The sequence below is a fragment of the Cricetulus griseus genome, chromosome 2 (assembly GCF_003668045.3).
Source record: "Cricetulus griseus strain 17A/GY chromosome 2, alternate assembly CriGri-PICRH-1.0, whole genome shotgun sequence".
Lineage (NCBI taxonomy): Eukaryota > Metazoa > Chordata > Mammalia > Rodentia > Cricetidae > Cricetulus > Cricetulus griseus.
Window position 1 is genome coordinate 36724286 of NC_048595.1, and position 72089 is coordinate 36796374.

At 40.2% G+C, this 72089-nt stretch overlaps 2 protein-coding genes and 1 long non-coding RNA gene across 12 annotated transcripts in view; all 3 read left to right on the forward strand.

Annotated features, from left to right (window-relative positions):
- The first annotated feature begins 4647 nt into the window (after positions 1 to 4647).
- On the forward strand, positions 4648 to 15234 carry LOC100768488. 2 transcript variants are annotated; one of them, XR_003482761.2, is made up of 3 exons: positions 4648 to 4704; positions 9410 to 11034; positions 14661 to 15234. It is a non-coding gene; the product is annotated as an uncharacterized LOC100768488 (long non-coding RNA). The 2 variants fall into 2 exon arrangements; XR_003482760.1 differs by lacking the exon at positions 4648 to 4704 and having other exon boundaries at positions 6820 to 11034.
- A 519-nt stretch (positions 15235 to 15753) lies between these two features.
- Positions 15754 to 37741, forward strand: LOC100768211 (cytochrome P450 4A14). Of its 9 annotated transcripts, none has more exons than XM_027402501.2 (15): positions 15754 to 16012; positions 17585 to 18042; positions 21039 to 21138; positions 24305 to 24479; positions 25466 to 25598; positions 26434 to 26478; positions 26709 to 26836; positions 27692 to 27816; positions 28156 to 28310; positions 28726 to 28832; positions 28916 to 29106; positions 34294 to 34427; positions 35250 to 35314; positions 35435 to 35511; positions 36810 to 37741. In XM_027402501.2, the coding sequence occupies exons 3-15, from the start codon at positions 21128 to 21130 to the stop codon at positions 36976 to 36978; spliced, it is 1515 nt and encodes a 504-aa protein (XP_027258302.1). In that variant the 5' UTR covers positions 15754 to 16012; positions 17585 to 18042; positions 21039 to 21127; the 3' UTR covers positions 36979 to 37741. The 9 variants fall into 9 exon arrangements, with proteins under 9 accessions (XP_027258302.1, XP_035295599.1, XP_035295601.1 ...); XM_035439708.1 differs by lacking the exon at positions 15754 to 16012 and adding an exon at positions 16746 to 16764; XM_035439710.1 differs by lacking the exon at positions 15754 to 16012 and adding an exon at positions 23080 to 23163 and having other exon boundaries at positions 17240 to 18042.
- Positions 37742 to 65007: 27266 nt separating this feature from the next.
- LOC100767921 (cytochrome P450 4A14) overlaps positions 65008 to 72089 on the forward strand; it is a 19016-nt gene continuing 11934 nt past the window's right edge. The window contains exons 1-2 of the mRNA XM_027402499.2: positions 65008 to 65438; positions 66427 to 66559. Of these exons, the coding sequence (XP_027258300.1) occupies positions 65244 to 65438; positions 66427 to 66559 (328 nt within the window). The 5' untranslated portion in view covers positions 65008 to 65243. The remainder of the gene's footprint in view (positions 65439 to 66426; positions 66560 to 72089) is intronic.

Below are 72089 nucleotides of genomic sequence, written 5' to 3' on the forward strand. Positions count from 1 at the left end.
TAAGGTCTTCTTTGAAATTAGGCCCATTTAGCAAGTAAGTTGTAGGATCAGGAACTAAATAAAATTTCATATACTTTCTTTCAAAACAATATACAGCTTTTTAAAAAATAAATATCTTGTACTATAGATATTTATATATAACATAGAAAATAGTCATTTGCTCTCCAAGGATCACCTTGCTGATTAGAGGTACAGCCAATATTCTAAACCAGGTAGTCTGGTTGGGGTTTTTTTTTGTTAACTAGTGATATAAGAAAGTGATTGTTGAGCGTTTTGTCCATATGGCACCCCAGGAGGCATTTCATATTTCCTTTAATATTTACGAATAGCAAAAAATCTCACAGATTATCTATGTTGGAACAAAACTTCAGGGGACCTCTTGTGAGGTGTAGGTCCAGCTTTGTTGTTAGATAAGGATGTGTTGTCTTTTCAGTGATTTTCATGAGGGATTTGGAAGGGTATAAATCAAGCTTAAAAGAAAGCAAAATATATAGCCACATGTATAAGATTAGCTTAATTCTATTTATTTTCAAGATAGGGTTTTGCTGTGTAGTCTTGGCTGTCTTGGAACTCTTTCTGTAGACCAGGCTGGCTCAAACTCAGAGATCTGCCTGCTTATGTTGTGGAATAAACTTTTTGTACACTGTGATGATGTGTCTTTGGTAAGGCACCTTCTGATTGGTTTAATAAAGAGCTGAATGGCCAATAGATAGGCGAGAGATGATAAGCAGGCTTTCTGGGGAGAGAGAGGACTCTGGGAAGAAGAAAGCAAGGCAGAGATGCCAGTGAGACATGCAGGGAGACAGAATGGAGCAAAGGTAATGAGCCACAAGGCATATGGAAGGATGTAGATGAATAAAAACAGTTTAATTTGAGTTATAAGAACTAGTTGGGAACAAGCCTAAGCTAAGGCCAAGTTTTCATTATTGATAATAAGTCTCTATTTGCCAACTGGTGGTCCCCACAAGAAAGACTGACTCTATGCTTCTGCCTCCAGCGTGCTGGGATTAAAGATGTGCTTGGCCACATGCACCTGTTTTTTTTTTTTTTTTTTTTTTTCCAGACAGGGTTTCTCTGTGGCTTTGGAGGCTGTCCTAGAACTAGTTCTTGTAGACCAGGCTGGCCTAGAGCTCACAGAGATAAGCCTGCCTCTGCCTCCCACATGTTGGCTTGCCACCACATCCTTGGTTTTGTTTTTGATTAGCTTAATTCTTATAAAAATTGTCCTGGTAGCATCAAGATTTATTAACATATGAACAGTTTCCCATCAAACTGGTGTCCAGGCAGTCCAAATAATGATCCTAAGAGGTTGTGACTAGTTATTCATGTCTGGGTATTTTCTGCAGGATGGATCAGAGACTCTTTAATGCTCATTAACAATGTCCAATATTGACTGATTTGGAATATGATAAAGGAGACCTGAGTAAGCTTTTTTGGCGTGGGGGTGAGTACTGGGTATTTGAATGTTGGACTTGAGTATATTAGGCAAGTGCTCTACTACTGAGCTTTTGCTCTAACCCTAAGTAAGATGTTGAAGTGGTTGACAGTTGTTGAAGTGGTTGACTGTCTTAAATAGGCAAGGTTCTGTTTGTGGTAGCATAGTTTAAAAAGAAATAATATTTTTCTTTTTTATGTACTTAATGGTTCTGCGCATTCCCACAGTGACATCGTGAACTATGGAGGCTATGAATGGACTACTCCAGACACAGTTTGTTTCCTATTTTATGTTCATTTTTGTGCTTTGCAGTAGTGAGGGTTGAATCTAGAGCCTCATCAAGGCTAGGAAAGTACTCTATCACTGAGCTACATTTCTAGTCTTCTCTTGATTTTTGACTTTGAGGCTGGGCTTCATTAAATTGCCCAGGCTGCACTTGAAGTCACACTTTAGCCCAGGCATGCCTTGTACTTTTGATCCTATTTCTTCAGCCTCCTGATAGGCTGGGACCACCACCCTGTGTCTCTCTCTGCTGTTTTCTTCTCTTTTTAAAAACAATTAATTTTGGATATCAGCCCTCTGTCAGATGTGGGGTTGGTGAATATATTTTCCCATTCTGTAGGCTTCTGTTTTATCTTGTTGACTGTGTCCTTTGCCTTACTGAAGCTTCTCAGTTTCAGGAGGTCCCATTTATTAATTGTCAAGCTCAGTGTCTGTGCTACTTGAATTATGTTCATGAAGTAATCTCCTGTACCAATTGTTCAAGGGTACCTCCCACTTTCTCTTCTAAGAGCTTCAGTGTGGCTGGATTTATGTTGAGGTCTTTGATTCATTTGGACTTAAGTTTTGTGCATGGTGATAGATAAAGATCTATCTGTAGTCTTCTTTATGTCAGCATCCAGTTATGCCAGCACCATTTGTTGAAGATGCTTTATTTTTTCATTTTAGAAACCATCTTATTTTACATATCAATCCCCCCATTCCCTGGCCCTCCCATTCCCCCCTCAACCCTTCAACCCACCCCCACTCACTCCCCAAGGATAGTGAGGCCCTCCATGGGGAACAATCAAACTCTATAACATCATTTGGGGGAAGTCCTAGTCCCTCTTTAGTGTATCCAGGCTGCAATAGTATTCCTCTGATGGGGGAAATACTTCTGTGTATGTTTATAAATAAAGTACTTGCTTGGCCAATGAGACAGCAGGTTAGGCTGGACTAGGAGTCAAAGAGGATTCTGGGAAATGTAGTAGAGAAGTGATGTTCCAGACAGGAAGTGACATAGCAAGGAGACTCATATTTAAGAAGAGGAAAAAGGAAGTGTCGCTCTCTTTCCCCTCGGCTCCTGCTCCAGCGGCACGATGTGATCCACCAGCTAGGAGGGACGCCAATAAGGTGTCCGATAAGATAAGTCTTATAAAATATATAGATGTATGATAATTGAGACTGAGCTAACAGATGAGAATCCTAGTCATTGGCCAAGCAGCATTGTAACTAATACAAGTCTCTCTGTGTATTCATTTGGGCCTAACTTGGGCAGGCGTAAAGCTTACACATGGCAGTGGGGCTCAGCGGCTTTTGGCAGAAAGATTTATCATAACATTCCTCCATAGGAAATGGTCTCCCAAAGTACATTTGTGCACTAGGGATAAAAACTGGCTCCACTGTTAGAGGTCCCATTGACTGCCCAGGCCTTCTAGCTGGCACCCACATTCAGAGGGCTTAGTTTGGTCCAATGCTGGTTCCCCAGCTTTACGACTGGTGTCCCCATGCTCTCATGAGGTCAGGCCAACTGTTTCTGCGGATTTCTCCAGCATGGTCTTGGCTTCTTTGCTCAGCTCTCCTCCCTCTCCACAACTAGATTCCAGGAGTATGGCTCAGTGTTTAGCTGTGAGTGCCTGCTTCTGCTTCCATCAGCTATGGGATGAAGGCTCTAGGAACCACAACCAAGGTAGTCATCAGTCTCATTATAGGGGGAGGGCATCAAAGTCAGTCTCTCCATCACTGCCTAGATTCTTTTTTGGAGTCATCCCTGTGGATCTCTGAACATTTCCCCAGTGTCAGACCTCTCTCCAAACATATGCTTGCTCTCTCTATCAAGGCATCTTCTTTCTTGTCCTCCTCTATTCCTCCCATGTCTCAGTCCTCCTGATCTCCCCTGCCCTCCTTCTCCCTCCCCTTCCCCTCTTCTCCCCCTTCCCCGTGCTCCCAATTTGCTCAGGGGTTCTTGTCCCCCTTCCTTCTTCAGGGGACCATGTGTTCTTCTCTTGGGGTCCTCCTTGTTTCCTAGTTTCTCTGATGGTGTGGATTGTAGGCTGGTAATCCTTTGCTCTATGTGTAATATCCATATATGAGTGAGTACATGCCCTGCTTGTCTCTCTGTGATTGGTTACCTCACTCAGGATGTTTTCTTTCCATTCCATCCATTTGCCTGCGAATTTCAAGATATTTTTCTTTGTATAATTTTAGCTTCTTTCAAAAATCAGGTGTTTGTAGGTGTGTGGGTTAATATTTGGATCTTCAATTTGATTCCATTGGTCTACCTGTCTTTTTTGTGCCAATACCACATTATTTTCAGGACTATGTCTCTATACTAGAGCTTGAAGTCAGGGATAGTGATGCCTCCAGAAGTTCCTTTATTGTACAGGAAGAAGCTAGTCACTAAAACACCAAACAATCCAATTAAAAAGTAGAGTACAGAACTAAATAGAGAATTCTCAATAGAGGAATCTAAAATGGCTGAAAGACACTTAAGAAAGTGCTCAACATCATTATTTATCAGGGAAATGTAAATCAAAACAACTCTGAGATACCATCTTGCTCCTTTCAGAATAGCTAAAATCAAAAACACTGAGAGTTTATGTTGGAGAGCATGTGGAGAAAGAGGAACACTCCTCCATTGCTAGTGGGAGTGCAAAGTTGTATGGCCACTTTGGAAATCAGTATGGTGGTTTCTCAGGAAAATGGGAATCAGTCTACCTCAAGATCTAGCAATTCCTCTCTGAGCATACACTCAAAGGATATACATTCATAAAACAAGGACATATGTTCAACTATGTTCACAGCAGCATTGTTTGTAATAACCAGAACCTGGAAGCAACCTAGATGCCCCTCAACTGAAGAATGGATAGAGAAAATGTGGTACATTTATACAATGGAGTACTACTCAGCACGGAAAAAAAACAATGGAATCTTGAAATTCACAGGCAAATGGATGGAACTAGAAGAAACTGTCCTGCGTGAGGTAACCCAACCACAAAAAGACAAACATGGTATGTACTCCCTGATATATGTACACTGATATATAAATTTTACAATCCACACCATCAGAAGAGCTAGGAAACAAGGAGGACCCCAAGAGAAGAATGCATGGTCCTCCAGAGAAGGGGAAGAGGACAGGATCTCCTGAGTTAATTGGGATCATGGGGGTATGGGAGAGGGAGCTGGCAGAAGGAGAAGTGGAGAAGAGGGGAGAGGAGGAAATGGGGGAACAAGAAGGTAGAGTCTGTATAGTGGGAAATTACCAATATGGAGTCCAGTAGAAATACAAGGGTATTTAATAGGGAAAAGCCTTACTTACAGAGCTACCTAGCCAGCCTGCATGGCAGCAGTCTGTACGCAAGCCGAAAGGGGGTGAAAACTGAAAGCAGAAACTCAGCCAACTGAAACTCTTACTCTACATCACCCTTGCAGGCGTGGTCAGGCAGACCTGTAGCTATCCCCTAAGCAGGCGTGGCTACAGGTTCCCCTACAATTCCCCTTTTAGTCTAAAAGAGAATTAAAACTTAACAGTGTAAAGTATCCAAAATTAGCAATCATAAAGGTGAAATATAAGAAGATACAACAATCTTCTTATGTCACATCCTAACTATCTATTTTAACTAAACCCTAAAGTCATCTGAAAGAGGTGTCCAAGCCTGAACACTTCCTTCCAATCCCAACCATAAACAATAGGAAGCTATCCCTACTAGGCATATACACTATCCTAAGTGACAACAATGGGGAAAGGGGGTGTAGCATCCTCCAAGTTACTTCCTGCTGAAATGGGATGATGATAGCCTTGTGGGGTCCTGTAGGAAGAAAATGTTAGTATAGTGAAAGTCTTGAATGGATTGTATCCAGTCCATGTTAGATGGGATTCGCTTGATTGAAGATCTTGCTTGAAATCCTCAACTTGATTAAGTTAGTACCTGAACCTCTGGCCGGAGTGTCAGTTGAAATGGAGCAAGTTGGATCCAGTGCAGTCGAGGAGGTGTGACCCATTTTCTTTCCAGGGTGTCCAGGGATTGCTGTCAGGCAGGTCTTCATTGGTTGTGTGGGACTCAAACATAAACAGTTAGCAGAGAAATGTTTGCTTGTGTATGTACACATGCTGGGGAATGCATCCATGAGAGCATAACAATTATGAGAGGGTGTACACCTTGAGAGAAAGATCCAAGAAAAGACAAAGACAGTCCCCAAATTCTTCTTTTATTCTGTATTACATCAATTGGTTTCTTGATTCAATACAAAAACTCTAAAGTTTAGTTAAATAACGTGCTTGGATTTTAGAGGAGGAAAGCCAAATCTACCTCTAAATCCAGCATTGGTTTAGTTGAATAGGGACTAGGAAATAAAGAGAAATAGAGTTCTCTGAGAGACATCTGTAAAGTTTACCATATGGCATGTTATCGTAACAAGTCTGGGCAAGACTAGAGGAGAGCAGGATGAGAGATACCATAATAGCGGGAGCCATTATAGGTTCGAGGGGAGATCTGGCACTAGGCAGGTTTCCAGAGATCTACAAGGATGACACAAACTGGCAATCCAAGCAATAGTGGAGAAGCTACCCTGAATGCCTTCCCCTATAATGAGACTGATGATTGCCATATATGCTATCCTAGAGCCTTCATCCAGTGGCTGATGGAAGCAGAGGCAGACACCCACAGCTAAACACTGAACAGAAACTCTGGAATCCAGTTGCAGAGGGGGAGGAGTGAGGAGCAAAGGGAACAAGACCCAGCTGGTGAAATCCATAGGAACAGCTGACCTGAACAAGGGGGAGCACATGGACCCCAAATTGATGTCTGGGAGGCCAGCATGGGACTGATCTAGACCCCTGAATGTAGACGTCAGTGAGGAGACCTTGGCACTCTATCGGGCCTCTGGTAGTAGATAAGTATTTATCCCTGGAGTAAGAAAGGTCTTTGGGAGCACATTCCAAGGGGACGGATGCTCTCTTAGCCTGGACACACTGGGGAGGGCCCAGGCCCTGCCCAGGATGATATGACAGACTTTGGGGATCCCCCATTAAGGGCTTTACCCTCCCTAGGGAGCAGAGGGAGGATGGAGTAGGAGGTTAGTGGAGGATAGGGGAGGAGGGGAGGGAGAGGGAGAGGGAGAAGGGATTGACATGTGAAGCAGGCTTGTTTCTAATTTGAAGTAATAAAAAATACTTTCTTGGAAAAAATAAGGCATTAAAAAAACCAAAAGAAAAGTTTTGGTAATTCTTTGTTGAAATACGATTTTTAATGAAAAATGCTAATTTAGAATGCAAATAGGTACTTGGGCCTTTAAAGATCAGATCAGTACCAATGGATGAATGGATCTTGCATACAGCCAATGTTGGTTCTTTTGACTATAAAACTGGCTGTGTAGAAGCGATTTCCAAAGCTATGAGGAGACATCAGAATTCCAAATGTTTTAATTGTGGTAGAATAGGCCATCTGGAAAGAAATTGTTCACAGAGCATTATTAGAAATAATACTTATTCTGGGAATGATCCAAAAAGAAGGCCCCAATCTTCTGGATTATGTAGAAGATGTGGCAAAGGCCAACATTGGCCAATGAAAGTAGATCAGCAAGAGATGAAAAAGGCAACCTTTTAGCATCTGGAAACTCCTTGTGAGGAGCTTCTTGCTGGCCCCCATGTAGAAATCGGTGTAGTCATTCACTGTTACTTTGGAGGACAGTCCTCTCTCCAAAACAATTAGGAAATCCAGTGCCTATTGTGAAAAACCACACTTCTCCAGATAATAGAATAGCTTTGGAGGATGAATCAAAAATTCAAGGAGGAAACAGGAAATGTATATTTTGTCAGACTTCTATAAATATCCAAAGACCAAAACTAAGAGTGCAAATAAATAATGTTATACTAGAAGGATTACTGGACACAGGTGGCGATGTCACCATTATCACTCCAGAATCTTGGCATCCAAGTTGGCCTCTTCAGGAAGTAGATGTTAAATTCTTAGGGATTGAAACCCTATCTTGGGTAAACAAAGCACGAGATGGTTTGAATGTATAGGGCCAGAAGGACAAAGAGGAAGGCTGAGACCATATGTGGGTAATATATAGCAATAAATATATGGGGTTGTGATGTTACAGGAATGGAATACCCAGATTAACATTCCTTCAGTATCAGAAATGAACCATAAAACAACTCATGTTTGTGGAAAAAATATTATAAAGCACTATAAAAAAAAACAGTCTTCGATTATCCAGGCTGCACAAAACTAGAATATAACTAGTGTTGAACTTACAGAGGACCAAAAGCCCTAGCCTTAAAATGGCTAACTGCCATTTCTGACTGGATGAAGTAATGGCCTATGACCTCTGAGGAGCTAGAGGCTCTAAAACAGCTGCTGTACATATTGAAGAATCTATAAGCCCTTAGAATCCTCCTGTATTTGTTATTATAAAGAAATGTAGAAAATGAGAAAGCTTACAGACCTGAGAGCCATTAATAAAGTAATTCAGCCAATGGGCTCTCTACAGGCTGGAATACTCTTGCCTTCTCTGATACCTAAAGAATGACCTACTATAGTTAGTGACTTAAAAGACTGTTTATTCACTATACAAGAGAAAGACAGGGAAATTTTTGCCTTCTTGGTGCCTACTTACAATAATTCTCAGCTGGTGAAGAGATACCAATGGAAGATCCTCCCACAGGGAATGTGAAATAGCCCCATCATGTGCCAATATTTTCTACAAAAGCCATTGGAAATAATTTGTGTACAATTTCCACAATCCACAATTTACGATCATATGAGTGATATTTTATTAGCTGATCCAAAGACAGAGACATTAAAAATTTTCAAGGAAGTAAAGAAAGTTTTACCTCACTGGGGACTATGAATTGCTCTTGAAAAAATACAGAGAGCAGATTCTATTAATTACTTAAGATATAAAATAGATCACAAAAAATTAAACCACAAAAAGTACAAATCAGGTAAGGCAGGATATAAATCAGGAGATATAAGTAAAGTGGTTCAAAGCCCTTATAACTCTGTGCAAAAGATATAATTATATGCCATTCTTATGGTACTAATGGACTTTACAGAATCTCTCAATATAGTTACTGACTCTCAACATGCAGAGAGTTGTCTTACACATGGAAAATGATGAATTTATTCCTAATAATACAGAATTAACTTTGTTATTTATACAATTACAGTTAATAATCAGGAATAGGAATCATCCTATATATATTGATTGATTAATAGGAGTCTGCTGGAGGTCTCAGTATTTTTTAAAAAAACACCCTGTGAATAGCAAAGGTTTAATAAAAGAATTTTTCCATCACTTGGCAACAAGCCAAGGAAATTGTAAAAAAAATGCCCTCCATGTTCCTTCTATACAACCAAACTCCTTTATCTGTGGGAAGTAACCCTAAATGTATGCATAGAAATGAAATTTGGCAAATAGATGTGCTTCATTTTGCAGAATTTGGAAAATCAAAATATGCACACAATACAATAGACACATATTCAGAATTCTGATTGGCAACTGCTTTGAGCTCTGAAAGCAGTTGCCAATTGGAACTTGCCCAGTTCCAACTGGAACTCTAGGTCTTAGCTAACATTGGTTGCCCCTTAATGTTTGTGAGACCTTTGATGACTGTCCAGGTAGCCAACTGTTTCTGTCATTTCTTGCATCTTTGGGAAGTCACCTGCTTGCACTTCCTGCTTACCCTAACAAAGTTATTTTTCTTTTCAGGTCTTTGATGAAGTTGAAGACTATGTAGTCACAGCTAACATCCTCTCTTAGCTAGAGCATATTAGGTACAAGACTTATGCTTTCCAGAATAGGACAGCTATTGGGGTAATCTTTGTTATATGCCATTACCTTTGACCTGGACATTTAGTATGTTTCTTGCTTAATGTTGCTCTTACTGGTTGTAGGTCTGAATTCATGTATGTTTTACCTTTCTTTCTCCTGGGCTATACTTGATATCTGTTGTCATTATATATGGTTTTTGTATCAGGTTTAAAACCCTCATATTTATACAAAAATGGGAAATGTAGTGTCATCTTGTTCCACCAATACACTTGTGGTAATGGTCTTCTGTGTGTGGATGTGATCCCTTATAAGGAAGAGGAGGGGCCTCACTAGGGCTTTCTCTTGGTTGTAGTCTGAGAGTCCTGCATCACAGGCCCTGTGCCTCCAGGGGCAGAAGACTGTAGTGGTTATTTTCCTTCATTGTGTGAGTGCTCCCCAAATGAATATATGTTATTCTTTTTTTGGGTGTTCATGGACTTCCTTTAACCCTCCTTCAGATGAAAGTCATGCTGACTGTGGTGAGAGGATCTCCAGTAAATTTTAATTTGTGTTTCCCTGATGGCTGAGGATGCTGGACACCTTTTCACATGTTTCCTAGCCACCTGTATTTATTCTTCTGAGAGCCATCTACTCAATTCATTAGTCCATTTGTTGTTTGTTTATTTTTGTGTTTAATTTTTGTAGTTCTGTATATGCCCTGTCTAATGCATAATTAGTAAAGACTTTTCCCATTCTGAAGATTATTTCAGTTCCCTTGTGATGCTTAAGCTATTTAAATTAGTGTGGTGACATTGTCATCTTAGAGAGGTTTCTTCCTGTGCTACTGAAGTTCTTTTCAGAATATCCTTTCTTGTGCCTATATTTTGAAGTATTTTCTCTTAGCGGTTTCAAGGTTTCAGTTCCCATACTGAGGTCTGAGTTTGTTTTTGTGCATGGTAGGAGATAAGGGCCTAGTTTCATTCTTCTAAATGTGGGCATCCATTTTTTCCAAGTTAGGTAGGTGGCTGAATCAATGTAGGTTTTTCCCCCGAGTCTATGATTCTACTTCATTGGTTTTGTATCTGTTTTTGTGACAGTACCATGCTATTTTTGTTATTATGGTTCTGATCTGTAATTTGAGGTCCAGTATTGTGATATCTCCAGAATTTATTTTTCCTAAAGATTGCTTTGACATTTTTGAGTCTTTTGTGCATGCATAATGGATTTTAGGATTACTTTTTCTAGTTCTATAGAGAGGGTCATTGAGATTTTGATGCAGATTATATTGGATCTGTAGATTATTTCCAGTAATATAGTCATTTTCAAAATAGACATTCTACCAATCCATGAATGCAATTCTATCTTCTCCAGTTTCATTTTTCAGTGTCATAAAGTTTTCATTATAGAGGTCTTTTCACTTCCTTGGATAGGTTTATTCCTAATTATTTGTTTTAAATTTTAAATTGTTTAATTTGTATTGTTGTTTTACCTGCCTTCTTCCCAGCATCCTCTCTGCCCAGAAAGACTCAGAACAATCAGGATGGACACTATAGAGATGAGATAATAAAGCCACAAAGCAGAAAGTGAGTTGATAGAAATGGTTTAATTTAAGTTATAAGAGCTAGTTAGAAACAAGCTTAAGCTATTGGCCACCTTTCACAATAATAATAAGTCTCTGTGTCATTATTGGGGAGCTGACGGTCCTGACAAAAAACCCCACCCACTACACAATTTTGCATCCATTTTCATCATGGGAATTAGTTTATAGTTTTCTTTTGTGTGTGTGTATGTTTTTCATCCAGTTTTGACATTAGAGTAGTGCTGGCTTTGTTTAAGAGAAAGAGTTTGGTAGGTGTATTTCCTTTCCTATTTTAAGAAACAATTGGGGGAGTATCAGTGTTAGGTATTCTTTAAAGGTTTATAGAATTCACCTGTGAATCTAATGTCAGACTTTGCTTTGCTGTAAAAGCTAAACAGAAATATTTGTGTGTGTGTGTGTGTGTGTGTGTGTGTGTGTATGACATACCAGCCTCTTAGCCTCAATTTCACTGATTTCTGTCCTGTTATTATTTTTTGCTGTCTATTGCTTGCGGGTTTGAATTGCTCTTGGTTTTTGAAAACTTTGAGGTGCATCATTAGGGCATTTATTTCAGATTTTTCAGATATTTTAAATGTAAGCACCCAGAGGTATAAACTGCCTTGTAGCCCAAAGGTTCTGGTCATCTGCTCTTTCATTTTTATTTGGTTATTGGATATTTTTTGTTGTTATTTTGAGACAGGGTTTCTAGATACAGCTTTGGATCCTGTCCTGGAACTCACTGTGTAGACCAGGCTGGCCTTGAACTCACAGAGATCCCCTTGCCTCTGTCTCCCATGTGCTGGGATTAAAGGCATGTGCCACCACTGCCTATCTGGTTATTCGAACTTTTTGATTTCTTCTCTAATTTTTTCAATGACCCACTGTTCATTCAAAAGTATGTTGTTCATTTTCCATGTATTTATGTCATTTCTGTAGTTTTTCTTTCTGTTGATTTATAGTTTTGTCACACTGTGACCTAAAAAAACTTCAAGATCTTGTTTTTCACTCTTTTGTATTTGCTAAGATTTGATTTGTGGTCTATTTTAGATGAGGTTCCATGACCTGATGAGGAAAATGTGTAATCGGTTTATGTTGAATAGAATACTCTTTATGTATCTAGTATCCATTTGCTTTATGGTGTACTTTACTTTTGAATTCTGTTTTGTTTGAATGACTTCATCTAGATACAGACTGGGGGTCTGAGATCTCCCAATAATATTGCATTAGTATGTATGTGACATTTTATGTGCCTTAGTATTTGTTTTGTAAACTTTGATGTCTAAGCTGTGTGGCTTGGTCTGTTTGGGGGCCCCTGGCAGTTGGACCAGGATCTATCCCTGGTGCATAAGCTGCCTTTTGGAGCCCATTCACCATGGTGGGATGCCTTTCTTAAACTTGATGCAGGGGGAGAGGCTTGGTCCTGCCTCCACTGGATGTGCCAGGCTTTGTTGACTCCCCATGGGAAGTCCTTGCTCTTTCTGAGGAGTGGATGGGGTGTGAGGGAAACGTGGAGGAAAGTCAGAGGAGAGAAGGGAGATTAACTGTGGTTGGCTTGTAAAATGAATAGAAAATTTAAAAAACTGAAATTTGATCTCTAAACATTAAGTCCATATATATTTACAATTATACCTTTTGGGTCAGTTGTTCCCTTGTGGCCTTCTTTGTCTCTCCTCTTTAATTCTGGTAGAAGTCTACTTCATCAGACATCAGAGTAACTATACCAGCTTGTTCCTCAGTTTCCATTCACTGATAGATTCTTTTCTATTTTTGATCTCAGCTTATAGCATTATGATGAATAATATGTATTTCTTGGAAAAAATTGGTTGGATTTAGTTTTTAGTACAATTAGATTGCATTTCTTTATTGGTGAGTTGAGGTCACTCACATTTGGAATTATTACTGATTTCTGTAAGTTAGTTGACTGTTTTCTGGCTGGTTGGATTATGGTTTGTTCTTTACTTTCTTCTCTATTAGGATCAGGTGTTGGTTGCTTTACTGTGTTGGGTACCATGGATTTTCCTAGCTTTCCTTTATCTATTCCTTTCATGAAATTTCTTGTTTCTTATAATTGAAACTGTCTTCATTTCTTCTTTGTGTATAATATTTTCAAGTATCTTTTACAGTGCTGGTTTGGTGGCCATAAACTGTCTTGTTTTTTTTCTATTTCTACCTTTTCTCTCCAGGTTATGAGGTCATATTTTGCAAGAAACCCTTTGAAATCACAACCTAACATTTACCTATTTCAGTAACTTTGAGTTCAATAGTTCGGGGGGGGGGGACCATGCTGTCTTGCTTTGTCATGTTTCTAGCATTTCTTTGCTGTCATTTGCACATCTGTTAGTTTGGGGATTTCTCCTTTTTGAAATGGGGTCTTCACATTGAACACCTTGTTTTTGAAAGGTCAGTCCACAGCACCATTCAGTATCCCCCAGTGAGAAGAAAGCAAACTGCTTTAGCATCAGCCAAACTACACAAAATACACTTAAAATTGGGCACAAACCAATGACCACACTTGAAAATGGCAGTCCTGTAGAATGTGCTATAAAGATAAACATTATTTGGGTTAAGTATAGAAATAGCAAACTAATGAAATAAAGTAAGGAAACAGGAAAGGGAGAGAAATAGAGGAGAAGCAAAGTTAAAGGAAAAAAAGAAGAGTAAAGGATGTAATAGAGGGAAGAACAAGACAAAGTATAGGAAGACTAAGAAAGAGGATAAGGAAAAACAAAAGAATACTCTCATAAAGAAAAACCAAAATCCAAAAGGATAAATGTAAAAAAGGGAATAAAAAGCAAAAACATGAGTATTAGAAAACAAAAAACAAAAAGAGGCTAGAGAGATGGCTCCACAGTTAACAGCACTTGTTGCTTTTGCAGAAGAGCTAGGTTTGATTCCCAGCACCCACAGGGTGGTCTATGATCATTTATTATTCCAATTCCCAGGATAACTGACACTTCTTTCTAACATTCATGGCTAGCAGGCGTGAACATGGTGCACAGACATAAAGGCAGGTGAAACATTCATACAATACAATAAACAAACCTTTAATTAAAAAAAAAACACCCTGTAAGGTAAAGACAGAATATTACTCAATGTAGGAGTGGAATAAGGAAGGAAACACAGAGTTGGAGAATCCAAGAATTAAAAAAATATTGCCATCAAATAGAAAAATGTATAAACAAAATCAGACGATGAATGAAGGGGAATACTAAGAACATATTTTTTAAAAGCAAAAGATTTCTTCCTAGGATTTTCCAGACCACACCCCATCAGGGGGCTAATGCTTTAGTTGGAGTTTGTTTCTCAAGAGCTGTGAGAATGTGGTAGACAACTGCATACAGAATTGGAAGCAGCCAAGGTTACTGAAGAGTTTGGGTGGAAAGTAGATTCTGCTAGGGCCTTTTGGTGCATGATGTCATATAACTTCAGGGTTTCTCTATGTAGGCTTTTTATATGGCAGAAATGACCTGTATATTGGCAAGAGTGGGACATTAAACCACCCAATGTTACCATGTGGGAGCCAATTTTTGGTATTAGATCTGTTAATGAAATTTGGTGCCTCAGTGTTTGGTGCATATATGTCTAGTAGACTAAAATTTATATTAATTTACTTTCGACTTTCTTTTTTAGATTGGAAAGAAGAAATGAATCACTTCCAGTCATGCATTTTCCTGATGATTTTGAAAAATGATTTATTTAATGAGCATGGACATTTTGCTTCCATGTGTGTCTGCTTACCCCATGCACTTAGCATTTGCAGAAACAAGAAGGGCGTCAAATCCCCTGAAACTGAGGCTAAAGATGGTTCATCGTGAGCTGCTATATGAGTCCTGGGAATAAAACACAGGTCCCTGGAGGGCAACTGGTGTCAGTGAGCCGGATGACCCCATGCCCCAAGGTTCCCAGAGAAAGAGGGAAACCTGCCACCACAGCCTGCCCTGTCTGGCTGCTGAGAGGCATCGGAGCAGCTCCCATAGGCTCCCGCCGTCCCCGCATGCTTGTGGTTTGGACTCCTGCACTCCGGAGACGGCCTGCAGCCCTTGAGGGTTCTAGGGTTAGGATTCTGAGCTCTCACCGCCACAAGCCGCCTTCCTGTCTTCTGGAGACTAGTCAAAAAGTGGCAGAACCCCGGGTAGCTGGAGGTAGTGTTACGAACTTCCATGTAAACTTCACAAAAGCTTAAAAAGGGATCTTAGCAGCAAAAGATCAGAGACAAGCACAACTTCATGTTAGCAGCATTTTTGGGGGTGGTCTCTGTTTTGCTAGAGACAAGCAGAGACTTGAGTGGTTGCTTTAAGAGAGATTTCCTGACTCAGCAAAAGCAGAAAAAAATCGAAGACAGTGGCTAAGAAAGCCGTCACTTTAATTTTGGTGGTATTGTTTAACAGCTAAAAGACTGGTGGCCAGAAAAAGGTAAAGATTTACAGTAAAAACAGATCCAGATAAAGAAAAACCTCTAAAGGTTTACACTGTGTTTAAAAATATATGTAGGCTTGTGAGAGAAAAAATAACAGGAGGAAAAAGAATAGCAGGTTGTGGTGGCACACGCTAGTAGGATTTGCTGAAGGAAGTAGAGGCAGGCCGATTTCCACAGAGAAACCCTGTCTTGGGAAAAAAGAAACAAAAGAAAGTAAAAATAAAGTAATAGAAAAGCCACATAAAGATGGAAAATACATAGAGGATCTGGATACTATATGCCATATTGTTGTCTTTAAATTGTTTGATTGCCAAGGAAAGACTTACTGCTGCTAAAATACATTTGATTATAAATGCTGCTAAATTAATCCAACTTATACATTTTAAAAATGCTTTGATTTCAAAATTTAAGTCTAATGACAGACTACTTGGAAATAGAATTTCTGCTTGTGTTTCCACAGAAAATGGAAAGCTGTGGATTCCTTCCAGACTAATATGGTTTGATCAAGCAAGACCCCCTGAAGCTGAGATGATACAGCCTTACAGACTACAAAAACAAGGACTTGGTCAGATTTCTATGTTTTATCATGATCCCCATGGTATATGAACATCACCCCCAATCAGCAGGAAACAGTTTAGAAAGAACGATGCCCAAATCCCCAAATATTGTTTATAAATGTTTGTTTTCATTTAAATGGGGTTGGTTATAAGTGATAATGAGCATAGTCAATCTCTTTTTAAAGAAAAGAAAAAGGAATAGGATAGAGGAATGAATACTTTGCATTGGTATGGATTTTCATTTATTGATACAACTTTAAGGTCAATTTTGTGACAGGTATATGTCTCCTCTTGTTTAGGTATTGTGTTTATACAGATCTTTTACCTATAATAGTCAGAATTTATAATTAGGTTAGTTAGGTCTTCTAGATATACACAGATGTATTTGAGATGGATAAGTATTCTTCAAACCTTTCAAAGACCTACAGAAATATGGCATTTAAATGGTTTAGGGTTTTTCTTGGCAGTGAGACACAACTGCTCCTGGCACACCAATTACGTCAGAAAGGAGGATGAAGAAACTTGTTATGGAGTTTGCTTTAAACATGGCAAGATTAGCCATTTGAGCAAGAAACTGCTCTTGCCTGGACTGTTTGTTGCTGTATATGTAGGACCCACAAGAAAGTGACTGCTGAACTTACAAAACAAGACAGTACTGAAGGGTTCCTGTTGAAATGGAGAAGTGTGCCAGACACACTGTGGCCTATGAGCTGAAGATGGATGCCCCAACGTTACAGAGGAACTTTGGGTGACTGTCCAGGTAGCAAGATGTCTCTGTCAATTCTAGAGTTTATATATTATCCTTCTGTGGTCTTTGATAGAGTTGAAGACAGATAGTTATGGTTATAGTTTTCTTCAGTTATTATAAAAGATAAGTTATCCTTCTTTTTATTTAGACAGAAAAGAGGAAATGATGGGGAAAGTACTTCTGTCTATGTTTATCTTATTGATTGTTGAATAAAATACTGTTTGGCCAATGACAGCAAGTTAGACAGGACTAGGAGTCAAGGAGGATTCTGGGAAATGTAGTATAGAAGTGGTGATCCAGGCAAGGAGACTCATATTTAGCAAGGAAAACAGGAAGTATCTGTCTTTCCCCTTTGCCTCCTCCAGCGGCGGGATGTGAGCCACTGGCAAGAGAGGGTGCCAGCGAAAGGCATCCTCTATAAGATAAGTCTTATAAAATATATAGATTTATGATAATTGAGACTAAGTTAACAGATGAGATTCCTAGTCATTGGCCAAGCAGCATTGTACCTAACACAAATCTCTCTGTGCATTAATTTGCGCCCTAACTCGGGCAGGCGGCTGGCGTAGAGCGGCAGGGCTCCACAGCTTTGGCGGAAAGATTTATCGTAACAGCCAACCAATGCTCTTAAGTACTAAATCTATGAAAATGGTAGAATTACTGCAGAATGTGTTGTAGAGATTAACAGCATTAAACGTCTAGTCTCATCCCCTGATGTTTTTAACAATACTCTTTTGGAGAATTGCTGTGAGAGAATGCAGAGCAACTGCCTTGTGTCAATGCCCTGAATGTAATACCTCACTCCATGTCCATTATTACCATAATATTATAGGGAGCAGGCTAAAGCACCTTGCGCTAAGTTTTGCACGAATAATAAAAGACCCAAAGACTGATATGGGGTTCAACCTGAAGATCAGGGAAGCCAAAGAGCCGGCCACTAGCTCTCACCTCAAGCTCAGGCTGAAAGGACTGATCCATGAACAACTTCTTCACCAAGCCTCAAACTGCTGTCTCTCCTCAGCGTGACTGGGGAGAATTTTGAGGCTGCAATGTCTTGCTATCCTCAGGTTGGCTGGAGAATGAATCTCTCCTATCTTCAGTGTGCCTGGAGAATGAATGCCTCCTACTCAATACTGAAGACCCTGCTTCTATCTTTTATGCACACATAGTGCTGAGATTAGAGGTAGTGATCTGTTACTCTTTTGGACTGATTCAATCTCATTTATACCTGGGTGGACTTGAACTCAGAGAGATGCCTCTACCTCTGAATCCTGAGTCTTAAGATTAAAGGTGTGTACCATCTCCTAGCTTCTGACTGTTGGGATTAAAGGTGTGTGCCTAGCTTGTGGCTGACTTTATTTACTGAATCCTCAGGCAAATTTTTAAAAATTATAAATAATACCACCACAGCTAAGTACTGTCATTTTGACTTTAGACTCCCTTTTACCTATAGGCTGAAACAAAGTTCAGGTTCTCAGGCATTAGGGAGCTGAGAACCTTTCAATGGCTAACCAACCTCCTCTTTAGATGATAGAAATAGCTTGTTATGCCCCTTAGTTCTCTAAAACATCGTGGCTGTTCCTGATAGCAAACAACAAATGAATCTGATTGGTTGGACTGAAAAGCTTACATTTTATGTCAGTTGACAATGATGGAACACTTAGGGAAAGTCCCTAATCTTTGAACCTTGATTAGTAAAAATTGTACCTGTAACTTGGCACAGGTGTGTTTATGTTTTTATGCTTATGAAACTGGCTTTCTGCCCCTGCTCAGGACTGACAGGAAAAGCAAGGCTCCGGAGTCCTTGTCCTACGGCCCTGATCAATCAGTGACTTCACTTATGTGGTGATATTAAAGTCTTTGGAACCATAAGTGTTGTCTCACTCCTTCCTTGGGGCACACAAGGAACAGGGTATACCATTTGGAGGTTCCACTGAACTGCCCTATTGAGGAATGGCATTGAGATCACCCCATAGGCAGAGTTAGGAAGCCCTCTGGAGGCGGGTAAGGTTTTGGTGTCAAGGGTTAGCACTCAGTAAAGAGGCTGGACTCAGCATTAGTTGCATCCAGGGAAGAAATAGGATGCCTCTCTTACCTCAGGAAGTTCCTGGCATGGGAACCAGGTGTCCAAGATCAAGTGGGACAGAAGTCCTGACAGTGTCTTTTTATAGGCTGATATCTTGTCCATCTTATTGTTGTCTGGTCGTTCCGAATTTTTGTCCACCGTCAGTTTGTGTCTGTAGTTTTGTTTAGTTGCTTGTATTGAGGTGGGGTGGGGGTGGCTCTTTTACAAAAACTGACAAGCTAGCACGCTGCACCCACAGCTCCTCTAAGCCAAGTGCTGCCACTGCCACCACCCAGTTTCACTGCCATGAGGGCCAGCCTTCAGCAGCTCAGGGATTAAGGGGGAAGCCATGGAGTTGCCAAACTTGACTTTTCTATCTAAAGGAGTAAAACTTAATTCTCTGGGGTCAGCAAGGAAGGCTAAACTTAATTCTCTGGGGCTGGTGAATAAAGGAAAACACACACACACACACACACACACACACACACACACACACACACACACACACCCCTTTAGGGTCTCCCCATCATCTTCTCTCTGTGTTCTTTATTTCTTTTCTCACCTCTATCCAGATGTATCCCTTCTGTCTTTTTTGATGTCTTCACTCTAATTAACTTTATTTTTTTCCTTACAACTTATATACCCAGCAAAAATTACAACCTGGATACATTGTCTTTTAAGTAAAAGATTCCAATGAATACAAGTAAAGAAACATGTTCTCCATATCCCTTACATGATTAAACATTTTATGTATTACAGGTGAAAAGCAAGTTGTCCTAATTACCCACACACATTCATTCCCAAACAACTTGTGACAGATTACGAGTATAAGCAAGGAAAGCATTTTTCAAAGCCATTTCTTTTGCTGGAAGGCTGCATTTTGCAGTTACAAGGAAAGGACCAATCATTTTATTATTTATCTCTAAAGGTCCTCTTAGAAGAATCACAAATCGAAACTTTCGTGTATGAAAAACAATCAGTCATCTCTACTTTAAATCTTCAGGATGCACACTCATCATCACCAGTTTTTCTATCAGGAAGCTAAGATCAGTAATGGGTACAAGAAATTAATCCTGGCCTTTGGTCACCAACCCATCTTAGCAAAAAAGGCACACCAGCCATTATTAGCCAGGCTACCATTGTTCCTACTTCCTGACCTCAGTGAGTCCCTCACTCAGCTATTAAAAGTATGCCTTTGAATTGCCTTCCAAGATTTTATTTTAACCTCAAAACCATTAACAAAAACAATTTAATCTAACCTCAAGTCATATTTAAAGCTTCGTTTTAGGTATGACGCACACCAAAATCTGTGTACACATCTCAAAACATTAAGACTAAAAGAATTTGAGCTGGCTGGCCTTCTGGGACTCAGTGCATGTTTAAATCATTAACCTAAGCCACGGTGTATATGGCTCCTCAAGAGAAACTTGCGTGGCTTTTCCTTGTTCTTATTTTCTATCCTCTGCAACCCCTGCTTTGTCAGGGGTGGGGACAACACCATATCTTGCTTTTACATACATTAGTTTTCCCACTAAGCTAACATCCATAAAAATATCTTACTATAGTTATTAAAGAACCTCAATCACCAAAATCTTTTTAAAATAGCACTATTTTTGTATAAAATCATTCCTTCAGTTACACAGTACAACTTAGGAAGAAATTATCTTCATAATAATTAATCCACGGTGGAAATGCTCAGTTGAACAGGATATTTCCACGAGGCAATTATGCTACAGTAAAGGCAGTGGGAATCTCCCCACACCCATTCACATCATGCCAGATCCCAGAGAAAAATGGCAGTGACAAACATGTAAAGGCACATCAGTAACAAGAGACATTCTGGGGCTGAAGCCCTCAGGGCCTTGCTTATCTGAGATTCACCCATCAGAGCTTTGCTTTCTGGTGGACCAACCCCCAAACTTCAGTTGCCATCTGCTGCTCCTCTGACATGGCCACCAGCAACTGAGAAAGACCAGAGTCACAACTGAAATAATTCAATGATGGAGGGTGGGTACTGCAAACAGCACTTGGGCTGGTGGGTAGCTTTCTTGGTTCCCTTGAAAATTAGATCTGCAGGTAGCTAGATTTTAAAATTACAAGCTGAGGAAATAAGGAAAGTTTTGGCTGTCTGTTTTGAATGCATGAATGTGATCACTGCAAGTTTATTTCTGACTGGCCTTAAATGTATGAGTTTACTATGTTCTGTGTGTCTTGGTTACAGCTCAGCTGTCACTGTTGCAGCCAGCTGCCTGAACTCAGAATTTGTCCCTGGGTTTTCTGGACACTGAAACTAATGTAACAGGGATCCAGATGTTAATATGGTATGAATAATATTAAAGTTTTATGCTATTGTACTTTATTGAAAGACTGGCTGTGGGACTGGGTTATGGCCCACTCTTTTTCAGAACCAAACATGCTTTTAAAATCTATGTCCTGGGTCAAAAACTGGTGGATGGGAAGAAAAGAGCAGAACAGCTAAAAACAGTTAACCAGAACAACTTATAAATTACTGAAGATGGCTAAAAATCTGTAATATTTATAAAAGAAGGAAAATTAACTCAAAAGGGCTAATACTCAGAAGGCTGTTTAGGTAACAATAAAACAAAGACCTAATCCATCAAGGTCTATAGTTCTGGGCAAACATTCAAAGGCACTAACCTTCCTTTTTTAACAACTTTAGCTCTATTTCTGATTAGGTCTTTTTGTCAACTGAAATATGTCAACCTGAAACATAGTTTTATGCTTAGAGGCTCACACTGAGAAAGGGTCAAGATGACACTGTAATCTCAGATACTCTGTATAGTCACTGAACAACTAAACTTAGGGCCACACTACTAAGCTGCAGACACTGGGATATTCCTATCTCATGATACAGTAACACTGTGACCTTAAACAGTCTGGTAGAGAACTTGGAGCTGTTTCTCAATGTAGGTTCATGACCCTTTGTGGTCAAAAGAATTTTTTTTACAGGAGTAGCCTAAGGTGACCTGCATGTCTTGCATTTGTGTAATACTGCATCACAAAAAAGTTAAAAATCATTGACTTAAGAATGTCTCTCCTTACTTAAGGTTTATTCAAACTAACAAAGACTGCTTTAAAGAATGTATGTCTAAGTGTTGTCTCTCTCCTTCCTTATGACCCACATGGACAGGGTGCAGCAATATGAATAAAATGATAAAGAACCCTGTTTAGAGAAGGAAGCAGTCAAAACTAAAATTCAGGAGTAGTCTTGGATGCCAAAGCTCTTTCTGCTCCAGTCTCCCATTCTGTGAGTGAAGAGTAGGAGATGATCCAAGTAGGAAAGGAGGAAGGGTACAAGATGACTCTTTCGCTAGCACAGGATCATAATGTTTTTTGATAACTATTGACATCATACCTTGGTCTTTCAATCATTCACACATTCAGCAAATATTTGAAGTTATAAAATAACCACAAAGTAGGTAAAAGTTCAGAATGGAATGAAAATATTTGCATGTCCCCTCTTTATTTAGTTTTGACAAGAGTTTAGGATTTTCGAAGGAAAGAAAATAGATGGGTAATGTAATTCATGTCATATAACAGGGGAAGACAAAGCAGGAGTGTGTTCCAGAAATCATTTGGATAGGTGAGGGACCAGGTTAGGGGCAAACAGGTTTTCCTGAAAGGCTGACTAGCTGGATTCCTATAATCTCTTGTTGAAAAGTCTTTTGTGTATGACTCTCTGGATTCTTCATAACTTGAGTTGATTCAGGGAAAATAAGCGTAATCAAAATAAGGATAAGGACCCCAAAGAAGGGCTCATCTCCACCCTTTATATACTTTGTTTCTTTTTTAACTTTAGCATTTTAAAAACTATTTTTCATTTAATTTTTTAATACAATATATTTTGATTATATAATTTTCCTTTTCCCCAACTTCCCCAGGTCCTCCCCACCTTTTCACCCACCCAACTTCATGTTAACAGCTAGGCTCACAACCCAAACATCTCCTTAGCTTAAATATAATCTCCATAAATTTTGTAACACAAAAAATAAATGATCCAGAGACTGATATTGGGGTTCAATTCAAGCTGAATATCAGAAAAAGCAAAGTAGAAGGCCACTAACTGTCACCTCTAGCTCAGGCTGAAAGGGCTGATCCATGCTTCAGTTCTTCATCAAGTCTCAAATTGTTGCTTCTCCTCATTGTGGTTTAAGAATGAAAAGCCTTTCTGAGATCTTGCTTCTGTCTCATATATTTCCCTAATGTTGGTATTAAAGGTGTGAGCTATAATTCTCTTCTAGACTGATTCCCTCCTGTGTATAACTGGGTGCCCTTGAACTCAGAGAGATCCATCTACTTCTTAATCCTGAGTCCTAGGATTAAAGGTGTGTACCACCACCTCTTAGCTTCTGGCTGCTGGGATTAAAGGTGTGTGCCTGGTTTCTATGGCCTGTGTCTCACTTGGCTTTCTGAATCGTCAGGCAAATTTTAACAATCATAAATAATGTATCAGCATTGTTCAGTTGATGGACTAATAATTCTTCAAGACCTCATTTTTCTATTTCTGCTTTATTAATCCTGAGCAGACATTTAATTTTTCTGGCAAGTTATAACATGTATCATTGCACTGATTTCTTTTTTAGAATTTACCTAATCTGAGCACAAGAAACAGGTCATAATTAGTAAATAACTGAGTAGCTGATTGGAATTTTCAATATTTAGAAAAGGTATTATTATATTACCCAATCAAGATACTGAGGCACAGAAAGACTGTGTAGCAGGCTACACGTGTGGTAGGCAAACGTAGGTCATGAGACTCCTGAATGCAGCTGTAGTGTTCCACCCATTGGCACACTATCCCAGACCATAACTAGAGGGGTTGGGAACAGCTCTAGGTAAAAATGTAAGAAACGCTGGATTGGAGTCCAGGTGCAAGGGGATCTATGTGTAGAAACTCTCAGCAACTGTATTTAACAGAACACACCAATTTGCATCTTGCTATCATGTTTTCTTTAATTTTAGAAACAATCTTATATAACAATCCCCATTCTGTTGCCCTCCCATCCTCCCATGCCCCCTAATGCTAACCCTTGCTATCACTTTCACCTTGATGTTACAAAATAGTACGAGCAGCTACATATCTTAAATGTTTTGTAAATTAGAATATCAATCTCTGAATATCAAGGCTAATTATGTCTACTCTATAACTCTACCTCATCAACTATTATATTAAATAACACAAAATAGGTGTTCAATTAATATTTGTGAGCAGTAGAGAGACAGGAAAGTGGGTGGACACATAGCTATTACCAAGATAATTTGCTAAGGCTTTGTTTTCACTGTTTTCCAAGGTAAAGTTTCAGGTTAATAAACTTTAGACTCTGAGGTCAATCCCTGTCTGTCACTTCCATTCTCCCTCCCACAAATAGGTGGACCAAATTTCTCAGAACTTAAATGTGGGTGTTCTAAATATTTAGTGACACCAGTGATCCAGAAGGGACTTACCATGGGTTTCTCTGTGTTTAGCCTCACCAGAAACTTGGGTGGTGTCTCTGGGTTCTTCCAAGTGGTCTTCGTGGTCAGTCTATTTCTGGTGCTTTTCAAGGCAGTCCGATTCTACTTAAGAAGGCAGTGGCTGCTCAAGACCCTGCAGAAGTTTCCATCCACGCCTTCCCATTGGCTTTGGGGGCACCAACTGAAGGTAGGAATAAAGGTGGGGGTGGAAGAACATGAGAATCTGGAGCTCTGATAGTTTAGTATCAGTCCATGAGGCAGTTTGCTGTGTGATAAGCATGTGGTTTCTGAAGAACACTGAGTTTACTTCAAGAGTGAGTTTCCCTTACCATAGGGAGTACACATCTTTTAAAGAAAATTCATGTTGATAATAGACTTAAATCTCAGTATATACAAGAGCATGGGAACACAGCCTATCTTGAGGGAATGGGTGAGTGATATCATGTACAGAGAACAGCTATCTAGGTTTTTCAAGACTTAGAGAACTTTTAGACATGGTGATTTGGGGGCTATGTTATACATTAGTTTCCCCTGAGATTAAAACTGCCCATTGTGGAGGGAAACTTGTGATTACAATACAAGGTGCCCTAAAGAGAGACAAAACATCCTATTCAGTAATGAAGCCCCATACACAACTGGAAATTCTATGGGGAGGTAAAACATTCCATACTGCAGAATAGCTCATTAACCAGGGAGCAAATAATTCAAAGACTTCATGAAATCTCTGAAACTGGCTGGATTCACTAGCTTCCTCCATCTCCAAGTGTGTACAAGCAGTAAGCATTGGCTAACTGTGCTACTAGGCCTCACTGGAATGCAGTTTGGTAAGGAGCTGCATGAAGAGGCTCTCAGTGAGCATCACACACTAGACACATCTAAGAATAGATAAATTTAGAGCTCCTACAGAATGCTGAGGCTCTTAACCCTATAGCTTCTCTAAAAAGCATTAACTCCATCTAATAAGGTTTCAGGATCTGTCCAGGGCAAGTTCTTGGACATGAAAAGTCCTGGATGAAAGAAAAGGTGATTTGCCAAACTGACACAAATTTCTTTGTCTGAACATTCCAGAGCTACATTCCTGTGATGGTTCAGCGGCTCCCATACCACACAGCATACTAGATGTTAAAGAACAATTTCATTAATTTGTCTTTACTTTGGTGTCTGTTCCTAAAGGACAAGGAACTCGAGCAGATTCTTATCTGGGTAGAGGAATTCCCAAGTGCCTGCTTACAGTGGCTCTCAGGGAGCAAGGCACGAGTCTTGCTCTATGACGCTGACTATGTGAAGATGATTCTGGGGAGATCAGGTGAGAGTCCAGCTTCACTGCAGCTGTAGCATGTCTGCCATCCAAACTTCATGCCCCAAGTCCTTGAAATTTTAGAAAAGAGTGACCTTTCAGCCATCAATGCCTAAATACTACCATTCTCTCTGTCAAGAGACCAACATATGACTAGCAATAGTTACATAGTTCTAAACACTTAAAATAGCTGCACAGGGCTGAAGTTCCTTTTTTCCCTTATTTTTGTCTTTAAAAATTGAATTGATGTGTTTTACAAATTTCCCTATGGGTGAAGAACAAATTTTATATCCAGAGACTTGGATGTGAAACCTCTAATTGTTTACTTAACTGGATCATAGGATTACTAAGCCATAGCCAATTACAGAAAAAAAAAAACAAAAAAAAAACATGCCTTTTAGTTATTCTTTGGCTTTGAGAGGTTTTTGTATTTAACTTCATAATGACAGGCACATTCAGATACTGGTACAATGAAGTCTCTCTTCCTAACCCCAGATAACTGGCAAGAGAAAGACAGAAAGGAATGGGAGGCAGTGAGAGGTGACAGGGAACAAACTGTCAGCAGGAATCCACCAAGAACTAATGACATGGTTGGTAAAACAGCTCAGCTGGTCAAGGAGTTTGCTGTCAGAGGCTGATGATCTGAAAATGGGATGAACCAACTCCACAGATGTATTCTGAACTCCACACAAACACTGGAGCAGGTATACACGCATGCGCACACATACATACACACACACACAAATAAGTTTTAAAATTCTGAAAAACTAAAGAATTCATAAAAAGCTTGCAGTTTGAACACCCTCTCATTTATCCAGTCCTCAAAATCTGTGTTACTTTTCAGATCCAAAGGCTTCTGGAATTTATGGACTCTTTGCTCCCTGGATTGGTAGGTATATGAAAATAAACAATGTGTTTTCCTGACTACTCTTTGGAAAACAGAGAACAACAGGTGCCTGGTCACAAGTATGAGGATCTATCCCTAAACAAGGCTTTATTTCTCTGCTTCTAGTCAGTCCTTAGTCCTTATTCCATCTCAATGAATTCAACTAAATGATCTCAGGGGTAGCCTTGATTCCACTTCTATCAGACACATTCACATACCAGTCTCTGGCCCAGGTTACGGTTTGCTTCTGTTGAATGGGAAGAAGTGGTTCCAGCACCGGCGGATGTTGACCCCAGCTTTCCATTATGACATCCTCAAACCCTATGTCAGAATCATGGCGGACTCTGTCAATACAATGCTAGTGAGTTGCTATGTTTCTTTCTTATTTCATATAGTCACTCACAATGACCCCACTCTCAAGCCAATTCCATACAGCCACATAGACTAATAACTCATGTTATTGCTGTAAGTAAGTGTCCCACAAATGCATACATTGGAGAGCTCCAAATCATCAAGATGGAGCCACACTCTTCAGAAAGCATTGTGGTAAGTGTGTATGAGTATTTACCACAGTGGATAAGACACCATATAGTAGAGACTCCTTGTCTCTGACTGGATTAGACAGTAGTAGCTTCAAGATCTTATAAGACAAGAATGTCTTGGACTCCAGGGCTTCTGTGTGGTCTCCAGTGACCCCCAAGAAAAACAGATACAAGGTCCACATCCTCACATTCACCCCTGACACAGCATCACCTTCTAGTAGGCCCTGATTTCTGGCCTCACTGTATTCAGCACACTTTTGATAAATGAAATAGAATTAAAGCAACTAATAGCACTCCCAAGGCTTGTTCATTCAGGCTCCCAGCTTTTTTCCCTTCACATGCTTTATTTCTATTTGGTGTTTACACTCATCTTTCAAGTCTAGTTCACTCTCAGGTTTGCAATGGGGCCATTTTCACAAATTGAAAGATGATACTTGTTTCTAAAAACATACAAGCAATATTGGACACCATAAGAAAATACATTGTGTTGTTAAATGGTTTGGAATAAGAGGGCCTCAGATTACAAACATTTGCTTCATGCTTTTAATTTGCTATTAGCATATGATCTTAATGGCAAAGGACTCCAGACTGATTATCCATAGATAAATAGAAAATTCTTAGTCTACACACAGGTATTCTGAATAAAATAAGAAATTGTCTCATTCTCACCACAGGACAGATGGGAGAAGCTTGATGGTGAGAACTGCCCTCTGGAGATCTTTCACTATATCTCTTCAATGACACTGGACACTGTTATGAAGTGTGCTTTCAGTCACCAGGGCAGTGTCCAACTGGATGAGTGAGTAACACCTTCAAGTTTAGTCTTTGGTCTTACCAATCTATAAGGGCTTAGGAAGAGGTAAGAGGGACAGCGAAAACAGTTGCCTCCACAGAAAGCAAGATTCTGACCCAGCCCTTGGCCAAGCTCTATTTTCAAACCAGCCCCAACAAGATACAATAGAACCTAAAAAAGTGTGGAAGCTCATTTTCTAAAGTCTCAAGGATTCGAAACCCTATAAGACAGAAATGATGTGTACCTTCATGTTGTGTTCCCACAGTTGAAACAATATTTATAGGGCCCACTCTATTCATGGATCAGACACTCCAATAACCAGTACATTTTATCTCTTGTCCTCAGAAATTCCAGGTCCTACACTAAGGCTGTTGAGGATCTGAACAGCCTTGCTTTCTTTCGAATGAGGAGTGCCTTCTATGAGAATAACACCATCTATAAAATGTCCTCTGATGGCCGTTGGTTCTACCGTGCCTGCCAGCTTGCTCATGAGCACACAGGTTTGCCTTCCCACCTCCTTCTTCCTTTATCAGGCTCATCCTTAAGATATGATCTTACATCTCAGACATAGTAAATTTACCAGAAGCCTCTGTAGGACCTGAGACACCCATGTTAGTTACTACTAAGATACACATTTTGGAATCTAGGATGCTAACACATGAGGTACACTACAAGAATTACCAGTTTCATTACATGCATTTCATTACAAACTGCATGAGATCCATATAATAGCCTTTAACATGGCTCTGTGGCCCATGATCCATTGGAGGCTTGAGGTATATGTGATTGTGCAGACTTCAAATCATGGCCAAACTCCCACCTGAGCATGCTCCATAGAACACACATATTGAACTGAGGGATCCTGTGAATTACAGCAGCTCTGGGATCTGTCTGACAAATGCTATCATGGGGTAGATGGAGTGATCAAGATGAGGAAGGCTCAGCTGCAGAATGAGGAAGAGCTGGAGAGGGTCAAGAAGAAGAGGCGCTTGGATTTCCTGGACATCCTCTTGTTTGCCAAAGTGAGTGGGGTTCATGGCTGAGGTTTGGCTCAGAAGCACAGCTTAGATACAAACTTTGCTCTCTTTCCTGTGCATTCACTCAGATGGAGGATGGGAGCAGCTTGTCTGATGAGGACCTGCGTGCAGAGGTGGATACATTCATGTTTGAAGGTCATGATACCACAGCCAGTGGAATATCCTGGATTTTCTATGCTCTGGCCACACACCCTGAATACCAGCAGAGATGCAGGGAAGAGGTGCAGAGCATCCTGGGAGATGGAACCTCTGTCACCTGGTGAGAAGAATTCAAGATGAAGGAGACCCTGCCTTCTTGTACAAGAGATCTTGTTTTGTAAATTGTTTTTTCTTTATTCTTTTCTCAGATAATACATCCTGACTGCAGCCTCCCCTCCTTTCCTGTTTCCAATCCCCTGCCCACCTCCTCTCCCTTAGGCCCAATGATCCTCCATTGCCCTTCAGAAAAGAGCAGGACTCCCAGTGATATCAATCAAACACTACATAACAAGATGCAATAAGAGTAGCCACAAACCCTCATATCAAATCTGGACCAGACAGCCCAGTGGAAGGAAAAGGGTCTCAAGAGTAGGCAAAAAAGTCAGACACACCTGGTTCCATTCCCCCTGTTAGGAGTCTGAAAAAACCCTAAGGTAAACAACCACAGCATGTATGTAGAGGGCTTAGCACAGACCCATGTAGGCTTTATGGTTGCTGCTTCAGTCTTTGTGAGCCCCTATGAGTCCTGCTTAGTTGATTCTATGGGCCATGTTCTTGTGCTGTCCTTGACCCATCTGGCTTCTAAAATCTTTCCTCCCCATCTTCTCAGGGTATTCTTAGTTCTACCTAGTGTTTGGTGTAGGTCTTTTTATTTTCTTCATTTAAAAATATTTTAGAAACAATCTTATTTTCCATATCAATCCCCCATTCCCTTGACCTCCCATCCTCCCATGATCCCACCGACCCCCTCCATAACCCACCCCACCCACTCCCTAAGTATAGTGAGGCCTTCCATGGGGGGGAATCATCAAAATATGTCACATCATTTGCGGGAGGGCTTAGGCCCTTTTTGTGTATCTGGGCTGCAATAGTATCCCTCCATAGGGAATGGGCTTCCAAAGCCCATTTGTACACTAGGGATAAATACTGTCTCCACTGTTAGAGGTTCCATAGACTTCCCAGGCCTCCCAACTGGCACCCACATTCAGAGGGCATGGTTTGGTCCAATGCTGGTAGCCCGGCTTACAGCTGTTGTCTCTGTGCTTTCACTAGGTCAGGTAAACTGTTTCTTTGGGTCTCCAGCACTGTCTTGGCTCCTTTGCTCATCCCCCCTCCCTCTCTAAAACTGGATTCCGGGAGTATGGCTCAATGGTTCTGCTTCCATCAGCTACCAGATGAAGGCTCTAGGTGGTAATTAAGGTAGTCATCAATCTCATTGTAGGGCATAAAAGACAGACTCTCCATACTACCTAGATTCTTATTTGGGGCCATCCTTGTGGATCTCTGAACATTTCCCTAGTTCAAGATTTCTCTTTAATCCTATACTGGCTCCCTCTATTAAAGTATCTCTCTTGTTGCCCTCTTCTATTCCTCCCCTTTCTCAGTCTTCCTGATCCCTCTTGTTCTCCTCCCCTCTCCTCTTCTCCCCTTCTCCTTTTTCTACCTCCCACCCTTCCTCCCCAATGCTCCCAATTTTCTCAGGGGTTCTTGTTCCTTTCCCCTTCTTTGGGGAAGCATGTGTTTCACTTTTAGGGTCCTCCTTGTTTCCTAGTTTCTCTGGTGGTGTGGATTGTAGGCTGGTAGTCCTTTGCTCTATGTCTAAAATCCATTTATGAGTGAGTACATGCCATGCTTGTCTTTCTGTGATTGGGTTACCTCACTCAGGATGTTTTTTTTTTCCTGTTCCATCCATTTGCCTGCAAATTTCAAGATTTCATTTTTTCAGCTGAGTAATATTCCATTGTGTAAATGTACCACACTTTGCATTGCATTCTTTGGTTAAGTGGCATCTAGGTTGTTTCCAGGTTCTGGTTCTTAGAAGCAACGCTGCTATGAACACAGTTGAACATAGTCCTTGTTGTATGAATGTTCATTCATTGGGTATATGCCCAAGAGAGGAATTGCTGGATCTTGAGGTACACTGATTCTCATTATCCTGAGAAACCACCATACTGATTTACAAAATGGCCACACAAGTTTGCACTACCATCAGTAATGGAGGTGTGTTCCTCTTTGTCTATCTCCTCTCCAGCATAGACTGTCATTTGAGTTTTTTTATTTTACCCATTCTGGCCAGTGAAAGTACCTCACAGTTGTTTTGATTTGCATTCCCCTGATGGCTAATGATTTTGAGCACTTTTTTAAGTGTCTTTCAGCCATTCCTTTATTGAGAATTCTCTAGTTCTGTCTCCACTTTTTTTGTACCCCACTTTTTTTTTGGTTTTTTGAGACAGGGTTTCTCTGTGGCTTTGGAGGCTGTCCTGGAACTAGCTCTTGTAGACCAGGTTGGTCTCAAACTCAAAGAGATCCACCTGCCTCTGCCTCCCTAGTGCTGGGATTAAAGGTGTGCTCCACCAACGCCCAGCTTGTACCCCACTTTTTAATTGGATTGTTTGGTGTTTTGGTGGATAGCTTCTTGAGTTGATTGTATATTTTGGAAATCAGCCCTCTTTCAGATGTGGGATTGGTGAATATATTTTCCCATTCTGTGGGCTGCCATTTTGTCTTATTGACTGTATCCTTTGCCTTACAGAAGCTTCTCAGTTTTAGGAGGTCCATTTATTAATTGTCCATCTCAGTGTCTGTCCTACTGGTGTTATGTTTGTGATGTGGTCTCCTCTACCAATTCATTCTAGGATACCTCCCACTTTCTCTTCTAAGAGGTTCAGTGTGGATGGATTTATGTTGAGGTCTTTGATCCATTTGGACTTAAGTTTTGTGCATGGTGACAGATACAGATTTATCTGCAATCTTCTACATGTCAGCATCTAGTTATGCTAGCACCATTTGTTGAAGATGTTTTCTTTTTTTCATTGTATAATTTTAGCTTCTTTGTCCAAAATCAGGTGGTGGTAGGTTTGTGGGTTAATATCAGGGTCTTCAATTAGATTGCATTGTTTTATCTGTCTGTTTTTGTGCTAATACCAAGCTGTTTTTATTACTATAGCTTTATAGTAGAGCTTGAAGTCAGGGATGGTGATGCATACAGAAATTCCTTTATTGTACAGGGTTGTTGTCCTGGGTTTCTTTGTTTTTCCATATAATGTCAAGCATTGTTTTTTCAAGGTTTGTGAAGAATTGTGTTCGGATTTTGATGGGGATTGCATTGAATCTGTAGATTGCTTTTGGCAAGATTTCATTTTTACTATGTTGATCCTACCTATCCAAGAGCATAGGGAATCTTTCCATTTTCTGTTATCATTAATTTCTTTCTTTGAAGACTGAAAGTTCTTGCTATACAGGTCTTTCACTTGTTTGGTTAACATTACCAGAAGATATTTTATGCTGCTTGTGGCTATTGTAAAGGGTGATGTTTCTCTGATTTCTTTTTCAGCCCATTTATAGTCTATATATCATGTAGAGCTACTGACTTTTTTTTTTTTTGAGTTAATCTTGTGCCCTGCCGCTTTGCTGAAGGTGTTTATCAGTTGTAGGAGGTCCCTGGTGAAGTTTTTTCAGGTCACTTATTTAAACTCTCATATCATGTACAAATCAAGTGAATGTTTGACTTCTTTCTTTCCAGTTTGATTCCCTTAGTTTCCTTTTGCTGTCTTACTGCTCTAGCTAGAACTTCAAGTACAATATTGAAGAGGTATGGAGAGAGTGGACAGCCTTGTCTTGTTTCTGATTTTAGTGGAATCATGTTGAGTTTCTCCCCATTAATTTGATGTTGGTTGTTGGTTTGCTGTATATTGCTTTTATTATGTTTAGGTATGTTCCTGTTATCCCTGATCTCTCCAAGACCTTTATCATGAAGGGGTGTTGGATTTTTCTCAAAGGTTTTGTCGGTATCTAGTGAGATGATTATGTGGCTTTTCTTTTGCAGTTTGTTAATATGGTGAATTACATTGATTGATTTTTCCTATGTTGAACCATCCCTGCATCCCTGGGATGAAGCCTACTTGATCATGTTGGATGATTTCTCTGATGTGTTCTTGGATTTGATTTGCCAGTATTTTATGGAGTACTTTCACATCAATGGTCACGAGGGATATTGGTCTGTATTTCTCTTTCTTAGATGAGTCTTTGTGTGGCTTGGGTACCAAGGTGATTGTAGCCACATAAAAAGAGTTTGACAATGAACATTCTGCTTCTATTGCGTGGAACACTTTGTGAGCATTGGTATTAGCTTTACTTTGAATTTCTTGTAGAATTCTGCATGAAACCATCTGGCCCTGGGCTTTTTTTGGTTGGGAGACTTTTGATGACTGCTTCTATTTCATTAGGGGTTGTAGGTCTATTTAAGTTGCTTATCTGTTTTTGATTTAATTTTGGTGATATATATCCAGGAAATTGTCCATTTCCATTAATTTTCAAATTTTTGGAGGGCATAGGAAGGGCCAAAATTCAGGTGGAGGGAGGAGGATGGAGGTCTTAGAGGGGCCAAGACTGAGGTATGGCCAGACTCTGGGTGGTTCGTCCTACTGGGGTGGGTCCACTATGAGCAGAGCAGACCTAGCAAGTTCCAACAGGAGGATTGAGGGAGTTTGGACTGAGCAGAGCCCACATTCACCTCAAGCAGAGGACTGAGGGCATGGGGGGCAAGCTGGCTGTGGGTCTTTATATCTGTTCCATCAGCTTCTGGAAGAAGCCTCTCTGGTGATGACGGGGCTACACACTGATCTACATGAATAGCAGAATATCATCAGGAATCATTTCACTGACTTTTTTTGTGAATCATCATCTTTTGTTCTACCCTAGGTTTCTGAGTCTTAAAGCTTCCTGATCCTGGCTATCCAGGCTCCCTGTAGTAATGTGAGCTTCAAGGTAGACCAGTCATTAGGTGGACACCCCCAAAAGCTCTAAACCACCATTGTCCTATTGCACCTTGCAGGCAGGACAAGTTGTGGGTCATGGGTTTTGTGGTTGTGTTGATGTCCCAATCCCACCACTGGGATCTTGCCTGGTTACAGAAGATGGGCAATTTAGACTTTATGGTCTTTCTCTGTCCCTTCCTCACCACCTGATCCTCCTGTTCCCAATCCCACCTGCCTCCAGTCTACCCACAAAATACATTCTATTTCCCCTTCACAGGGAGATCCACATGTCCATCCTAGACCTCTCTTCTTTAACTAACTTCTCTGGGTCTGTGGATTATAGTGTGATTATCCTTTACTTAACAGCTAATATCCACTTATAAGTTAGTATATTCCATGTTTGTCTTCCTGGGTCTGGGTTGCCATGCCCAGGATTATTTTTTCTGGTCTTCCCAGCTCTATGTGTTTTTTCAGAATGGGTTTTATTTCAGGGATCACCTGGACCAGATGCCCTACACTACCATGTGCATCAAGGAGGCCCTGAGGCTCTACCCACCAGTACCAATTGTTAGTCGAGAGCTCAACACACCTATCACCTTCCCAGATGGACGCTCCTTACCTAAAGGTAACAATAGCCAGTCACCTAATTCCTCATGTGTGTTTCTGTTGTCTCAGTACATTGGATCCTTATTTTGAAGTTGAAGTGAGGTCATAACATTGAAAGTGAAGAAGTCTTCTGGAAGAAATGCCACCCTCTAGTTAAATGTCATTCTCAGCCTTGAAATTTCAATCACTCAAGATATTCAGGGTTGAAAAAGAATGACACAAGACTTGTGGTGATATAGTTTTGTTCATGAGTAAAAGCAAATGAAAAAGATAATGGAATCCTATGTGTGGGTGTAATCTCTCTCATTTTCTCAGGACAATTTGAGTTGATGAAAGAGAGGAGGTGATGGTATGTTTTGAGCTCCTTGTCTCCATAGGAAAACACATATTAGTGAACTCATCAATGGATATGATCCCACCTCTGCCACATCCTAGCAGTGTAAACATAAGAAAGATAACAGGCCTCATTGAGAATTTAGTTTTCATAAGAAAAATGGGCATAAAACAGTGGTTTTGGGATGGTGGGGAGGGCCTTGTGTGTATTATTTGAGATACTATATGTTCTTCAATTGTAGGTGTGAGACATTTGATGAATATGTGCTGTCACCTCACTTACTAGAAGCAGGAGACTCTCAATATTTCACTGCTGTCAGCCATCACTGGGTCCATGGTTTTCTAGCATGCTTCACTAATCTCCCTATCCCCAAAAGGATCATTAACTCTAAGTGATGACTCCTTATATGCAGGCCAATTGTGCATGCCAGTCTCTTATTGAGTATGAGTTTAGAGCCCTATTTATTTGGCTTAATTATATTTCACTCAATATCTTCTCCCTTCACAGGTATCACAGTTGCAATCTCCATTTATGGTCTTCACCATAATCCAAGTTTATGGCCAAATCCTAAGGTACGAATGCCCTGAGAAAAGACAAGAGCTACTCAATTGCAACTTTAGACATCCTGTCTCCTTTTGCATTGGAAATGGTCTTGACTGCCATCCATGCCAGCCCTTGTGCTCTCTCTGCAGGAGTTTGACCCATCTAGATTTGCACCAGATTCTTCTCGGCACAGCTATGCTTTCCTGCCCTTCTCAGGAGGAGCAAGGTGATGGGAAAGGGTTGGGGAAGGGAGTCTCTGGTACATATTAATATTTTATATTTCTGATTGCTTATGTCTGGGCTACTTGTGTGGATCTCTGTCAATATATGGGCCAAAAGAAAGATGGCAATTCAGTATACTACAGAGGTTTTTAACCCACTGTCCTGTGGCAACTCAAACATTTGTATAGAAGATTAGTGTATTTTGGTATTGTCACAAATTCTGACCTTTATATTTTAGAATTATATTTCTTATACAAACTAAACCAGAACTTTTAGTTTTCACTCATGCAACAATCATTGACAGTTTATTACATATCCCTTGCTGTCCTATGATCTGAAGTGTGGTGAACCCTTGAAAAAAGCACCAATGATGCCTTTGTCCTGGAGGAGATGAACAGCCACAGAGGAGATGGAGCTGGCTGGCTCTTGGTTTGTTCCTTTGGATGTGATAGTGAGGGTAAAAAGAAGCACTACAGGCAACATCAGCAGCATGCATTGAAACAGGAAATGGGACTAGACAGATAAGAGGTGGTGACTCAACAATCCTACACTAAGTTAGATTATGCCTGGGGCATCTGGATGCTGTTCTACCTGATGGAGTGCATAGGAGGAAGTGTGTGGAGAACAAAAGACTAAGATAGCAAAGAAAATGCAAATAAGAGCTTTTCTGGAGTCAGGTTAGATGACTACAGATGATGGTAGTCTGAGGGATTGATTGATGAGCCTGACAACTGAGTTAGAGGAAGATGGAGGGACAGCTTGAAGAGTCTCAGTCAGATGCATTTGCCAGAAGCTCGTACTACTATTATTTGACTCCCATTCTAGGATGAATTCGTTTTATGCATAGACGATAATCCTCAGATGAGTTGGCTACTCTGCCTTATATTGTCCCTAATAGGGTATTCATAGTGGAGAGCCAGAAACTGTTAGTGGAGAGAATTGGCAAACTAATGATCGCCTCATTAAATAATTCATGTGCTTGGACTGTATTGCCACAATGCTGGCACTGTTCAGATGACATTTCACATATCCACAAGCAGGACTAGGGTCAGAGGTACCCTAGAGGAGTGAGAGAGTTTGTCATATGTCAGGAGCCTATGAACAAAGATAAGGGATTCAGGTGTTTGTGTGATTTCAAAGCAAGGGAAATATTTAGGTATGTGACCTATAAGGAAAATGATTAGGCTGATATGATGAATGGGAACCCTAAAACCTTTCAGGACTGAGGTTCAAGGACCAATGCTCACTGTACTCAGAACATGTCTGAGGGCACAACTCACTCTATGTCTCTGCTTGGTTCAGGAATTGCATTGGGAAACAGTTTGCTATGAATGAGCTGAAGGTGGCCGTGGCCCTGACTCTGCTCCGCTTTGAGCTGTTGCCTGATCCCACCAGGGTCCCAGTACTCATACAAAGACTTGTTTTGAAGTCCAAGGATGGGATTTATCTTCGTCTCAAGAAGCTAAGATAATTCTGTTGGAGAAAAGGACAGCTCTGGGGGTCTCCTGTCTGCAGTACTTTCTCTTGTCACCTGCTTTTGTCCTGGACTTGTCTGTATTTCTTTTGCTTCCTCTCTGACCCTCATTCCACGACTGACTGTAAAGTTTCCCATTGTCCCATCTTTCTGTCCTTTCTCTAACTCTCCTCAGACTCCTTCCCTGATTCTGTGTATACCTCTCTCCCACCTGGCTGTGTCTCTGACTCAGCACATAACCCATGAACACCTGCCTGTCCTCAGTTTACCCTTTCTAACCATCAATATAACAGAAGAAGAGATACTTTAAAGGGAGACACTCTTGCCTATCCCTTTGGCTATGGGACTCTTGAGATAATGGACACTATGAATTAAATTGCCTTTAAGAATCTGTGCCAGCCAGAAGAGAAACTTGACTCAAGGAAGATACTCTACATATTCTTTCTGTCCCATGACAAAGTTAACATATTCAGATTTCTTGGCATTTGCTTCATGCACCAAGCTATACATAAATCAATTTTACTTCATCTACTTCTGTTTTCTATTTTTTAAAGATAAAGGCATGAACCTAAGTATCCCAAAGTGGCTTTGGCAAGCCAGCCATTAGAGTATCTTGTCACTGTCTGTTCCCTACCATTAGAGTGTGGTAGAATTCTCAGCTCCTCAGAGGTTTGTATTTGCCTTTTGATCCTTGGGGCTTTCTGTCTTTAAATTTAGACTGATGATTTGGTGAAGCTAAAGAGATTTCTGATTGTTTTTATTCATCTCTTTAAATTTATTTTACATACCAACCACAGGTTCCCCTTCCTCCTCTCCTCCAGTTCCTTACCTGTACCTCCCTCCTACCCTCCCCAACCATTCCTCCTCTGTCTCCATTCATATAGGGTAAGGCCTCCAATGGGAGTAAACAAAGCATGACATATCAAGTTGAGGCAAGAAAAAGCTCCTCCCCCATTTGTCACGGCTGAATAAGGCATCCCACCACAGGGAATAGGTTCCAAAGAGCCAGCTCATACATCAGAGACAGGTCCTGGTCCCACCCCTATGGTCCCCAGAAAAGACCAAGCTACACATCTGTAACCCAGATGCAGAGGGCCTAGGATGGTCCTATGCCGGCACCCTAGCTGTTAATCCAGAGCTCCCATAAGCTCAGGACAACTGTCTGCTCATGTATTCCATCCACCCTCTCTTCAACTGGGCTCCTGGTGCTTGGCCCACAGGTTGGATGTGTATCTCTGCATCTGCTTTCATCAGGTACTGGACGAAGGCTCTATAATAACAATCAGGGTAGTCACCAATCTGATTATAGGCAAAGACTGGTTCAGGTACCCTCTCCACTATTGCTAGGAGTCTTAGCTGGGGTCATCTTTATGGGGTCCTGGGACACTCCCTGGCACCAGGTTTCTCCATAACCCCATAATGGCCCTCCTCTATCAAGATATCTCTTTATTAATCTCTCCATTCTGCTACCCAACTTGATTATCCTACTCCCTTACGTTCCAACCCCCATTTTCTTCCCTGTAGTCCCCCTTGACTCCAGTTTACCCAGGACATCTTATCTATTTCCTCTTCCCAGGTAGACTCATGTGTCCCTGTTAGGATCCTCCTTGTTAACTAGCTTTTCTGAGGCTGAGGTATCACCATACCAGACTTTGAGCTTTAGTATAGAACTACAGTAATAAAAACAATTTAGCATTGGAATAAAAACAGACACATGAATCAATGGATTCTAATTGAAGAGCTGATATAAATCTACACACCTATGAATACATGATATTTGACAAAGAAGTCAAAAGTATACAATAGGGAAAAAAGCATCTTCAACAAATGGTGCTGGCATTACTGGATGGTGGCATGTAGAAAAATGCAAACAGATTCATATCTATCACCCTGCATAAAACTCAAGTCTGAGTGGATCAATGACCTCAACATAAATCCAGTTACACTTAACCTGATAGAAGAGAAAGTGTGAAGTAGCCTTGACCACATTGGCACAAGAGACTACTTCCAGTAGGACAGACAATGAGACTGACAATAAATGGTACCTCCTGAAACTGAAAAGCTTCTATAAAGCAAAGGATTATGTCAACAAGATGAATGGCAGCCTACAAAATTGGAAAAGATGTTCACCAACCCCACATCTGACAGAGAACTGATACCTCAAGAAACTAGACACCAAAATATTAAATAATCCTATTTAAAATGGGATACAGATTTAAACAGAGAATTCTCACCAGAAGAATCTCAAATGCCCAGGACACACTGAAAGAAGTGTTCAAAATCTTAGCTAATAGGAAAAGGCAAATCAAAATGACTTTGAGATACCATCTTACACCTGTTAGAAGGGTCAAATAAAAACACTAATGACAGCCTATGTTGGAGAGGATGTGGAGTAAGGGAACATTCCTCCACTGCTGGTGGGAGTGCAAATTTGTACAGCCACTTTGAAAATCAGTATGGTGGTTTCTCAGAAAATTGAGAATTGATCTACCTCAAGACCACACAATACCATTCTTGGGATATACTCAAAAGATTCTTGTACCATTAATAATAAAGACCCAGATATAGATATTGGGGTTCAAGCTTTAAGCTGAATATCAGAGAAGAAAGAAGCCAAGCCAGCTCATTTTAACTCTAGCAAGCTGAAATAGCAATACTGTCTCCATGAATCCTCAGAGGCAAAAGCTCTGAGTTTCTGACTACTCCTACCTTATATTCCTTTCTCTGCCCAGCCATATCGCTCCTGTCTCTACTTCCCTAGTGCTGGGATTAAAGGCATGAGATTCTACTTGCTGGGATCAAAGGCATGAACTCTGCTACTCGTCAGTCTTGTGTAGGTGAAGGTGGCCCTGAACTAACAGAGATCCTTCTGCCTGTCTCCTGAGTCCTAGCATTAAAGGTGTGTGCCACTACTTCCAGGCTCAATGGCTTACTAAGATGGCTGTTGGGATTAAAGCTGTGTACACCACTGCCTGTCTCTGTGGCTTTGGCTCACTATCCTTTCTGTACCCTCAGATACGCTTTAGTAAACCATAAATAATATATCACCACAGATGCCCAATCATACCACAAGGATACTTGCTCAACTATATTCATAGCAGCATTATTCATTATAGCCTGAACCTGGAAACAACCTAAATCCCCAACAACTAAAGAATGAATAAAGAAAATGAGGTATATCTACACAATGAAGTATTACTCAGCAGGGAAAAAAACAGTGAAATCATGAAATTTGCAGGAAAATGGATGGAAAAAGAAAAAAACTCATCCTGAGTGAGGTAATCCAGACACAGAAAGATAAACCTGGTACGCACTCACTCATATTTGGAGTTTTCTTATTTTATCATGGTCTTATTTGTTTAGAGTATTCTAGTTATTCAGTTCTTGGATTTGGAGAATTCCTGTTAAACTCTCATGATCTAGACCTGGATTCTTGGTGATATTGGCACCAACTATAAAGGAGACCATCTATGCACTCACACAAGAGCACCCAAATTCATAAAACACTACTACAGCCCAAATCACATATTGACTCTTATACAGTGATATGAGTGACTTCAATACCCCACTCATATCAGCAGACAGGTCATGCAGACAAAAACTAAATTCTAGAGCTAATGATCTCATAAGCCAAATAGACCTAACAGGTATTTTCAGAACAGTTTTGCCAAACAAAAGAATAGACCTTTTTCTCAACACCTCATGGAACAGTCTCCAAAACTTATCACATACTTGGACAGAAAACAAGTCTCAACGATTAAAACTAGATATCAACAACAGGAAACCTAAAAACTCATGGAAACTGAAGCTGGGCAGTAGTAGCACTTGACTTTGATTCCAGCACTCAGAGGCAGAGGCAGGAGGATCTCTGTGTGAGCCCAGCCCTGTCTACAAAGCTACACAGAGAAATCCTGTCTCAAAAAACCAAAACAAAAACAAAAATGCCCCATGGAAACTGAACATTCCATTACTGAATGAAAAATGAGTCAAGACAGAAATCAAGAAGGAAAATAAAAACCTTCTATAATTGAATGAAAATAATAGCAACATATTCAAATTCATGCAACACAATGAAGGTAGTTGTTAGAGGCAAATTCATACCACATAAATATATTGGACAGATCTCATATTAGTAACTTAAGAACACACATGAAAACTAGGGAACAGAAAGAAAAATAACGGGTCAAGACCGAAATACAGACCAATTTCTCTTATAAACTTACATGCAAAAATTCTCAGTAAAATACTTGCAAACCAAATCCAAGAACACAAAAATGATTATCTACCATGATCAAGAAGGCAGCCACAGGGATGGTTCAAAATATATAATTCAATAAATGTAATCCACCATATAAACACTATGGGAAAAAAGCAACACATGATCATCTCACTAGCTGAAGTGAAGTCTTTCATCAAAAACCAACACCCCTTTCTGACAAAGTCCTGGGGAGACAGGGATACAAAGCACATACATCAGCATAATAAAAGAAATCTACAGAAAGCTCACACCCAACATCAACCTAAATGGACAGAAACTCAAAGCATTCTTGTGAGCCACCGGCAAGGAGGGACGTCAATAAGGCGCCTGATAAGATAAGTCTTATAAAATATATAGATTTATGATAATTAAGACTGAGCCAACAGATGAGAATCCTAGTCATTGGCCAAGCAGCTTTGAACCTAATACAAGTTTCTGTGTATTCATTTGGGCCTAACTCGGACAGGCAGCTGGCATAAAGCTCACATGTGGTGGTGGGGCTCAGGTGGCTTTTGGCGGAAAGTTTTATCATAACACATTCTCATTAGAATCTAGACAAGGTTGTCTACTCTCTCCATACTAATTCAATATTTTACTTGAAAGCTGCAGCAATAAGACAACTGAAGGAGATCAAAGGGATACTAATAGGAAAGTAAGAAGTCAAAGTAAGTTTATTTACATATGACATGATAGTATACATGAGTGATGCTAAAAATTCTCAGCTTCATATGGAAATGCACACATACAGGCACACACACACACACACACAGAGAGAGAGAGAGAGAGAGAGAGAGAGAGAGAGAGAGAGAGAGAGAGAGAGAGAGAGAGAGAGAGAGAGAGATGATCAAACAATAACAACAACAGCAAACCAGAACAGAATAATATTGTGTGGGAATCAAGATTTGATAGACTCAATACAGGTTAAGTGAACTTTATTTGGGGAGAAGTTACTTACACAAGAAGCAGGCAAATGTCGAAAGTTCCCTCTCCAAGGATCCACCCAGGCTGTCCTCTGTGACCTGGCTGGAAGCACAAGAGATTGTCACCTGTTCCGATCCCAGACCTAAACTCACTCTCCGTCAAGTCTGCACCAGTGACCATGCCCAAACAGGTGTGGACAGTGCTACAGGTGCAAGCAGGGTGGATATCTTACTGCAATTCCTCTTTTAGTGTAAAGAAAAAAATTAGGCTTGATACAAAACTATATACAAAGATAGCAAATATCAATATACTTTAGGAGAAGGAAAAGTAAGAACAAACACACTTAGACCTATTGCCAGTGAAGCAACAAGAGCAAGTGACAAGAACTACATGTCCAGTCCCAGGGTAGAGGCAAGACAGACATTACTATAGAGTTGTCCTAAGCTGGAAAGTTTAAGTCTCGGATCTAATATTTCTATCTAGGAAGAGAGAACAATAATTGTGGCAGTCTAATCTTCAGCCTCATCAAAGACTTGAGAAGGAGGATAACAATACTAGGGTAGGCAGTAAGTGTAGGCGAGCAACTTCCAATAGGCACAGCAAAGACAAAGAAACAGCAGGCTACCTGGACAGTCACCCAAAGTTTCACTTCAGTGTAGGGGCAACCAGCTTTGGCTAAGGCCTAGGGTATCTGACTCATGAACATAGAAGCAAGGAGATAGGAAGGCTGTCTTACCCTGACTTGGCAAAATTCAGTAGTCTTCTAAGTTTTTCTCCTGTAAGCACAGTAGGCCAGCATGTCCAAAGTCAGTGGTCAAGGGTGGGGGGCAGTTCTTTGCCCAAGAGGCCGTTAGCTGAGGAGAGAATGGACTCCAGAATGAGTGACATTGGTGCCCAGCATATTCTTGGGAATAGCTTGGTGCTGTCAGGAACAATTGTGTCTCATGTTAACGGAGTATTAATATTAAAACATCTAAATGCCCTATTCTGTAGGTCTATGAAGTGTTTGAAAATCAAATATCCATGTCTGACTGATCTCATAGACAAGAAACACAGGTGGCAATAGCCTGTAATTCTCAGAAAAATAGTTGTACAATGACTGAAGCTTCCCAAAATAATTTAACCAGGACAATGGCTTCCAAAAATGTAACTATATACAAATATATACTTACCAATAATAGAGTAAGAACTGAAATGTCTTGACTAGAGGTAGAAGTGTAAAGTGTAATATGATAAACTATCCTAAGTTGTATCAATATACAAAATGTATATACATCAAGATAGTTTTATATTTGTGTGCAAAACATCATAAACAGAAAGATGACCCTAAACATCAACATATAAAAATCTAACACTTGATCTAAAGCTAACAGTTGCTAAAGTTAGTTCACTAGAAAATATGTTAACCTATCAATATCCCATCTTAACCATACCTTTCCCATCCATATCCTTAAACTTATCTAAAAGAGCTTCTGAATCTGAGCTTCACCTTCCATACCCAACCCTAAACAATTTAAAATCAACCCTAAGCAGGTGAATTATCCCTTTTTTAGCAATGAGAGAAAAGAAAGAAAAAACCCAAAATACTCTTGATGCCAACAGTAGGGAGAGGGGGGTGTTGTTTTCGTAGGATTACTTCCTGCTGAAATGGGATGATGATGACTCCATGGGATCCTGTAGGGAAAAACTATTAAATCAACGACAAGTCTTGAGAGGACTAGAAATAACATTTGTTGCTAGTCTCTGTGTGGCATGGCTTGACTGAAGTTTTTATCTGAATCTCTGGCCAGTGTGTAATATGAGGTGCACCATTTCAGCTAGCTAGTCTGGAGTTCTCTAGACCCTTATAGTCCCAAACTGGTTTTAGGGTGGTGTGTTAGTTCAGAGGCATCAAGTTGAATCAAGTGTAATTGATGAAGTGGGAATCCCATCTTCTTTCCGGAGAGTTTGAAGATTGCTGTTAGGAAATTTTTTGCTCACTGTGGAGGACTTAAACATTAATATCAGCACAGAAAGTTTAACTACTATAGGTAAACATACAGGGAAAGGTAACAATAAGGATGAAATTAAGAATGAGGAAAATAAGGATTTTAGGGAATATAGAGTTAAGAGAATAGTAGTCCTAGATTTTTTTCTTCTGTCTTACACCAATGGCCTTTTGATATGAGCAAGACACTCTGTATTTTATTTAAACAACATGTTTGCATTTGGAGAAAGAGGGTCAAGTCCAACTCCAAAGCCAGGTTTGATTTTTATGTGAATTGGGACTATGATAGTGCTGGGGAATAGGGAACCAGAAGACAAGAATTTAGTATAAATATTTTACTATGCATCAGATCCTTCTTTGTATGATGGTTCTTTTTGGATAGGTAACCTCTCTTCTTTAGGCATCAACACATTTGATATCTTTTGCTTTTTGGAGATGGGTTTTCCTGTAAAGACAAGAACAAAACACTCCCCCTACCTTTGTGAGGTCTCCATATTACTCATAGGATATACCTTGGTGGATGACCTATAATTTCTCCTTATCAAGAGGTTTCTCCTGTTCAAACTGGATCCTGATCAACTTTGACAGCATCCAAAGCTTTTCTTCTACTGTAGAAACAAAGGTGAAACCCCTAACCCAATGTAACACATATCCTGTTTTCCATACTGAGGTCAATACATCCTTGAAGTACACCAGTTGATTTAGTTCAGAAGTTTTTTGTATTGTCCAGTGTCTTTCTGTGGCTGTTTTTTCCTTTCTCATTAGCATTAAGAACGTTTAATGTTAGTAGGCCATTATGTAATCTGTGTTTGGGGGCTTTTATTCCCCTGCCTGTTTATGGGGCATTTCCTTTAAAGTGCAATTAGATCTCTCAACCACCACTTGTCCTGTATTATTGTGTGGTATTGATGATTACAAAGTGGAGTCAGAGATAGGTTGATAACCGGTACTTTATTGGGGGAAAATACGCATGCAAGAGAACCAGTGACCAGGTTTGCACCTGAGCAGCACAGACCCAGAAATGCTTCTCAGTCAGCTCAGCCAAGCTAGATAGAGCCTCGTGTTCACCTCCCTCCTTCTTAAAACCTTGTTATGTAATGGGCATGGTCAGTGATACCTATAATCAGGGTTTTCCCTACAATTATCCTTTTAGTCTAAAGAGGATTTAAACTTGAGACAAAACTTAATTGTATACAAAATGTCTTAACATATGTAAGAGCATACATCATCTTAAATAGAGAGAAGACTTTATAGAGTAAGACGATGTGTGACAAACAAATTATATATAAGTTACATCATAAAAGGTTCTATAACAGTGTAAGTTATCTATAATTAATGATCATAAAGGTGAATCACAAGAAGATATAATAATCTACTTATATCACATCCTAACCATATCTATTCCATCTAAACCCTAAAGTCATCTGAGATGTCCAATCCAGAACACCTCCTTCCAAACCCAACCCTAAACAGTAGGAAATTAGCCCTAACTAAGTGTACATTATCCTTAGTGTCAACAGTGGGGAAAGGGGGCATAGTATGTTCCAAGTTACTTCCTGATGAAATGGAATGACTATAACCTCATGGGGTCCTGTAGGAAGAAAATGTTAGAGTAATGAAAGTCTTGAGTGGATTATCTGCAACACATGTATCCAGTCCGTGTTTGGTGGGAGATGCTTGATTGAAGGTCTAGATCGAAGTCCTTATCCTGATTGAAGTCCTCCTGTTGATTGAAGTCAGTACTTGAAGCTCTGGCCAGAGTGTAATTAGAATGTGCACCATCTCAGCTAGCTGTTTTGGAGTTGAAGTAGTCCAAACCAAGTTTAGAGTGGTGATTGTCAGTTCAAATGAATCAAGTTGGATCTAGTGGACTCAATGAGGTGGGACCCATTTTCTTTCCGGAGAGTTCAAGGATTGGTATTAGGAAGTTCTTTATTTGCTGTAGGGAACTTAAGCATTAATGTCAGCAGAGAAATTTTAACTTTTATCTGTATGTATCCTGGGAAAGGCAACAATAAGGTAAATAATAATTATGAGGGAATTTATACTTTCAGAGAAAGAGCCAAGAATAGACAAATGACAGTTCCCCAATTTTTTCTTATTCTGTAACACATCAATTGGCTTCGTGACATAGTACAGAAACTCTGAATTTATTTTAGCAACAAGTTGGATTTGGAGGAGGATCCAACTCTAATGCCAGCATTGGTTTACTTGAATAGGGACTATGAAGTAAAGAGAAATAGATTTTACCAAGATACAGCTGTAGAGTTTACCATATAGCAAATTTCTTTGGTTTGATGGTTCTTTTTAGATAGCTATCCTCTCTTCTTTAAATATCTACCCATGCAGTGTCTTTTTTGCTTTCTGGAGATGAGTTTTCCTGTGAAGATAAAAACAAAACACTTCCCTTTCCTTTATGAGGTTTCCAATCAGTTTATGAGATATACCTTGGTGGATGACCTGTCATTTCTCCTTGTAGGGAGAAACCATGATTATAGGTATCACTGACTCTGCCTGCTTGGGGTTGGTCACAGTTACATAACAAGGGTTGAAGAAGGAGGGAGGCGAGCACATGGCCCTGTCTCACTTGGCTGAGCTGACTGGGAAGCATTTCTGGGTCTGTCCTGCTCAGGTGCAAACCTGGTCACTGGTTCCCTTGCCTGAGTATTTTCCCCCAGTAAACTACCGGTTATCAACCTATCTCTGACTCCACTTTGTAATCATCAATATCTGGTGTCAGAAGTGGGAGGTTTTTACCTCCACTCTCCCTGGCCTTTTCCCGATTGGAGCCCCTCTGTGGGTTTCCCGCGGGGACTGCCCAAGTTCTCATCCCTTGCTGCTCCATCATCCTTTATCAGCCCTGCCAAGTGCTTTTTCTGATGGTCTCCCAACCTGAGGTTCCCAGAGGAAGCAAGGATACCCCTGCTGCCTCCCCGGGTCTGTCTCCCAGCTAGAGCATGGCTTCCACTGCTGCTCTTCTGAGGGTTTTCCCAACCTGAAGCCCCTCCCCTTCTGTTGGGCCACTGCAGCCACTGTAGTGGCTAGAAACTGCCTCAGAGCCTGGAACTGGCTACTGCTCTGCAGGTTTCTACAACCCTTCCCTTCTGACAAAACCCCATCCCTTCCATCTGTTCTTGATCAACTTTGAGGGTATCCAAAGCTTTTCTTCTCCTGTAGAAACAAAGGCAAAAGCCCTCCCCAATGTAACACATGTTCTGGTTTCCATACAGAGGTCAATACATCTTTGAAGTATACCGGCTAATTTAGTTCAGAAGTTTTTTCTGTAGTCCAGTGTCTTTCTGCAGCTGTTTGTCCTTTCTCATTAGCATTGAAAAAGTTTAGTGTTAATAAAGCATTATGTAACCTATGTTTGGCGGTTTTTGTTCCCCCTGCCTGTTTATGGTGCATTTCTTTCAGTGTTTGATTAGATCTTTCTACCACTGCTTGTCCTGTGGGATTGTGTGGTATACTGGTTACGTGCTTTATGTTATAATATTTGAAAAACAGTTCCAATTTGGTGGAGTCATATGCTGAAGCATTGTCAGTTTTTATTTATTCAGGTATACCCATAATGACCATTACCTCTAACAGGTGTGTTAGAATCCGCCTTTTCAGAGCTAAGAGCAGTTGCCCATTGAAATCCTGAAAATGTGTCAATAATATGATGAACTTATTTTAAATTCCCAAATTCTGGAAAGTGAAAGACATCCATCTGCCAGACCTCATTTCTCTGAATGCCCTTAGGATTGTAGCCTGCTGGCAATGGAGCTTGATTATAGAAGGAACAGGTAGGACAGTTTCTCACTATCTCCTTGGCTTGTTGTCAAGTAATGGAGAAATCCTTTTTTAAACCTTTGCTAATTACATGGTGTTTTCTAATGAAATTCTGAGGTTTCTAGCACACTTCCTGTTAATAAACAATCAAACTCATCATTGCCTTGTGCTAGTGGGCCTGGCAGACCCATATGGGATCTGATGTGTGTTATATATATTGGATGGTTCCTGTTCCTGGTTGTTTCTTGTAATTGTATGAACAGTGAAATTAATTCTGTATCGTCAGGCTTGAATTCAGCAGTCTCAATGTGTAAAACGATTCTCTCTGCATATTGAGAATCCATAACCATATTGAGAGGCTCTGTAAAATCCATAAGTACCATAAGAATTGTGTATAATTCTGCCTTCTGTACAGAGTTACACAGACTTTGAACTACTTTACTTATCTCTCCTGATTTATATCCCGCCTTACCTGATTTGTTCACATCAGTGTAGAAGGTGTTTTTTTTACAATACGTGGAAGGATCCAGATTGTCTTTTTTTATGAATTTAATTCCGTCAGTTTTGGTATAATTGTTGCTAATTGTTCTCAAAAAGTCAATAAAAGCTGTCTGCCAGTATTTATTGTCCTTCCATAAGGAGGAAATTTCCTCATTAGTTAAGGGTATTATAATTTCTGCTGGGTCCCTTCCAGTCAGTTGACACAGTCTTAATTTGCCTTTTAGAATCAAATAAGAAATCTTTTCTATGTCCATCTTTAGGTTTTATTCTGTTTTTGTGGCAGAAATATCCATTCTAATATAATACCTTCCTTCTGCATCAGAATCCCTGAAGAATATTCCCTGGATGGTAAAATAACAAGAATACAGTCTAAATTAGGGTCCACACAGTCTACATATGCATCCATTATTCTGTCTTCCACCTATTGTAATACTTTTTCCACTTCAGCTGATAATATTTGTGGATTGTTTAAGTCCTTGTCCCCTTTTAGGGCCATTTTCAAATGCTCTAAGTCATGTCCTTCTACTCCAATTATTGTCTGTAGTTGAGAAATTTCCCCTTGCAATTTCTGCAGGTTATTAAGAGTTAGATAACTATCTCTTCTAATTTGTACTTTTTTGTGACCTGATTTTTTGTAAGTCTATTTTACAACCTAAATAATTAATAGAATCTCTTCTTTGTATCTTTTTTGGGGCAATCTGTAATCCCCAATGAGGTAGAACTTCCTTCACTGTCTCAAACATCCTTTCTAATGTTTCCTTCTTAGAATCTGATAACAATATGTCATCCATATAATGATATATTATGGATTGTGAAAATTTCTTATGAATTATCTCCAAAAGTTTTTATATGAAGTGCTGGCACAAGGTAGAACTATTTAATATTCCCTGTTGCAAAAGCTTCCACTGGAACCTCTTAACTGACTGTGAATTATTATAAGCAGGTACCATGAATGCAAATTTTCTTGTAACGGTGTAGTGAAGAAGCAATCTTTTATATCAATGACAGTGATCTGCCATCGTTTAGGAATCAAGGAAGGCAAAAACATTCCAGGCTGTAGAGAGCCCATTGGCTGAATTACTTTATTGAAGGCTCTCAGGTCTGTCAGCATTCTCCATTTACCGGACTTCTTTTTGATAACAAATATAGGAGAATTCGAAGGGCTGGTAGATGCTTCTTTATGCCCAGCATGTAGCTGTTCCTGAACTAGCTTTTCTAAAGCCTCTAGCTTCTCAGAGGTCATAGGGCATTGTCCTACCCAGACAGGTTCATCTGCAAGCCATTTTAAGGGGAGAACTTTTGGTTCCTTTGTAGGTTTAGCATTTGTACTTTGTTTATGTACACCCTGGATGGTTGGTATCTGTTTTCCATAGTGCGTTACTGTATTTTGCCTATCATATGAAGCTTGTATATGATTTGCATCTGATACTGGAGGAATGTTAATCTGGGTGTTCCATTGCTGTAAAAGGTCACGACCCCAGAGATTTATTGCGATATCTACTACATATGGCTTTAACCTTCCTCTCTGCTCCTCTGGTCCTATGCAGACAGCCCAACTCACACTTTGGCATAATTAGATAAAGTTCCAATCCCTACAAATTGAACATTCACCCCTTTTAGGTATTATCTCTGAGGCCAGGACTTTTGGGTTATAATAGTCATGTCTGCCCCACTGTCCACCAAACTGATAATAACTTAATTATTTATTCTTACTTTCAACTGAGGCCTCTAATCCTTTATAGAAGTTTGCCAAAATATGCATTTTTTGTCTCCTCCAGTCATGTTTGATTCCTCCTCACTAGCTAAACTACCATCTAGAGTGGTACCATTCTTTACAATAGGCAATATACTATCTATTCGTCCTGTGAGAGATTGTCCTGCACAGTGACTGGAAATGACCAGACCTTTCTCAACGTGGGGGACTTTGAGAGGGCCCCCCCAAGGAGTTTCCCAAGTGTAACGGGTTTCCTTGTATGTCTCTGGTCAATCTACATTCATTGTTCCATTGTCTGCCCTTACCACATCTCCTACATGATCCAGGAGGCAGAGGCCCTCTATATGAGACATTGTTGGAATTTCCTTGCCTACAATTCCTTCTAATATGTCCTATTCTTCCACAGTTGAAACATCTAGTATCCTGATGCCTTCTCAACCCTCTGTGGATTGCTCTTCCTACCCGAGCTCCTGTTTCACTATAGTTAGAGCATCTGGCCTCTTGGTTCTTCTTAGACCTCTGGGGTTTGCTTCTCCTTTCCATGCTTCTGTGTCATCACCAATAAGACATTTAGCCTCTTGGTGTCTTTTTAAAACTTTTGAGATTGCCTCTCCCACCCAAGCTTCTGTATCTTGGACATGATACTCGAGATTAGCTGTATGAAAGATCCACTCTTCTAGTGGTGCTGATCTGATCTTTAAAGGCAAAAGAATCCGTTTGCATAGTATATTTGAATTTTCATAAGCTAGATATTGTATGAGTATTTTTCTAGAGTCTAAATTTTCGACCTGTAACTCTACTGCCCTGGATAGTCTTTGTAAAAAGTCAGTGAATTGCTCTGTCGGTCCCTGTGCTATCTTAGTATAGGGTTCTACTCTTTCTCCTTGTTCACGAACCTTGTCCCAGGCATTTAATGCTGCTGTCCCGCATAAGGACAATATGTGCTCATCATATGCAGCCTGAGCCTGTGGGTCAGCAAAAAGACCCTCACCAAGAATCTTATCTTGGTGAGCTTTGTAACCTTTCTTTAAACCTTGAAGCTCGAGGGCAAGTCATAAGCCTCCTCTAACATCGAATTCATGTAAGAAGCAAGAATATTCCTAATGGTCTGCATTCCCAATGGTCTGCATTGTCAGATTTTCTGCCATTGTTACAGAGTAATACACCTTAGTTATTATTACCAGATAAAATATAAGGCTTTTACCTTTCTACTGTTTGATTTCAGCTCACAGTAACTATGTTTGACTAGCATATGGCTCAGGTGGCCCGTTGTGGTGGTGCAGGTGTGTGTGAAACAGAGTTCAGCTGCAGATGGTTAAGTTCTCAAAACAATCTGAAAAATATCTGAATGGCTTTTGGACCGAGTTAGAATGGATGGAAGGGATAGGGTTTTGTCAAAAGGAAAGGGTTTTGGAAATCCACAGGCCAGTAGCCAGTTCAGGGCACTTAATCGGTATCTGGCCATGGAAGGGGAGGGGCCTTGGGATGGGAAAACCTACGGTAGGGCAGAAGGTGGAAGCTGTGCTCTGGCTGGGAGACAGACCTGGAGAGGTGGGGTGGAATTGTAGGGATGGAGCCCCCGGGCGATGGCAGTGGTGGCAGCCATGGTGGCAGCAGCAGGTGTCCTTGCTTCCTCTGGGAACCTCTGGTTAAGTGATCTGTGGAAAAAAGCAGGGGGCGGCGATAGGGGATGAGGGAGCGGCAAGGGATGGGAACGTGGGGTATTCCCAGCAGGGATCCGATCGGGGAAAGGCCAGGGAGTGTGGAGGTAAAAACCTCCCACTTCTGACACCAGATATTGATGATTACAAAGTGGAGTCAGAGATAGGTTGATAACCAGTAGTTTATTGGGGGAAATACTCAGGCAAGGGAACCAGTGACCAGGTTTGCACCTGAGCAGGACAGACCCAGAAATGCTTCCCAGTCAGCTCAGCCAAGTGAGACAGGGCCATGTGCTCACCTCCCTCCTTCTTCAACCCTTGTTATGTAACTGTGAAAACCCCCAAGTGGGTGTGGTCAGTGATACCTATAATCAGGGTTTCTCCCTACAGTGTGGTATACCAGTTACATGCTTTAGGTTATAGTATTTTAAAAAATGTTTCAATTTGGTGGAGACATATACTGAAGCATTTATTTGTGCAGGTATATGCATAATAGCCATTACCTCTAATAAGTGTGTAATAACAGAATCAGCCTTTTCAGAGCTCAGAGCAGTAGCCCATTGAAACCCTGAAAATGTGTCTATTGTATGGTGCACATATTTTAATTTTCCAAATTCTGGAAAGTGAAACACATCCATTTGCTAAATTTCATTTCCACGTATACCTTTAGGGTTAATACCTGCTGGTAAAGGAGTTTGGTTATATAAGGAGCAAGTAGGACATTTCTTTACTATTTCATTAGGTTGTTGCCAAGTGGTGGAAAAAATCCTTTTTTAAACCTTTGCTATTCACAGGTTGTTTTTTAAAATGAAATTCTGAGGCTTCCAGCACACTTCCTATCAATAAATTTCATCATTGGCTTGAGCTAGAGGACCTATCAGGCCCGTATGGGATTTGATGTGTTATATATATATAGGATGAGACCTATTCCTGATTGTTTCTTTTAATTGTATAAACAATGAAGTTAATTCTGTATCATCAGGAATAGATTCAGCAGTCTCAATGTGTAAGATGACTCTCTCTGCATATTGAGAGTCAGTAACTATATTGAGAGGTTCTGTAAAATCCATAAGTACCATGAGAATGACATACAATTCTGCCTTTTGTACAGAGTTATAAGGGCTTTGAACTACTTTACTTATATTTCCTGATTTATATCCTGCCTTGTCTGATTTGTTTGCATCAGTGTAGAATATAGGGACTCCAGAGATTGGTGTTTTTCTTACAATGAGTGGAAGGACCCAAATCATTTTCTTTATGAGTCTTATTCTCTCACTTTTGGGATAATTGTTGCTAATCATTCCCAAAAAGTTACTACAGGCACTTTGCCAATATTCATTATCTTTCCATAATGAGGAAATTTTCTCATGAGTTAAAGGTACTATAATTTCTGCTGGGTCCCTTCCTGTCAGTTGACAAGTCTTAATTTACCTTTTAAAATTAAACCAGAAATCTTTTCTATATATGTTTTTAGTTTTTTATTCTGCTTATGTGGTAGAAATATCCATTCTAATATGATATCCTCTCTCTGCATCAAAATCCCTGAGGGGTATTCTCTAGATGGTAATATAACCAGAATACAGTTTAGTTTTGGATCCACACTGTCCACATGTGCTTTTAGTATTCTCTTTTCTACCATTCAAGTTCCTTTTCAGCTTCAGCTAATGATATTTATGGAATTTTAAGTCTTTGTCCCCTTTTAGGGTCATTTTCAAGTTTTTCAAATCATAACCTTATACTCCAATAATGGTCTATAGTTGAGAAATCTCTCCTAATAATTTTTGAGGATCATGGAGTGTCTGGTATCCATCTCTCCTGATCTGTACTTTTTGTGGTCTAATTTTCTGTAGACCTATTTTATATCCTAAGTAATTGATAGAATCTTCTCTTTGTATTTTTTGGGGGCAATCTGTAATCCCCAGTGAGGTCATACTTTCTTTACTCCCTAAACCATTTTTTCTGATGTTTCTTCCTTGGAATCAGCCAACAATATGTCATCCATGTAATGGTAAATTATGGATTGTGGAAACTGTTTATGAGTTATTTCCAAAGGTTTTTGCACATAGTATTTGCACAGGGTGGAACTATTTAACATTCCCTGTGGAGTGGCCTTCCATTGATATCTATTGAAGGGCTGAGATTTGTAAGTAGGCACCATGAAGGCAAATTTTTCCCTATCTTTTTCTTGTAAAGGTATAGTGAAGAAACAATCTTTTAAATCAATAACTATAATAGGCCATTCTTTAGGTCAGAGAAGACAAGGGCATCCCAGGCTGTAGAGAGCCCATTGGCTGAATTACTTTATTGATGGCCCTCAGGTCTATAAGCATTCTCTGTTTTCCAGATTTCTTTTTGATAATAAATACAGGAGAAGTCCAAGGGCTAATAGATTCTTCAATATGTCCAGAATTTAGCTGTTCCTGAACCAGCTTTTCTAGAGCCTCTAGCATCTCAGAGGTCATAGGCCATTGCTCCATCCAGACAGGTTCATCTGTTAGTCACATTATGGGTAGAGCTTTTGGTTTCTCTCTTAGTTTGGTACTTGTATTCTGTTTATGTACAGCCTGGATATTTGGTGTCTGTCTTATATAGTGCTTCACAATATTTTTCTACAGCCATGAGCTTGTTTATGGTTCCTATCTAATACTGGAGGAATGTTAATCTGGGAATTCCATTGCTGCAATAGAGCACAACTCCATAAATTTATGCTATATCAGCCACATATGGTCTCAGTCTTCCTCTCTGTTCTTCTGGCCCTATATATTCAACCTATATCATGCTTTGTTTTACTTGAGATAGGGTTATAATCCCTAAGAACTGAACATTTGCCTCCTGCAGGGGCCATCTTGAAGGCCAAGATTTTTTAGTTATATTAGTAACTAATCTCTGCCTGTGTCCACTAAGCCTATTAGCATAATGCTATTTATTTGTATTCTTTATTTAGATCATTGATCATTTGTAGAAGTTTGCCAAAATATATGTTTTTCGATTACTCCATGTATGTTTGATTCATCCTTCAAAGCTAATCTATCATCCAGAGTGGTATGATTTTTTTTTTACAGTAGGCACTGGATTTTCTAATCGTCTTGGGGAGGATTGTCCTTCACAGTGATTGGGAATAACTGAACCACTTTCGACATGGGGGCCTTTGAGAGTCCCCCTCAAGGAATTTCCAGGCTGTAAGGGGTTTCCTTGCTTGTTCATGGTCGATATACTTTCATTGGTTCAGTGTTGGCCTTTGCCGAATCTTCTACATAATCCAGAAGGTTGGGGCCTTTGTTTGAGCTAGTCCTATGAGAAGCATTATTTCTAGGAATGCCTGGTCTAAAGTTTCTTCTTAGATGTCCTATTCTACCACAATTAAGACATCTGGCATTTTGATGTCTTTTCAAACCTTTGGAGATAGCTTTTTCTGCCCAAGCTTCAGTGTCATAATCATTATACTCAATGTTGGTTGTTTGCAGGATCCATTTTCCAATGGTTCTGATCTGATCTTTAAGGGCCAAATCACCTTTTTGCATTGTGGATTCACATGCTTATAAGCTAAAGATTTTATGAGTATTTGCCTAGCTTCTGGATCTCCTACCCCTATTTGTACTTCTTCTAGATAATCTTTGTAAAAATGCAGTATAACATCCCCTTGGTTCCTGCAACACCTTGATATAGGGTTCAGTTTTCTCCATGGTTCATGAACCTTATCCCAAGCATTCAAAGCTGCTGTACGGCATAGGGACAAGATGTATTACTCATATGCAGCTTGAGTTTCTGGATCAGCATAAAGACCCTCACCAAGAATTTTATCTTAGGGAGCTTTAACCTTTCTTTAAGCCTTGAAGTTCAAGAGCTTTAGATTCTTCCCTCCATAAAGCCTTCCATTTGATTTGAGACAAATTTTCAAGGACAGCTGATAGTAATTGGCCCCAATCCTTAGGGGCCACCCTATTACTCTTTGCCCATGACTCTAATTGCCTCACTTAAGGTGAGTACATGCCAGAAGAGACTACTGTTTCCTTTATACCTTGTAGATCGTTCATAGGTATTGGTTCCCACTGACATTCAACAAAACCTTTTGGGTAACAGCCACAGGGAAAGCCATAGGAGATGGCATAATGACCTTAGGTAGGTATTCCTGACTCTGAAAGGTGAGGTAATATTAAATCCTTTTCATGCCCTATTATTTGTATCTCTGCTTCTGGTATATCAGATTAAAGGTCTTCTAATGCCTGTAATCTATTCACCATTGTTTCTTTGAGTGTTTGAACTTCCTGGACCATCTAAGTTTCTAAAGATTTCATTGAATCAGTCAGTTTCTTGTTCTCTTGATTTGTATATGATTCTAAACATTTAATATCCTCATCCTTAGATATTGTCTGAATGGCATGTAAACTGCTTTCCAGAAACAATATTCTATCTGCTAGCTTGTCATTAGTCTCAGACATGAAACAAATTCTTTCTGTTAGTATTTCAATCTTATGTTCTAGTCTTTGTATTTTGTTTGTCAAATCATCAGACATTGAACAAGATTTTTTCTATAAGTATTTCAATGCTATGTTCCTTTTTTTTTCTATTCTGTATGTTGAATCATTAGACATCAATGCATTTTTCCTAATAGTATTTCAATGTTATGTTCCATTTTTTTTCTGTTTTGGTCTTCAAATCACTAGACATGAAACATTTTTTTTCTGCAAGTTGATCACTTTTATGTTCCATGTTTTGAATTCTGTTTGTCAGATTTCCATTGCCATTTTCCATATTCTGAATCTTTTTTTCTAAGTTCTCATTATTTGGCTGTAAAATCTGTATGGTTTCTATAAATTCCTTATTCTTTGATCTATTCTTAAACCATTTCTTTAAGGATATTATATGGATTATGAAACTAACTGCCATCATTAAGAATAAGTATATTCCAGGTAGGTCATAATCCTCTTCTAAAGTCCCATCCATATAAGAAACAAAAAGATTCTTAATGTCCTGCTTGCTGGGGCCTGGCTTGTATCAGTCTCATGATACAGAGGTTAGCTATTCCAGACTGATGTCTTTGGGGCTGCGATCAGAGCCAGCTGAATGGCCCTGGGTCCATCCCTGAGTCAAGAAGTGCTGGATCGGGAAACTCCTAGCTCCCAGGGGTGATAAAGACACAGACATCTTGTCATTTCAGAAGGACTCTCAGTCCATGCTGGAGTCTGGAGTCCACAGTTTATTCAATCATCCTCTTAAATAGCTTTCCAACCATGGGGGTGATATCAGAAGACATCTATTATCATGTATAAAGCTGATATCAAATATATCCTTTAATCCTAGAGACACCCCTAAACAGTCCCTAGACACATAAATAAGCCCTCTGAACAGGTGTAGTGGCGTCATGTATCCTTTCTGTCTTTTTTGATGTCTTCACCATAATTAACTTTATTTTTTATTTTTTCCTTACAACTTATATACCCCAGCAAAATCTCTCAATCAGTACAAAAATTACAACATGGTTACATTCTGTTTTTCAAGTGAAAGATTACAATGAATACAAGAAAAAAAAACATGTTCTCCATAACCCTTACATGATTAAACATTTTATGTATTACAGGTGAAAAACAAGTTGTCCCAAGAACCCACATGCATACATACCCAAACAACTTCTGATATATTTAGAGTATAAGCAACGAAGGCATTTTTCAAACAAGTTGTTTTGCTGGCAGGCTGCATTTTGCAGTTACAAGAAAAGGGCCAATCATTTTATTATATATCTCAAAATGTACCTGGGTCTGGCCTGTATCAGTTCCATGCTACAGAGGCCATCTATTCCAGACTGATGCCTTTGGGGTTGCAATCAGAACCATCTGAGCAGCCCTGGGTCCAACCCTGAGTCGGGGAGTGTGGATGACAGGAAGCCTAGCTACCCAATGGCGTTAAGGATGAGACAGAGACATCTTGTCATCTCAGGAGGGGTTCCCAGCCAGTACTAGAGACCATGGTTTATTTAAGCATCTTCTTAAATAACTTTCAAAATTGGGGGTACTGGTAGAAACATCTATTATCATGTATAGAACTGATATAAAATATTTCATTTAATCCTAGAGACAGTCCTAGAAGCATGTACACAAGCCCTCAGCTGCAAAGGCACATCTGACTAGTCCCTCACCAGTCCCTAGGCATGTCCCACCAGCCCCCATGATGGGTGTGGGTCCACCCAAGGGCCTAGGTCTATTATTGCACAAACTAGGAGACATTCTCCACAGTGGCCAGGCCATCTGGAGGTAACCATCTAAAAGACAATAGTATAACTGAGCTCCTAGAATTGAGCTGATGCCTATATCTGATTATATTATATTTAGGCCTGGACATTCATGTATGAAAAACAGTCATCTCTACCTTAAATTCTCAGGGTGTACACCTATTCATCACCAATTTTTCTATCAGGAAGCTAAGATCAGAAATGGGTACAATAAATTAATCATGTCACCAACCCATCTTAACAAAAAGGCCAACGAGCATTAGCCAGGCTCCTACTGTTCCTACTCCCTGACCTCAGTGAGTTCCTCGCTCAGCTATTAAAAGTATGCCTTTAAATTGCTTTCCAATATTTTTTTATCTCAAAACCATTAGCACAAAAATCTTGGTCAGGACTGGGCAGTAGTGGTCCATACCATTAATCCCAGAACTTGGGAGGCATAGGCAGGCAGAGCTCTGTGAGTTCAAGACCAGCCTGGTCTATAAGAACTAGTTCCAGGACAGCCTCCAAAGCCACAGAGAAACCCTGCATAAAAAAATCTTAATTTAACCTCAAATCATATTTAAAGCTTTTTTTAGCTATGATGCACACAGAAACCTGTGAAGCCATCTCCTGACATTATGACTGAAAGAATTTCAGCTACCTGAGCTTTGGGGACTCAATGCTTTTCTTAATCATTGACTGAAGCCACAGTCTATATAGCTCCTCAAGAGAAACGTGTGTGACTTTTCCTTGTTCTTATTTTCTATCCTCTGGAACCCCTGCTTTAACAGGCGTGGGGGCAACACCATATCTTGCTTTCATATACATTAGTTTTTCCACTAAGCTAACATCCATAATAATATCTTACTATAGCTATTAAAGACCCTCAATCAACAAAACCCTTTTTAGGGACAAGATCTCCTGAGCAAATTGGGAGCATGGGGGAGAGGGGAGGAGCTAGGAGAATGAGAAGGGGAGAAGAGGAGGGGTGAGGAGCACATGAGGGAGTAGAAAGGTTGAGTCAGGGGAAGAATAGAATGGAGATACCATAATAGGGGGAGACATTTTAGGTTTAAAGAGAAATCAGGCACTAGGTAAATGTCTGGAGATCTACAAAGATGACACCAACTAACAATCTAAGCAACAGAGGAGAGGCTACCTTAAATGCCCTCCCCTGATAATGAGATTGATGACTGACTTATATGCCATCCTATAGCCCTCATCCAGCAGCTGGTGGAAGTAGAAGAAGACACCCACAACTAATCACTGAACTGAACTGGAATCCAGTTTCAGAGAAGGAGTAGTGATGAGCAAAGGAGTCCAGACCAGGCTGGTGAAACCCACAGAAACAGCTGACCTGAACAAGGGGAGCTCTTGTTTACCAGACTGATCACTGGGAAACCAGCATGGGACTCATCCAGACCCCAGGAACGTGGGTGTCAGTAAAGAGATCTCGGAAATCTATGGGGCCTTGTTTAGTAGATCAGTACTTATCCCTAGCATAGGTGTGGACTTTGGGAGCCCATTCCACATAGAGGGATACTCCCTGAGCTATGGCACACAGGGGTGGGCCTAGGTCCTATCCCAAAGGATATGATAGACTCTGATGACATTCTATGGAAGGCCTCACCCTCCCTGGGGAGCAGAAAGGATATGTGATAGGTAGGGTTTTAGTTGCGTGGGGGTGGTAGGGGAGATGGGGAGGGAGAGTGAACTGGGATTGACATGTAAAACAATCTTATTTCAAATTCAAATAAAAAAATCTGCAAAAAAATAGAGAAGCAACCCCCCCAAAATGTCTCTCCTTGTTTAAAGTTTATTCTAACTAACAGATCCTGCTTTAAAGAACCTATATCTAAGCGTATTGTTTTTGCTAGCATTGTCAAGCCATAGCAGTTTTGGTAAACTGATTCATATAAAAATTGTTCTGTTCTATGATGGTACAATATAGAAGGATCAGGAAAGTTCCCAGTCTTTTTATGGACTGTGTTTCCAATTAAAAATCTTACCTATGTACTGAAAGAGCTTCATTTCAGAAATTTTTATTTTTATTATAAACTGTTAAAGTTGATTAAGCCTTGAGATGTTCAGAACTATATTTATAGCCATGCCAAGTACTAATATAATCAAGTGCAGGAAAATCTTTATCTACCCTCTTGTGTGTTTTTCAAGGTATAGCCTAAAAGAAATACCTGAAAACAAACAAGGATTGTTTAGCTCAGGCCCTCAAGTTTTCAGAGATTTGCTGAGTATGACATTTAATATATTTAAAGTTATATGACAAACAGAGACTCCCAGATCCTGGCGGTGACCCCCAAGGTCTCCAAGAAGGTAATGGACACAGTAATGGACAACTCCACCTGAACTGTGGTAATGCTAACCACTAGGTAAGACTGCTCCAATGCCTCACCTGTTGTCACGACTTGGCCCAAACTGTGGACAAGCAGGACAATGGAGAGTTGATTGTCCCACTTTACCTAGACAAATTAAAGTAAGTCCCTCCCTTTCTCCTCCACAGGAATAGCCTCTTATCTTCTGGGCTGGAACAGAACAGCCAAGACAGTCCTGTTCTGGTACCTCTGCCCCAATGACATGGAGACCACAGCACCTTGGGATGACTGTCTAGGTCAAGGACTATGGATCAGTCTCTGTCATTTTGTTTGGTCCTTCTTGGATCTCTCATTACATTGATAACTAGACTAACTGTAACTTTGTCAGCTAGGCATCAACAGACAATCAGCTCCTTCCCCCAAGGCTACAGCTACCTTGTAAGTTTATTTGTCAGTTATTAGTTAGTTACAGCTATTGGGTTTCTTGTTGAAGGCAGACAGGTTTGCCTTGGTCTCAGGTTCCAGATTAAAGGATAAACAGGTTTCAGGTGTAACTTTTCACAGAACGAACAAGCACACAAAAGAGCAAAACAACAACAAAACAAAACAAAAACCCAAAACTAAAATAACATGCTTTACAATGATTGTTCTCAATAGTAACTGCTTGTGTCTCTCTGTCTGGTAAATGATTAAAGTCCATTCAAGGTCTGGTGATGTAAAAACTTAACTTCTAGGATTCTCAAAAAAAATGATTTAACATGTAAATTGAAAACATAATGGTATATTGTTACACTGAGATTTCAAGGATTCAAAATTTTAGCATTGACGAATGGAGTTCTGATAAACTGTCCCAGCACTGACTACTTACTATTCAGTTACAAGCTCAAGGTTTTACATTTATGTTGGTTGTCTTTTAAGTACAGACTTAAAGATGCTTCTCATTGGGCTAAAACATTTCTGTCAAATCTATGTACCTGATTCTCTGGACAGAGAAAAAAACTGTTCATGCCTTTTAAGCCAAAATCATAGCTCTTATATACCTCCAAGGTATAAATGTGTTCCAGCTGTTTTACAGACACCTGTTAACTGCTTTTTCTACAAATGTGTATTTCAGAACAATGGAAGTGCTAATATATCTAAAACTTTTACCTATTTTGATAAATTAAGGATTCATTTGAGCCTCAGGGACTCAAAAAGGTTATAGGCATAAATCCATCTGTCAAAAGACTCCAGATAAGTAAAATTCCCAAATATAAGTTACATGAATGACTTCCTGATTGCAGCCACCAATGAAGGCACATGCACACTGGCCACCGTTCCAGTTCCTACATTTTAACTTTTGTCCTTAGTCTATTTGTCTCAGCAGATTTCCACTTGGCTGACAGGCACCATCCAGGGAGAACCTGTGAACTGCGAACTACTAAACTCTGGACTTGCTGAAAGCAGGTGTGAGCCGGTCTAGCTGATGTAATTGCTCCCTGTCCTTTCAACTGGATCAATAATCTGGTACTTCTGATAAATGCCCATTGCCCAGACTTTGACTAGTCTTTCAGTCTTCCAGGGCTCTGATAATTGACTGACACCCCAGCATCAGCTGGAAGTAGTTACAGCTGTTCCCTTAATAGGCTTAAAATGCTAAGTCAAAGGCAAATTCCCTTTGGGGGAAACATGTTGCTTTTATTACAGAGATCCTAATCAAAGTTAAAGAACATATTCTCACTAGGGAGGAGTAAAGAAAACAAAGATCCAACTGATTTGAATCAATTTTTGACTAGTCCCATGCTCGACAACCCTTGCCACAAGTTTAATAGGTCCCCTGATCCTCCTGTTCCTTGTCACACTGTTTGTTCCCTGTGCTATTAATGGCATTGCATGCTTTGTTCAGGACCTTTCAAGGCATATAATTTCAGGGACCCAGCACAATCCCTTATTCAAAACCCTTCAAAAGATTGGTCTCATTTGTTACAAGGCAAGATGGGGAATGAAGGGAACAGGCAAAAGCACCTTGTCCTAAGAACTGCCATTTTAATTTCAGACTCCAATTTACCTGTAGGAAGAAACAAAGTGGGGAGCTGGAAGCCTTCCAATAGATGACCCACCTCCTTAAACATTAGAAATAGTTTGTTATGCCCCTTAGTTTTCTAAAACATTGTGGCTGTTCCTAACAGCAAAGAACAAATTAATCTGATTGTTTGGACTAAAAAGCTTACACTTTTGTTAGTTTACAGTGATATAACACTTAGGGAAAGCCCCTAATGTTTGAACCTTGATTAGAGAAAATGGTACCTGTAACTTGGCACATGTGTGTTTGTGTTTTTATGCTTATAAATGTGGCTTCTGTCCCTGCTCAGGGATGCCAGGGAAATCAAGGCTCATGAGTCCTTGTCCTGAAGCCCCGGTTGATCAGTGACTTCACTTATGTGATGATTATTTAAAGTCTTTGGAACCTGTAAGTGTTGTATCTCTCCTTTCTCAAGGTGCACATGGACAGGGTGCAACAATGAGTAAAATTATAAAGAAATTTGATTCAGAGGAGGAAGCAGTCAAAAGTAAAATTCAGGAGTAGTCTTGGACATCAAATCTCTTTCTGCTCCAGTCTCCCATTCTGTGAGTGAAGAGTAGATGATCCAAGTAGAAAGGGAGGAAGGGTACAAGATGACTCTTTCACTAGCACAGGGTCATAATGTCTTTGCTAGCTATTCACATCATACCTTGATCTTTCAATCATTCACTCACTCAACAAATATTTGAAGTTATAAAATAACCACAAAGTAGGTAAAAGTTCACAATGGAATGTGAATAGTTGCGTGTCCCCTCTTTATTTAGTTTTAACAAGGTTCAGGGTTTTCGAAGGAAAGAAAATAGATGGGTAATGTAATATAGGTTATGTCACAGGGGAAGACAAAGCAGGAGTGTGCTCAAGAAAACATTTGTATAGGCGAGGGAATCAGGTTAGGGGCAAACATATATTCCTGAAAGGCTAACTAGCTGGATTCCTATAATCTCTTGTTGAAGTGTCTTTTGTGTATGACTCTCTGGATTCTTCATAACCTGAGTTGACTTAGGGAAGACAATCATAATCAAAAAGAGTATAAGGACCACAAAGAAGGGCTCATCTCCACCCCTTATATTCTTTGTTTCTTTATTAATTTTTTTGCCATTTTTAAAATTTAGTTTTCATTTAATTTTTAATGTAATATGTTTTGATTATATTATTTCTCTTCCCCAACTCCTCCCAGGTCCTCTTCACCCTTTTACCCACCCAACTTCAGGTGAACAGCTGGGCTCACAATGCAAACATCTCTGCTTAAGTATAATCTCCATAAATTTTGTAACATGAAAAATAAATGACCCAGAGACTGATATTGATGTTCAAAGTTCAAGCTGAATATCAGAAAAGCAAAGTAGAAGGCCACTAACTCTTGCCTCTAGCTCAGGCTGAAAGGGCTTATCCACACATGAGCTCTTCACCAAGTCTCAAATTGCTGCCTCTCCTCAGTGGACTAATAATTCTTCAAGGCCTCATTTTTCTAATTTTGCTTTATTAATCCAGAGTTGACATTCAATTTTTCTGGCAAGTTGTAACATGTATCATTGCACTGATTTCTTTTTTAGAATTTACCCAATCTGAACTGAACTGGAATCCAGATGCAGAGAAGGACGAGTGAAGAGCAAAGGGGTCCAGACCAGGCTGGTGAAACCCACAGAAACAGCTGACCTGAACATCGGGGAACTCTTGCTCCCCAGACTGATTGCTGGGATTCCAGCATGGGACTGATCCAGACTCCAGGAACATGGGTTTCAGTGAGGAAACCTCGGAAATCTATGGGACCTCCTGTAGTAGTTCAGTACTTATCCCTAGCATAGGTGTGGACTTTGGGAGCCCATTCCACATAGAGGAATACTCCCTGAGCCAAGACACACAGGGGTGGGCCTAGGCCCTATCCCAAAGGATAAAATAGACTCTGATGACACCTATAGAAGGCCTCACCATCCAAGGGGAGCAGAAAGGATATGTGATAGATATGGTTTTAGTTGGGGGGGGGTGGAGGAAGGGGAGATGGGGAGGGAGTGGGAACTGAGATTGACATGTAAAACAATCTTGTTTTTAATTCAATAAAAAAGATGGAAAAAACGTATTTACCCAATCTGAGCTCAAGAAATATGTCTTGAATTAATAAATAACTGAATAGGTGAAAGGCATTTTAAGTATTTGGAAAGGTATTATTATCCTACCCAATGATGATACTGAGGCACAGAATGACTGTGTAGCAGTCTACACATGTTGTGAGGCAAACCTGGGTGATGAGACTCCTGAATGCAGCTTTAGTGTTCAACCCATTGGCACATTGATCCCAGATCATAACCAGAAAGGGTTTGGGAAAAGCCCTAGGTAAAAAGTAAGAAATAGCTGGATTTGGAGTCCAGGTACAAGGATCTTTATGTGTAGAAACTCTCCACAACTACATTCATCTGAACATACTAATTTGCTCCTTGTCATCACTTTCATCTAGATGTTACAAAAATAGTACAAGTAGCTACACATATGAAATGTTTGATAAATTAGAATATGAATCTCTGAATATCAAGGCTAATTATGTCTACTCTATAACTCTACCTCATCAACTAGTATATTAAATAACACATAATAGGTGTTCAATTAATATTTGTGAGCAGTAGAGAGACAGGAAAGTAGGTGGACACATAGCTATTACCAAGATAATTTGCTAAGGCTTTGTTTTCACTGTTTTCCAAGGTAAAGTTTCAGGTTAATAAACTTTAGACTCTGAGGTCAATCCCTGTCTGTCATCTCCATTCTCCCTCCCACAAATAGGTGGAACAACTTTCTCAGGACTTAAATGTGGGTGTTCCAAAGATTTAGTGACACCAGTTATCCAGAAGCCTCTTACCATGGGTTTCTCTGTGTTTAGCTTCACCAGAAACTTGGGTGGTGTCTCTGGGTTCTTCCAAGTGGTCTTCGTGGTCAGTCTATTTCTGGTGCTTTTCAAGGCAGTCCAATTCTACTTAAGAAGGCAGTGGCTGCTCAAGACCCTGCAGAAGTTTCCATCCACTCCTTCCCATTGGCTTTGGGGGCACCAACTGAAGGTAGGAATAAAGGTGGGGATGGAAGAACATGAGAATCTGGAGCTCTGATAGTTTAGTTTCAGTCCATGAGGCAGTTTGCTGTGTGATGAGCATGTGGTTTCTGAAGAGCACTGAGTTTACTTCTAAGAGTGAGCTTGCCTTAACCATAGGGAGCACACATTCTTTTAAGAAAATGCATGTTAATAATAGACTCAAATCTCAGCATATACAAAAGCATGGGAACACAGCCTATTCTGAGGGAGTGGGTGAGTGATATCAGGTACAGAGAGCAACTATTTAGGTTTTTCGAGACTGAGGGAACTTTTAGACTTGATGATTTGGGGGCTATTTTATGCATCAGTTTCCCCTGAGATTAAAACTGCCCATTGTGGAGGGAAACTTGTGATTACAATAAAAGGTGCTGTAAAGAGAGACAAAACATCCCACTCAGAAATGAAGCCCCATACACAGCTGGAAATTCTATGGGAGGTAAAACATTCCATACTGCAGAATAGTTCATTAACCAGGGAGCAAACAACTCAAAGATTTCATGAAGTCTCTGAAACTGGCTCGATTCACTAGCTTCCTCCATCCCCAAGTGTGTACAAGCAGTAAGCATTGGCTAACTGTGCTACTAGGCCTCACTGGAATGCAGTTTGGTAAGGAGCTGCATGAAGAGGCTCTCAGTGAGCATCACACACTAGACACATCTAAGAATAGATAAATTTAGAGCTCCTACAGAATGCTGAGGCTCTTAACCCCTATAGCTTCTCTAAAAAGCATTAACTCCATCTAATAAGGTTTCAGGATCTGTCCAGGGCAAGTTCTTGGACATGAAAAGTCCTGGATGAAAGAAAAGGTGATTTGCCAAACTGACACAAATTTCTTTGTCTGAACATTCCAGAGCTATGTCCCTGTGATGGTTCAGCGGCTCCCATACCACACAGCATACTAGATGTTAAAGAACAATTTCATTAATTTGTCTTTACTTTGGTGTCTGTTCCCAAAGGACAAGGAACTCGAGCAGATTCTTATCTGGGTAGAGGAATTCCCAAGTGCCTGCTTACACTGGCTCTCAGGGAGCAAGGCACGAGTCGTGCTCTATGACGCTGACTATGTGAAGATGATTCTGGGGAGATCAGGTGAGAGTCCAGCTTCACTGCAGCTGTAGCATGTCTGCCATCCAAACTTCATGCCCCAAGTCCTTGAAATTTTAGAAAAGAGTGACCTTTCAGCCATCAATGCCTAAATACTACCATTCTCCCTGTCAAGATACCAACATATGACTAGCAATAGTTACATAGTTCTAAACACTTAAAATAGCTGCACAGGGCTGAAGTTCTTTTTTCTCTTTAAAAATTGAGTTGATGTGTTTTACAAATTTCCCTATGGGTGAAGAACAAATTTTATATCCAGAGACTTGGATTTGAAACCTCTAATTGTTTACTTAACTGGATCATAGGATTACTAAGCCACAGCCCATTATAGAAGAAAACACATTTTTTATTCTTTGGCTTTGAGAGGTTTTTGTTTTTGTTTTTTAAACATCATAGTGACAGGCACATTGAGATACTGGTGCAATGAAGTCTCTCTTCCTAACCCCAGATAACTGGCAAGACAAAAAATAGAAAGGAAAGGGAGGCAGTGAGAGGTGACAGGGAACAAACTGTCAGTAGGAATCCACCAAGAACTAATGATATGGTTGCTAAGTGGCTCAGCTGGTCAAGGAGTTTGCTGTCAGAAGCTGGATGATCTGAAAGTAGGATGAACCCACTTTTGTATCTGAACACCACAGAAGCATTGTAGCAGGTACACACACACACACACACACACACACACACACACACACACACACACACACACAGAATATTCTTCTTCCTACAATTTTTATTTAAATTAGAAACAAGATTGTTTTTATACAAACAGCAGGAGGCTTTATTGTAGTTTATTAACGAGCTAACCCCATGTTAGCTTGGGCCTTTCAGCCATCCACCATGGCGGATGGCTAGGAAAGACACCGTGAAGCCACAGCATAGAGATCTTATAGGGCAGCATAAGGGGAATGTCTAGGGGTACACACAGGCTCAAGATTAGTGTGCCTCCAGGCTTGGAGGGCTTGCCCTGTGTTGATTGGTCAACTGGTTGTTATGGCCCATAGGCCCTCCCAAGGCGATTGCTATGCTCTGCCGGTTATTGCTGTGCACTTGTCTGTAAAGCACACCCAGAGCCATAAAGCATAACACCACCAGCTAACTTCTGATTGGTTCCTTGCCACGAGGCAGGCATCTGACATCCTAGTGACCAAGGCAAGGTCAGGCAAGCATGTGTTAGCCTGTTACGGCTGCCGAAATGAGGATATGGTCCCTTCATTCCCCCATTTTCTTTTTTGGAGATTACAATCATGGAATTACTATCTCTCTGTCGTCCCCATCAGGGAATGAGAGATTTTAGCATCCCCTATGTAAGGGAGTTCCTTTTGACTTAGCATTTCAACCAGGGAAAATGGGTGATGTATTATTTCCCATGATACTTCCTGCTGACTTTGGGACAAAGTTAGGGACCCAAGAAGGCTGAAATGCTACTCAAAAGCAAAAAGGGGAATTTCCTTCTGTCCAGAGAGCCAGGTATGCATTGGACAGAGGTGCCTTTGGCCTGATGAAAAGTGCTTTAAGTTTATACTTAGATGATAAGCAAAATAAACCTAAAAACCTTGAGCTTGTGCCTGAACAGTAGGTAGTCATTACTTTATCAACTACCAAGCCGACTATAGTATATAGTGGATCTGACTGCCTGATGCTGCCAAGCTGACAACCATTAATACTTTCAGAGATCTGAGACTGGTAAACTTTATATAGTTTCCAAATCTATTAAAAAGTGACAGAAGCCAGTTATAATCCAATCCGTATACAGTTAGTCATACCCAAGTCTCCCATTAGTGTTGGAAGCAGGAGTCTCAAAGAACAGCAGTCTTCGCCAGGCCTATAAGGTGAGAGTTTTTTTTCTCTCTGTGGAAGAGGGACATGGAAAAGACTGACCTTGATTTGTCTAGGCAAAGGGGGTGCAATCAATTTTCCAGTGTCCAGCAGCTTTGTCCACAGGCTGGGCCAGGTCCTGGCAGGCAGCAGGTGTCACATTTGAGCATCTAGCTCACTGGACAGCGTCATCATCTTCCAGGTGCAAGAACTGGGGTGCCTCATAATCTTCTTTGGAGACTTGAAACAAGATTGTTTTACATGTCAATCCCAGTTCCCTCTCCCTCACCTCCTTCTCTGCCCTCCACTAACACCCTACCTATCCCATACCATTTCTGCTCCCCAGGGAGGGTGAGGCCTTCCATGGGGGGAGTCTTCAGAACCTTTCATGTCCTTTGCGATAGGAACTAGGCCCTCCCTCATGTGTCTAGGCTGAGGGAGTATCCCTCTATGTGAAATGGGCTCCCAAAGTCCATTCCTAGGCTAGGAATAAGTATTCATCTACTACAAGAGGCCCCATAGATTTCCCAGGTCTCCTCAGTGACATCCACATTCATGGGGTCTGGATCAGTTCCATGCTGGTTTCCCAGTGATCAGTCTGGGGACCAACAGCACCGCCTTATTCAAGTCAGCTGTTTCTGTGGGTTTCACAAGCCTGGTCTTGATCCCTTTGCTCATCACTCCTCCTTCTCTGCAACTGGATTCCAGTACAGTTCAGTGTTTAGCTGTGGGTATCTGCTTCTACTTCCATCAGCTGCTGGATGAAGGCACTAGTATGGCATATAAGTTAGGTTGTCAATCTCATTATTGGGGGGTGGAATTTAAGGTCGCCTCTCCACTGTTGCTCAAATGGCTAGTTGGTGTCATCTTTGTAGATCTCTGGACATTTCCCTAGTGCCTGATTTCTCCTTAAACCTATAATGGCTCCCTCTCTTATTGTGTCTCTTATTTTGCTCTCCTCTGTCCTTCCCCCCACACAACCTTCCTGCTACTTTATGTCCTCCTCACCCCTCCTCTTCTCCCCTTCTCATTCTCCAACTCCCTCTCCCCTCCCCCATGCTCCCAATTTGCTCAGGAGTTCTTGTCCATTTCCCCTTCTCTGGGGGAACATGTATGTCTCTCTTAGCATCCTCCTTGTTTCCCAGCTTCTCTGTTGGTATGGATTGTAGGCTGGTAATCCTTTACTCTATGTCTAAAATCCATATATGAGTGAGTGCATACCATGTTTGTCTTTTTGTGACTGGGTTACCTCATTCAGAATGGTTCCTTCTAGTTCCATTCATTTTCCTGCAAATTTCAAGATTCCATTGTTTTTTTTCCTGCTGAGTAGTACTCCATTGTATAAATGTACCACATTTTCTCTATCCATTCTTCAGTTGAGGGGCATCTAGGTTGCTTCCATGTTCTGGCTATTACAAATAGTGCTGCTATGAACATCGTTGAACAGATGTCCTTGTTGTATGAATGTGTATCTTTTGGGTATATGCTTAGGAGTAGAATTTCTGGATCTTGTGGTAGACTGATTCCCATTTTCCTGAGGAGTCGCCATACTGATTTCCAAAGTGGCTGTACAAGTTGGCACCCCCACCAGCAGTGGAGGAGTGTTCCCCTTTCTTCACATCCTCTCCAGCATAAACTGCCATTGGTGTTTTTGATTTTAGCCATTCTGACAGGAGTTAGATGGTATCTCAGAGTCGTTTTGATTTGCATTTCCCTGACGGCTAAGGATGTTGAGCACTTTCTTATGTGTCTTTCATCCATTTCAGAATCCTCTGTTGAGAATTATCTATTTAGTTCTGTACCCCACTTTTTAATTGGATTATTTGCTGTTTTGGTAACTAGCTTCTTGAGTTCTTGGTATATTTTGGAGATCAGCCCTCTGTCAGATGTAGGGTTGGTGAAGACCTTTTCCTCTTCTGTGGGCTGCCATTTTGTCTTGCTGACTGTGTCCTTTTCCTTACAGAAGCTTCTCATTTTCAGGAGGTCCCATTTATTAATTGTTGATTTCAGTGTCTGTGCTATAGGTGTAATGTTCGGGAAGCTGTCTCCTGTACCAATTCGTTTAAGGGTACTTCCCACTTTCTCTTCTAAGAGGTTCAGTGTGGTTGTATTTATGTTGAGGTCTTTGATCCTTTTGGAGTTAAGTTTTGTGCATGGCGATAGACATGGATATATCTGCAGTCTTCTACATGCAAGCATCTAGTTAGGACAGTACCATTTGTTTAAGATGCTTTCTTTATTCCATTGTATATCTTTAGCTTCTTTGTCAAAAATCAGGTGTTTGTAGGTATGTTGGTTAATATCAGGGTTTTCAATTCAATTCCATTGGTCCACCTGTCTATTTTTGTGCCAATACTAAGCTGTTTTCAGGACTATAGCTCTGTAATAGAGCTCTGAAGTCAGGAATGGTGATGCCTCCAGAAGTTCCTTTATTGTACAGGGTTGTTTGGGCTATCCTGGGTCTTTTGTTTCTCCATATAAAATTGAGAATTGTTCTTTCAAGGTCTGTGAAAAATTGTGTTGGGATTTTGATGGGGATTGCATTGAATCTGTAGATTGCTTTTGACAAGATTGCCATTTTTATTATGTTGATCCTACCTGTCCAAGAGCATGGGAGATCTTTCCATTTTCTGGTATCTTCTTTAATTTCTTTCTTTAAAGACTCAAAGTTCTTGCTATACAGGTCTTCCACTTGTTTGGTTAGTGTTACCCCAAGGTATTTTATGTTGTTTGTGGCAATTGTAAAGCGTGATGTTTCTCTGATTTCTTTCTCAGCCCTCTTATTGTCTGTATATAGTAGGGCTACTGGTTTTTTTTTTAGTTAATCTTGTATCCTGCCACTTTGCTGAAGGTGTTCATCAGCTGTAAGAGCTCCCTGGTAGAGTTTTCTGGTCATTTATGTAAACTATCATATCTTCTGCAAACAGCGAAAGTTTGACTTCTTCCTTTCAAATTTGTATCCCCTTGATCCCTTTTTGTTGTCTTATTGCTCTAGATAGCACTTCAAGTACAATATTGAAGAGATATGGAGAGAGTGTACAGCCTTGTCTTGTTTCTGATTTTAGAGGAATTGCATTGAGTTTCTCTCCATTTAGTTTGATGTTCGCTGTTGGCTTACTGTATATTGTTTTTATTATGTTCAGGTATGTTCCTGTTATCCCTGACTTCTCTATGACCTTTATCATGAATGGGTGTTGGATTTTGTCAAAGGCTTTTTCAGCATCTAGTGAGACGGTCATGTGTTTTTCTTCTTCAGTTTGTTTATATTGTGGATTACATTGATAGATTTTCGTATGTTGACCCAACCCTGCATCCCAGGGATGAAGTCTGCTTCTTGATCAAGGTGGATGATATTTCTGATACGTTCTTGGAATCAATTTGCCAGTATTTTATTGAGTATTTTTGCATCAATGTTCATGAGGGATATTGGTCTGTAGTTCTTGTTCTTAGTTGTGTCTTTGTGTGACTGGGGTACCAAGGTAATTGTAGCCTCATAAAAAGAGTTTGGCAATGAAACTTCTGCTTCTATTGTGTAGAACAATTTGAGGAGTATTGGTATTAGCTCATCTTTGAATTTCTGGTAGAATTCTGCACTGAAGCCATCTGGACCTGGGGTTTTTTGGTTGGGAGAGTTTTTATGACTGCTTCTATTTCATTAGGAGTTATAGGTCTGTTTAAGTTGCTTATCTGTTCTTGATTC

Bases quoted from the DNA above. Each gene is read 5' to 3' on its own strand.
- LOC100768211 (XM_027402500.2), top strand. From the start codon at position 24,285: ATGGGTTTCTCTGTGTTTAGCCTCACCAGAAACTTGGGTGGTGTCTCT. The intron at 27,817-28,155 runs GTGAGTAACACC...TCTTGTCCTCAG, and splicing joins GGCAGTGTCCAACTGGATGA to AAATTCCAGGTCCTACACTA. The intron at 28,311-28,725 runs GTTTGCCTTCCC...ATCATGGGGTAG, and splicing joins GCTTGCTCATGAGCACACAG to ATGGAGTGATCAAGATGAGG.